The following is a 72,089-nucleotide window of genomic DNA, read 5'->3' on the forward strand; positions in this document are numbered from 1 at the left end:
AGAATTTCTGGGGAAAAAACTTTAGGAAACAGAGAAAGAGAGAGAGAAATAGACTTGGGGTTAGTAGACAGCGGTTAGGACGAAGCAAAGAGAACTCAGGCAGAAAAAGATGCTAATGAGAGAGAGGTAGGCATGCAAGATGCAAGAAGCGAGGAACAGGAGAGAAGAGACTTCCTTCCCCCACCCCCACCCCCACCCCCAGTAATTTCATCTTCCCATTTCAGAGTTTCTAGATCAAAGGATTCAAAGCTAGCATGCTCTCTACATCATATCAAATTGAATTCCAGATGGTTAACTGAAACTTAAGAAGTCACGAACTGAATTAGAAGAAATTATAAGTAAATAGCCTGTGGTGAGAAAGAGCTTTCCTGGTATAATTCCAAAGAAATAAATCATAATGGAGACATCTACACAGTTCACCCTCTGAACATTAAAAACTATAAGCAAAATGCAAACACAAGTGGCATATAAAGAATGTATGTTCTGTATATGTATGGCTAAGTCTCTTCGCTGTTCACCTGAAACTACCAGAACATTGTTAATCACCTATACTCCAATACAAAATAAAAAGTTTAAAGTTTTTTAAAAAAGACTATATAATCTTGGGAATTCTCTGGTGGTCCAGTGGTTAGGATTCAGCGTTTTCACCACCTGGGGCCCAGGTTCTAAGATCCTACAAACCGCGGAGCAAGTGCAGCCAAAAAAAAAATAATATATATATATGTTCAGTACATAGGATGAAAGTGTGTCACATGATATGCAGGGAACTCTTAAAAACAAATGAAGAAAAGATAAATCCTTGGGGGAAACAGGCAAATAACAAGGACAAGCAATTGACCAAAGAAAGTCAAGGACCCAGTAAACAATGTCCTACATGCCATGATTTTCCAAAGATGAGATGTGAAAGCAATAGGACCACTTTTCTGTGATGGGAAAGGCATAGAAAGTCAGGCTCTCTCATGGGCTGGTGGTAGGGATGCTAAGTAACACATATTCTCAGGAATGCCGTTTGACAAAATACCGTAAAAGCCTTTCCCAATGTGTGCCTGAGTTCTGATGTAATGATTACATATCTAGGAACTTATCTTAAGGAAAATATTAAAGACGTTTGCATCTTTGCAGACATTTCACTAACAAGATTCAGTCATGGCTACATTTTTATAAAGAAAAGTTCCTTTTATAAAGAGGAATTCCCTGGAGGTCCAGTGGTTTAGGACTCCATGCTTTCACTGCCAAGGGCACAGGTTCAATCCCATCCCTAGTCAGGGAACTAAGATCCCACAAGCTGCACAGTGGAGCAAAAAGAGAAGAAAAAAATTTATTAAAAAATAAATTAAAAAAGAAGAGTCAGCCACAATAAAAATATCCAATAACGGGGGATGGGACATAAACCATTCTAAAAACTCAAGACAATGGAATATTAAAAAGCCATCAAAATGATGCTGTGAAAAGGGATTAAATGACATGGAAAGAGTATACATTTTCAAGTAGAAAAAGCATAAATGAGTTGAGGTGAGCAAGGCTCTGGGGATGGAGTCAGTCACATAGTAAGTTTCAGCTTTATAAGGGCTACTTTATTCGGAATTCCATTTCTGAGTGGAAAATGTGCACAAAATCACAAAATATATGTATATCAAAGCATCTAGTTAGTTTAGAAGTATTGGAGATTTTTGTTTTCCTCTTTTGTTCATCTGTACTTTCTCTTTTTTATCAAAGTATAGTTGACTTACAGAATTATGTTAGCTTCAGGTGTATGACAGTGATTCAAGATTTTTACAGATTATAATCCCTTTAAAGTTACTAAAACATAAAGGCTGTATTTCCTTGTGTTTATGTATTTTATACATAATAGTTTGTACCTCTTAATCCCCTACCCTTCTTTTGCTCCTCCCCTCCCCCCTTTGCCCACTTGTAACAACTAGTTTATTCTCTGTGAGTCTGTTTCTGTTTTATTAATTTCATTGTTTGTCTTATTTTTCAGATTCCACATATAAATGATAAAATAGTGAAATAAATCAGCCATAGAAAGGCAAATATTCTGTTATCCCTTGTCTGTATTTTCTGACATTTCCACGAGTGGTATTTATTGTTTATACAGACACTGAGGCAAAGTTTTTAAAAATTATGCTGTGTATTAACAGCTAATGACAGAAACCCATTTGAATAAGGAAATGAGATTACCAATTAATGTTATTAATCATGTATTTAAATATAAGCATTACATTATACATATTTGTAAATAAACATAAATACTGCATACATATTACCTATATATGCAAATAAATTTTATATGTACATATAATAGAAAAAGGATTGGAAACATGTACCATAAAATGCTAACAAGCTTCAGTGATTATTTCTGGGGTTGTGAAAATAGCAATTTTCAGGGGTTCTGTGTGTGTGTTCCCTATTTTCCAAAACAGATGTTCAGCAAATGTTTCTCATTTGTAATAAACAAAAAGTTTTTTTAAAAAATACACAACCCCTGAGATAAGGCGGGACGTCCTACAATGTAAGTGATGTCCCGTTTACTGGTCCATCCAGCATCGTCACCTTTTTGGACCCTCCGCACTCATTCACAGGTGAGGTGAGCAAGTCCTGCTGATTCATTGTACCATGTTTGGCATTTCTCCCCTCTTGGTTTCCACGGCCATCTCTCTAATTCAGACTCTCCTTGCCGAGTCATGGCTTTCACAAGGACATGTCCCCACTCAGAGATGCCCACTGTTCCCCCAACCGACATGGAACTGAAACCCTCCCCCAACATTTCCAGGCATCTCACCCATCCTCTTTCTTCATACACACCCTCCATTAGGAATCACAGCCAAACTGTCTCCTTACTATTGTCCAAATGCACTTTTTCCAGCTTCCATTTTGCTTGAAGGACCCAGACAACCACCTTCCCAGAAACCGCTCTCCTCTCAAAACCCACCTGCCAGGACAGGATCTCTGTCCCCACAGCCTCAGAGGAAATACACTTCTCCTTTCCAGCCCATTCATATTACACAGAATAACAGGAATAATACAAATAAATGTTCTTAACCTAGTCTGTTACATTGTATTTCTCTAGCCCAGAAGCCTAGTAAAATCATAGAGAATGAAGGTTTGGATGCAAAGAAAGGGTTCTCCAAGACAGGACCCCAGTACGTGTCTATAAATACGATCCTTTAATAAGTGAACAGATCATCCCTTGCATAAGTGCGGGCGCAGCGCCCTGGTCCTGCCTGGTCCCGGGAGCGCCCCTAGCAGAAGCCCACCAGGCGCAGGGTGCTGGGGAAGCTTCTGCGCATGCTCATGCACTTGTCCTGGTCGATGTATAGAGAGTTGGCCTTGACCGCCAGATCATGCTCCAGCGTGGCCTTGGTGTGGGCCAGCGACTGCAGTGTGTCCTCCGCGTCCCTCAGGCGCTGCTGCAGGGTCTGGATGGTGTCGTCCACCTCGTACACCTCGTTCACCAGCCTGCATGGGGAAGAGGTGCCCATTAGGTTAGCAGAGGTCAGGCTGGTCACTGCTCCACCGGGGGCGCCTGTGCTTCCCGCATTCCCACCGGTCACCCCAACCTCAGAACTACTTCATGTCGACAGGAACATTATCGGTGCACAGTTGCATGAGACCAGGAGCGCCCCTGTGGTCCATAACCAGAATCCAAAAGGCTGGGGGACACCAGCGAGTTTTCATGCTCGCATTGGTCATACACACACGCATATTGAAAGCTGTATTTTTTTTAAAAGGCCAACTTTTAAACATTTGATTTTCTTTTAAATAATAAAGATTTGGGGAAACTGAAACAGCTTAATTGTCGTACACTGACGTTATCATTAAAAATGGTTTGCACAGTTAGGAAGAGGGGGACACCCGATTGTCTTCAGTGGCTAGAATTCAGTCCAATCTGTTAACTATGGGGGAGGGGTTAGTTAATGGGGTACTTCTCCAAATATGATGCCCCTCCCCCCACCAATGCCCCAGAGTTCCAGAGTAAACACGGAAATGTCAAAAACCTAAGAGAACATGAAACTGACAATGCATGAAATCAGCTACATGAGCCACGAAACAAGTTGCAGTTCTGATTGTGCTGCTGATGAAAAATATGACACATTTTTCCTTAAGACAGAAAGGAAAAAAGGCATGATTTTGAATTAAAAAAAAAGAAATCTAGCATCTCCCTCTCAAATTATTTTAATCCACATTGTTTTCATTTTCATTTCTTTATCAGTGAATCTTTCCTCAATGTCTATTGGGCATTTGCAATTCTGCAAAAAACAATTTGGCAAATGTTTTCCCTAATTTGTTTTTGACTTTTAATTAGCTTATGATATTTTTGTTAAAAGTAAGATTTCAATTTTTAGTAAGCTGTCTTTCTTTTTCTTTGTGATGTCTTCTATTGTGTTTATATTTAGAAACCTTTTCTCTTCCCAAAGAACATTGAAGCAAGGACTCCTTTGCAGTCTGATCTGGCCAATAATATCCAAAGGATATGACCACATGGTCAATCAAGAGAAAGAATATGAAACAGGTTACAAAATGACAATAATGATGATAATTAATCTATTGACTGCATTAGTTTATGTGCATATATACATGCATGCTCAGTCTCTCAGTTGTGTCTGACTCTGTGACTCCATAAACTGTAGCCCACCAGGCTCCTCTGTCCATGGAATTTTTCAGGCAAAATACTGGAGTGGGTTGCCATTTCCTCCTCCAGGGGATCTTCCCAACCCCGGGATCAAACCCACGTCTCTTGTGTCTCCTGAATTGGCAGACGTTTTCTTTACCACTGAGCCACCTGGGAAGCCAGTGAAAACACCAACTCCAAATTCATCAAATTTTGACCAGCAATTGAAAGCTAAAGTTCTCCTTATTTGGAGGTTCATTTATCAGGAGACTGGAGTGCATGAAATTAACTAAAATGTACCATAATCTAAAAAGAAGAGCGACAGTGAACAAATAGGGATGGGGACATCCCTGGAGCTAGAAAATGATCTCATGATCATGGAAAAATATTTAGGCCATGTTTAAATCATTATACCAAGGCCATCTTATAGCTCCACAGAACTTTGCAACTGAAAAATAAATGTGAGAGGTCATCAAGCCGAGCTTCCTTGTTTTACAGTTGAAGAAACTAAACCCCAGGGACTGATGAACTGCCCTCCCTACGGGCACACATCCATGTTTATACACAGCATGGTCATCCAGGAAGATGGAAGGAAATCAGGGGCCTTGACAACCATAATAAAGAACTGGGTCCCATTTCCTGCCCGACCCGCTCAGCACCCAGAAGCAGAGAGCAGGGAAGTTGGCCTCTGCACTCTCTCCTGCTCATGAATTTGAACAAAGTGAAGAGTTTGACATAGAAGGATAAAGGAATGATTTCTTCATTGTGTTAACTTGTGTTGAATAATATTATGTGAGAACAAGAGGAAATAACATCAATGTCTGATGATAACAGACACCATAGCTGGATGATGGGGTACTACACAGCCATACCTTTTATAAAAGAATTTGTTCTTGCCTTGGGATTCCCTGGTGGCTCAGTGGGTAAAGAATCAGCTTGCAATGCAGGAGACGTGGGTTCTATCCCTGGGTCAGGAAGATTCCCTGGAGGAGGGCATGGCAACCCTTGTCTAGAAACCTATGGACAGAGGAGCCTGTCGGGCTACAGTCCATGGGGTCCCAAAGAGTTGGACATGACTGAAGTGACTGAGCATGCATGCTCATGGGGAAAGAGACTCAGAATATAATTTAATATTGGTTGAAAACATTAAGCCCCCAGCCCCAGGTTGGGGGGCACTGCAAAGCACCCCCAAAAGGCTCATGCAAGCAACGACAAGCCTGTGCACGTCCACACCGTGACTTCATCTCAGAACCTAACCTGTTTTCTTATGTTGCAATGGGGGAGGGGAGGAATTAAACTTTTGTGCCAAAGTTTCCTTTGGTCTAAAATCAGTAAATGCAGTATCTGAGAACAGAGCTAAAAGCATATTTTTTTGTTGTTGTTAAGGTCAAGTTGGATTTAAAAAGTTAAGTTTCTTTTTTGAAGATCCCAGGGTTTACAATACCACTAGCAAAGAAACAGGTCTTCAGAGAGACTGTTGGATAGGGCTGGGGGTAGGATTTACGAGGGCTCGTTGTTTATAATCACACCGGCCTGCTTCTCGTCTCGCACATCCTTCACTGAGCTGTTTTCACTGCTTCAAAAGGAACCCTGAACCTGAAGGTAGGGACGGAGCAGGATTATATGAGTCTTTACTCCTCCAAGCCAAATATGTTAGTCTAGTGGGAAATTTATCTGTGAGAGATCTTCTGAAGAAAGACACATTAAAATATCAATTTCTTAAAAGGAATACAATTTCTTAAAAAGATACTTAGAATGCAGGCAGCTAGCATCCTTGTTTTCCTATTGCTGTGTGAAGGCAGGGCAGAGGTATTACGCCTCCCTCAACTTGCACCATTACAAATACATTTTTCCTCCTCTTTCAAGGCCATGTTCCCCTCTCAGTTTCCTTATTTTTTTGGCAGACTGCAGAGAGCCATTCCGCTGAAACCACTCCTTCTGGGGGAAATCACAGAACTGAAAAACAGTTTGCATTCAAATACAAATAAAACTACCATCGTTTGAAAAAAAAAAATCAAGTTGAAGTACAGCAGAGTCTGGTCTGGCCTGCCACCAAGGATGCCAAGAATGTTTAGAATTGCTCTTGAAAGGACCCATTTAGAAAAACTTCAAATGCAAAGCAAAGTCTTGAAATGAAAACAGCACTTCTTCTCTGTCCCCACTCCCCTGAGTTCAGGGTTCTTATGTTTTCCTCATCCAGACAGCCAAAGGCTGCTTTCAGAATGCTCGATTGAAAAAGAAAAATAATCCCCTCCCTCAATAACCATCCTCATTTCCACAGTTGTTCCTCTGGGACCATATTTTTGGCAGCGATATTTTAACAAGAAATCTTTATGGAAACAAAAGCAGGTTTTGTCCTGAAGTTGGTAAAGGAGCAGAGGAAACAGACACACAGCAGGGTCGCCAGGAAGTAAAGAAAAAAAAAAAAAAAAGCAAATTCTGTTCAGCCGGGAAGGGGGAGAAAAGAGGAAAACGCATTCAGCATCTTAGAAGTGGCTGTAAACACCTCATTGTCTGATAACTGCAAAGTCAAATTTGACCATGACCCAAAACCCTTCCAGAAAGCAGCCCTGTGCTGGTCTGATGGCAGCCTGGACAATTTCTCTCTCCCCGCCTCTACTTTCGATGACTTTGCAGAAATTGTCAGAGCATGAAACTGCAGCTCAGCTTTTCCTAATAATATTTGCATAAAACCACAATTCATGATCTAATCTAACTGGCCAAATGGGTGTGACCCCACTCACTACCAGGTTCCTATAATAAACAGACACTTCCGACTGGCTGCCTCCGGAGTAGAGCCCATTTATCCTCCGAGATGGGCTGTGTGTGAGTAGGGGTTCTGTGGAACCCACTTGGAGAAAGGTGGCCTGGGTGGCTGGCCTCCTCCAAGGGATGGCCGGACAACAGCTCCACTGAGAGAAACGCAGCTGCTGCGGGAGAGGAAAGCCAGTGGCATGTGGTCTAGAGCCCGTCTCTCAGCATCCAACATAGACAACACGCGTGGAGGGGGCTCTGCAGTGATGCTTCCTCTGTGACCCTCAGGTTCATCTTCTTCTCCGAGAGCCAGATGTAGCCTGTGCTCAGCTACGCCATCCCACGGCACATCCAGAAGCCAGAGGAGCTCAGGCCCAGGACGGGGGGTGCCAGGGGTCCCCCCTCAATGAAAGAGAAGCAGAAGCAAATCGCCAACTTGGCTAAACGGAGCTCAGCAGCAGACAGACAAGGATTCTAACTATCCTCTCAGCAGGTGCCAGCCAGGAGACGTCACTCAGCCCACGTCTGCCTCAGTTTCCTTATTTATAAAGTGAAGATCATGCAGGAGGTAAAGTATGCGGGACAGTGCCCAGCACAGAATAAGATCAATAACTGACAATGGCTCTGGTGATTGTCAGGCTTCCCTGGTGGCTCAGACAATATAGTACCTGCCTGCAATGCAGGAGACCAGGGTTCAATCCCTGGGTCAGGAAGATCCCCTGGAGAAAGAAATGGTGACTCACCCAAGTATTCTTGTCTGGAGAATTCCATGGACAGAGGAGCCTGGTGGGCTACAGTCCAGAGAGTTGCAAAGAGTCGGACTTGACTGGGAGACTAATACTTTCATGGTGATTGTCAGCATCACCACCTTTATCACCTTCATCATTTCTGGCTTCACAAAGACCCCCCATTGGACATACGTATACCTATGGCTGGTTCACATTGATGTTTGACAGAAACAAAATTCTATAAAGCAATTATCCTTCAATTAAAAAAACAACAGCAAAAAAAAGATGCCCCCCCGCTTACCTTCCCTCTGGGAAACACACAGCCTCACCCCCCTGCTTATTCCCTGGGTACGAGCTCAGAGTCCTTTCGTCCCTAGATAGAAGGGAACTCTATCATGGAGCAGGCAGACCACAAGGCCAGTGGCCTCTCCCCTCTGCACAAGTTCAAGTGCTGCCCCATCACTCCTCCAGTTGCTATAAATTTGACTTGCTTCTACACAAATTGTTTCAAGACCTAAGCAGAGCCATGATGAAATCCAGAAAGAGGCAGACAGGCTGGTACTGAGAAGTTGGAAATGAAGCCAGAATGGGGGTGAGGGTGGCCAAGTCCACACGAGGCCATCTAAAAGGAATCTTCCAGGTTAAAACGATAAGAATAAAATACACCTAGTGTCCAGCAGATGCAGTGTGGACTCAGCTCCCTCCCACTGAGCACACGTGAGAGATGCTTGATGAAGACCAGCTGCTTTCAATTTCTACTGAGAACAAGAACAAACTGAAATGAGCTGAGATGAGCTGTCGGGGCCTAGGGAATCCTAAGGATGCTCTGACGGAGAAGGCAATGGCACCCCACTCCAGTACTTTTGCCTGGAAAATCCCATAGGCGGAGGAGCCTGGTAGGCTGCAGTCCACGGGGTCGCGGAGAGTCGGACACGACTAAGCGACTTGACTTTCACTTTTCACTTTCATGCACTGGAGAAGGAATTGGCAACCCACTCCAGTGTTCTTGCCTGGAGAATCCCAGGGATGGGGGAGCCTGGTGGGCTGCCATCTATGGGGTCACACAGAGTCGGACACGACTGAAGTGACTTAGCAGCAGCAAGGATGCTCTGAAGGACCAGAGCAGGTATTAGCTACCCAAAGAGGTGAAAGAGAGCAGCGGTGGGAACAGACAGATGGGGTCTGGGGAGCTGGTGCACAAAGTCCTTTTTCTGATGAGTCCAGGGGACTGAGAAGCTCACAGCAGCCAACCTCTGAGTTGCTTCCAAGACAGGAATCTGGAAACCCTGGAGACTCCAGGGAGGTGTAAAGGAACCCAGCGCCTCCTCCACCCGCTGAAGGAGGCTACATGTTTGTTAACACTTTTCTTGTATGTAGTGTTGATGTCATTTCCTTTTTTCTCTAACCGTGGTAAAATATACATAACACAGAATTTACCATCTCAGTTCTTAAGTTCATGGCATTAGTAGCTTCACAATCTTGTGCATCCATCACCATCTTCTATACTTCAAGAACTTATCATCCCAAGCTGCAAATACTAATGCCATTACTGACACTTTAAAGAAGCCTCCTGTCAAAGCTATGGTCTTTCAAGTAGTCATGTATGGATATAAGAGTTGGACCATAAAGAAGGCTAGACACTGAAGAATTGATGCTTTTGAATTGTGGTGCTGGAGAGGACTCTTGAGAGTCCCTTGGACTGCAAGGAAATCAAATCAGTCAATCCTAAGGGAAATCAACCCTGAATACTCATTGGAAGGATTGATACTGAAGCTGAATCTCCAACACTTTGGCCACCTGATGTAAACAGCCAACTCACTGGAAAATATCCTGATGTTGTGAAAGACTGAAGGCAAAAGGAGAAGAGGGTGGCAGAGGATGAGCTGGTTGGATAGCATCACCAATTCAATGGACATGAACTTGAAACCTCCAGGAGATGGTGAGGAACAGGGATGCCTGCCATGCTGCAGTTCACAGGGTCACAGAAAGTTGGACACAATTTAGTGACTGAACAACAATGACAACAAAACAGCTCCAGCACTGAGACCATCACTAGGGTCCCCCATATCCCCAAGCTGGCAGACATGCCTTTGAAAGGAGCTCAGAGCTGCAGGCAGGCTGGGGGCTTCCCCAGAGGAACTCAGGCAGACCCAGGAGGCGCCCCCCTCCATCACCATGACCCCAGCCTGGTCCTCCCCACCTCTCACCACCCACTCACCGCAGCTGAGCCATGTCTCTGCACAGTTCTATGTTGGGTCTCCTGGTCCGCTCGTCCAGACGGGTCTGAGCCACCTTCAGGAAGGCAGACTTCTCCACGATGGCCTTCTTGATGGATTCGATAGTCATCTCTGTCTGGAAAATCTCCTGCAGGGTCTGTACCAGGAGAAGCAAACGCCTGAGGCTTTGGTGCCGAACCACCAACAACCTGCTTCCCACCCTGTGCATCTGAGACCCAGACTGCTCCTCTGCTGGGAACAGGGGTTCTCTGGGGGCCTCCTCCTTCCAGCACCATCTGGGACCTGTGGTGGGGGGTACGGCACCTGCTCGCACCCTCTGGAGAGCATCCTCCAGATGCAGCGTGTGAGCACTGACATCACAGAAATGGGCAAATGCTGCAAACCCAAGCTCGCTGTCCTCATTTCCCCAGATCACCGGCTGTTAGACATTGACTACTGCACATTTGTACGTGACCCAGAGAAAAGGGGGGCCAGGAACTTTGAGGGCACCCACTTCCCTCCCAAATTTGTGTGCCCGTAAGTCTTTATCTTCCTGCTGTCTCTTCTCACTAACCTCAAAGAGGCTTTCCTGCCAGTGGAATATATGCCTTGAAGCAAGCCAAGGTCAAGCTCTGGGGTGTCTCCATGGAAGGGAGGAGCGCTGGTGGTCTGGTAAGCCCGAATTTATATTCATTTTGCCTTGAAAAAGGTCACTCCAGTTACCTACACCTGACTCCCTCCCCACCTGGGAAGCCCTTGAAGAGGTAATGAAGTCAAAATGAAGTCATTAGGGATGGTCCTGATCTAGTCCGACTGGTGTCCCTATAAAAAGAAGCAACTGAGACAGACGTGCATGCAGGGGAGACCACGTGATGATGGTGGGAGAGGGTGACCATCTACAAGTCTAGGAGAGAGGACTTAGAAGAAACCAACCCTACAGATAACTTGACCTCAGACTTCAGCCTCCAGGACTGTGGGAAAATAAATGTCTGTTGTTTAAGCCGCCCTGTCTGAGTGCTTTGTTATGGCAGCCTGAGCAAACTTAATACAGTGGTAAATAAAAATTTGTTGAACAAAGGGACTCCATCATGTCACCTTCTAAAACGTCTTTAGATGACCTTTCACTGGCCAGGGGACCCTGCCTTTAGATGACCTCTCACTCCCCTTTAGATGCCCAGGGGATCATAACCCTTCCCATCAATGAGATCCACGGTCTGGTTCCACCTAGTTTTCCAAGCTTCTCTTTCAGGACACACACTGTCCGTGCCAGCCAGACCAGGCTCTTTACAGACCTGACCAGGCTCTTTACAGACCTGACTCAACCCCTGATCCGCCACCTCTCGAGGTTTCATTCATGATGCTGCCCCACCTGAATGTTCGCTTCTTCCTCCAAACCCCGAAAACAATTTCTTTATTGGCTATTTGACAACCACAACTTGTAATTTTCTATTGTTTTTAATTGTGTGTGAGCTTTTCAAGTTACACACACCTTCTCTACAAACATAAACTTCCTGGAACAAAAACTACCTTTCATCCATCTCTCTGCCCTTCACCGAAGTAGAAGCTGTCTGGCCCAAATGTTTGTGGCCCAAAGAATTCACTGTGAGAAGGGAAGGTAAATTCTTGCAGCCTGGGAAGAATGGCGCCCTCAATCAAATAGTACCTCCTTAGAGAAACACAGCCAACAGTGTAAGGTTCTTAAAAAGAGAAACAGAAAACTATATGCAGCATAATCCACAGAAACAATAAGAGCTCAAAGCCCGATACTAAGTAATACAAGAGCTCCTTGTTTATCTCGAAACCCACAAATTCTGCCTAAATCCTTCATTTTATTGTCCTTACAAAACAAAAGTACTTTAAAAAGTTCAATATCAGAAACATCTTGAACCACCTAATAGTTTCCTGTGTTTGGTTTTATATTCCAGGAAAAAAGGGGGCTGAAATAATTTAACAGAAAACATCCCTGCCATATGTTCTAATAATAAATTCACTTGCTAGTTACATACAGTGATTCATTAAACTTTAATAATAATATTTTTGTAACTGTTAAATACTAGGAGCCTTTCATGATATAGTGCATTCTTTGTGTTCCCCAAACCAGTGGATTCCAATTTCATGCTGACACCTGGCTACCTGGCTAACGTAAATGGTGCGCTTCCCACTGGTTCTCATTTTCTTTAGTCTGTATGGCCAGGAAGTTGTCTGCCTTATGGTGGAGATCTGTGGTCCCAGAGCCCCTGCCCTATCTCTCCAGGTCAGACACGGGCCCACCCCCCCACTGCCGGGCTTACCTTTGCCAGGTGAGTCTGAATCTTATTTTTAGCATCCGCGGTTTCAGCGATGCGGTTGGTGAAAGCCAAGTTCACCTTGTTGAACTGATTCCACATCTCGTTGGCCGTCACCACCAGGAGGTTTTGGATATCTTCTCTCAGTTTCGCAGAGGCGGCTCGCTCACTCTGGGAGCGAAGAATGTTGTCGTCGGTAAATTTGGCCCAGGACTCGGGCACTGAGACCCTGAAGAGAAAGGAAACAGATCCAGACAACGGAAACAATGATGAATCAGCCTAGACGGTCTGCAGGCAACCGTCCATCCGGAGAAAGGAAAAGAAAAAACCAAATTGCTTGATTCTGGTTTTATTGCATGAAGTGTAAACATCAGAGCAAAGCGTCTTTTAAACCTGTCTTAATTGCTCCTTGTTTCACTGCTTACTCTGGAAAGCCACAGCATATATTAAGTTCACTACCAATGTAGGGGGAGAAAGGATTGCTGAAGGATGTGATTATGTCCATTCATTAGAAAGGTGTCTCACCAGCCCCATAAACATTACGAAAAACTATTCAACCTCACGACTAATCAAAGAAGTACTGCTGAAACCAGCTTACTAATAACCCTTTGTCAGAACAGCAAAGAGCTAAGAGAACAATTATTTTCCAATGAGCATGTTTAGAAACAGATTCACTCATATCCTGCAGGTATATGTGTTAGTCGTTCAGATGTGTCAGACTCTTTGCAACCCCATGGACTGTAGCCCGCCAGGATCCTCTGTCCTTGGGATTTCCGAGGCAAGAATACTGGAGTGGGTTTGCCATTTCCTCCTCCAGGGGATCTGCCCGACTCAGCAGTTGATCCTGCATCTCCCGCACTGGCAGGCATTCTTTACCGTCTAAGCCACCAGGGAAGCCCTATCCTGCAGGTAGGAATGTTGAATTGCTACAGGCCTGATGGAGAGCAGTGTGAACTGAGTCTCTCAAATGTCATAACCCAGAAATTCCACTTCTAATTGACATGTAACATTACATCAGTTTCCAATGTGCAACATAATGATTTGATTTATGGATATACTGCAAAATGCCCACCACAGTAAGTCTAACCAACAGCATCACACACAGTTACAAATCTTTTACTTAGGATGAGAGTTTTTAAGATCTCTTCCTGGTGACTCAGACAGTAAAGAATCTGCCTGCAATGCAGGAGACCCAGGTTCGATCCATGGATCAGGAAGATCCTCTGAAGGAGGGTATGGCAACCCACTCCAGTATTCTTGCCTGGAGAATTCCATGGACAGAGGTGCCTGGCAGGCTACAGTCCATGGGGTCGCAAGAGTCAGATAGAACTGAGTGACTGAGCACACACACAAAGAAAGGTACCACAGGGTTATCAAGATGCAGAGAGACAGGTCCTCTCATAGAGAAAAGACCATCCATCCCAGATCGCATCCAGGGGCCTGGCAAAGAAACCATGGACAGGGCAGGTCTAACAAAGAGTGGAAATAAATTATTCTACCTTCAACTGTTTTTCAGCTTGTACTCCTATCACCCCACCGCCCCATCCAGGGCATCTAATACACTGGTAACACTGTATTTTCTTTATGCCTAATTGTGTTTTCTAGGTTTTCTGCCTCAAGCAGGTGCTATTTTCATAGTTAGGATTATAAACAACAAATAATTCTTTTACAAAAGATCACAGGATACAAGTGGCCACAGAACACGTGAGCTTACTGAGGACCGGTCCACAGCAGGTGAGTCTTACCTTTCTGCGTCCTCCCATGACTTCCAACTTACCTGTATGCTGCATCCCTTGGAAAGCAGAGAGAATGAATTCAGTGGCATGGAAATCACAGGCAGCCTGTGCCTACTTACGTGGCATCCACCCTCTCCACTCCACGGAAGTAGCTGACGCCATCCGACGTGTTTCGCAGGTGGTGGCATTTATCGTCGATCCTGTAAGCCGACTGCTTGTCACTCAGGTCCTTCTCCAGCTCGTGCTGGGCGGCTCTGTTCGCTCTAAAAGGCAGAAAGAGCCAGAGCTTCAGGCTTAGGAAACAATATCACACAAGGAAGCGTGACTGCCCTTCTGGGTGGGGAACCACCCCTACCCCCACCCCCATCCCCATCCCCACACCCACTCCCTCCCATGACCTCCCATGACCTCCCATGAAAGTCTGCTCCTTCACACAATGTCCAACTTCTCCATTAAAAGCTTCCCCGGCAACCTAGACATCCATCAACAGATGAATGGATAAAGTTGTGGTACATGTATGTGGTGGAATATTACTCCATGAAAAGGAATGAATTTGAGTCAGTTGAACTGAGATGGATGAACCCAAAGTCTGTTACACAGAGTGAACTAAGTCAGAGAGAGAAAAACAAATATTGTATATTAAGGCATATATATGGAATCTAGGGGAAAAAATGGTACTAATGAACTTATTTGCAGGGCAGGAATAGAGACACAGACGTACAGAACAGACTTGTGGACACAGCAAGAGGAGGAGAGGGGGTAGGACGAACTGAGAGAGTAGCACCAAATCATTCATTACCACACGTAAAATAGAGAGCTAGTGGGAAACTGCTGTAGAGTACCGGGAGCTCTGTGACAACCTAGAGAGTGGGAATGGGTGGGAGGTGGGAGGCAGGCTCAGGAAGGGGGGCACATATGTATACCTATGGCTGATTCACATTACTGTACGGCAGAAACCAACAAGGAGCTTCCCCTGGAGATGTCCATACATATGAGTGGTGAGAACTCCGTCCAGACTGCCCCTGCTACGGGCAAAAGACGTGTGGACACACAGAACTGGGTATCTGCAGCCCCTCAGGCTGGCCCCCATCTTCCTAACACACAAACCGCCCCAGACAGGACACTGGTTTGCAGCAATCTGTCCACATCTGTGCTTCCCTTTCCTTCTCCCTTTTCCTCTTCTACATCCTAACCCCTTTCTCTTCTATCCCTGGAGAGCAATCCCCTGTGAAGTTATTAGGAATTCAGAGTCAGCCTCCTTCCATCTGTAAATGACCTCAGTTTGTGGTCACCCCAGGTCTGAGAGGTTTGCCAGGAGATAGAAACCAAGAGTCAAAATGAACCTCCCTGGCAGGAGCCAGTGTGCAGAAAGAGATCAGGAATTTCGGTACCCAAGCTCATGCTCCAGCGGCCGCCCTCCTGGAAAGGATGAGCCCTTGGTGAGCTCTGAGATGCTATAATCACACAGTGCCTACTCAGCACCCAGGAAGCAAAATGGACAAAGCAAAGGTCTCCTCCCTAGAGAAGCATACATCCTACTGCAAGGCAACAGGCAGTCCCCATAAGGAATAGGCAAATCCTGTGGCTTGTTAGCGGAACAATTCAAAAAACAAAGCAGGAAAGGGGGGCCAGGGATGTGAGTGATGATTTTAAACAGGATAGTCAGGGTAGGACTCCTAGAGGAGGTGGTGCTTGACCCAAGACTTGCAGAGGGAGAACCAGACCAGACGAAGCCTTACTGGCCATTGGAGGGAGCCAGCTTTTCCTCTTAGGTGGAACGAGAGACCACTGACTTACATTCTTAGAGGATCATTCTGATGTGGGATTGACAACAGACTTCAGGGGACAGAGAGGTCCCATTAGCAGACACGTGCAGTTACCCAGGCGGGAAACAGTGGTGGCTTAGACCAACAGGGCGGCAGTGAAGGAGGTGAGAAAGCCTTAGATTCTGGAGATGCTTTAAAGATAAAACCAGGGGACTCTCCTAAGAGATCAGACGTCGGTGAAAAAAAATAAAAATAAAAGCTGATGTTGAGTCACTGGAATAGCAGGAAGCCATCAGTGGAGGTGGGCGAAATTGAGGGTGGCTAGGGAGGAAGAACACAGAAGGTCTTGCTTAATGTCTGAGTGTCTATTAAACATCCAAGTGGAGATAAGAAGTGGGTTGTTGGAACTGGGGAGAAAGTTATGGGCTAGAGTAAAAATTGAGGAGGCAATCGCAAAAATCACATACAGAGAGCCCCAAAAGAAGCAAAGAACTGGATAATCCTAGTCATTTCTGAATTCTGGTCTCAGCACAGAAAAGCCACCCAGGAAAACCTGCATGTGACTGAACCAGCTGAATTCTAACTTGGCCTGTGCCTTTGGGTACTTCACTGGACCTGTCAGAGCTCTTAATTTTGTGGTTTGTAAAGTAGAAATGAGGGTAGCGGCGTGCAGGTCGTCTGCATTTTGTGAGTTCTAAGTCAGTGCATCCGTGTACACAGGAAGAGAGGAGGAGGCTGCCTTCCTGCTGCTTCTCATGTCCAATCTCTCGCCTCAGGCTACTGGGTTGAATCTCTGGGACTCAAAGACCTTCCTCATCTGTGGTCTGGGACCAAGATGCTCCTCAGGCTTCCTGTCTTGGGCTGACACCCTTGACCTCCTCTGACCTGACTTCAGAACCGCCTTAGGAAGGTCTTCTCTCCATCCACCACCTTAGCGCCCGAGATGGGGAGAGATCTATGCTGCCATGTTGCTTTCTAATGAGACTCCATCCTCAGCTGAGATCCTCACTGGTCTTGTTGTTTCTTCTTCATCATTCCTCCCAAGACAAGTAGAGTTGAAACCCCTCTCCCCTTGCCTGTACTGGACCAAGTCCAGTAACCATGTTAGGGATCCCAGCCCCCATCTCCTGGATGGAGAAACCATCCCAGGAAATTAGGTGGGCATTTTGCCCACTGTGTATTAAAGAGCAGAGGATATGGAAGATGAGCAGCAGATTTTAGATTATGGAAAAAAAAAATGAAGATTAGGAACTGGACCAGAAGAAAACAGAAAAATCATTGGAATCACACTCAACTGATTCTGCAATTTCCTAGGAGCAGAAACCAGAAATTAATATCACAGCTGCTGTGTCTTACATCCGCTTACTTAACCAAGCCATGGGCAGTTAGTCATCCACAACCAGTCCTTACCTATTTCTGAATTAAAGAGCCCTTTCAATCACAGTTTGAGAGACACCTTAGCCATCTGAACCTGACTGACCTTCACAGCATCCATCCTAAAGGTCAGCAGACTGAGAAAAACCACCACTTTCAGAGCACCTGTTCCCTTGCCTACATCACACATTACTGCTGACAACATCAATACAGGCAGAAAGATCGTTCCCTTTGTGTGACATATTCCACACTACTTCTTTCCATGGCCATCATCAAATGCATGTTGATCTTTCTAGTCCTTTCAGCCAGTACTTTTTCTATGCCGACAGTTGTTATCATGGCTTCAAACCCTCCTTTGACTATTATTCTTTGCCCTCAACCTCCACTATAAATATTAAGTACCTACTATCTACTATAGCGTTAGACAGAGGAGCCTGGTGGGCTACAGTCCATGCACTTGCAAAGAGTTGGACACGACTGAGCAACTGAATTGAACTGAACTGAACTATCTACTATTGCCAAGAGAAGAAGAATTTGCATTTGGTTAGAGAGGATGGGTAAATGATTGCAATGCCATGGATGTAGTTAATGCAATGATGTCATCACAGCACCAAGGACCATGTACCAGGGTTGCCAGGAAACCAGAGAAGGCTGAGTTTTTAAGGAGGAGCAGAGAGTAAATATAAAAGTGAAAGTGAAAGTAGCTCTCAGTCGGGTCTGACTCTGTGCGACCCCATGGACTATAGCCTGCCAGGCGCCTCCGTCCATGGAATTCTCCAGGCAAGAATACTTGAGTGGGTAGTCAGTGCCTTCTCCAGGGGTAAATATAAAAGTGTCACAATTCATTGCTTTTCCAGCTGTTGATCTGAACGTGTACAAGTCAATCTCTTATCAAAAAATGAAGTCTTTTGAGTTAAAAGAAACTTCGGTCATACTTCAAGTTAGGACAAAAATCCTTTCCAAACCATTGCAAAAACATATTTCTTAAAATAAAAATGGAAAGTAAATATCCCAAATATTCATCTTAACCTCTAAATAAAAACATATAAGTGCATATGGATGTGTGTCCATGTATAAGAAATCCTTACATAATAAGCTAAGAGAAATCTGATTGGGAGGCATGGAAGTACAGCTTCATGATAGATTTTTAATTGTATAGAGAAGATAAAGTTCTTACGCCAGTTGGGCAATGGCCTTGTCCAAATACAGCTTCATCCTTTCTTGACAACACAGAATAATATCAACTTCCTACTCAATTGAAAAAAAAGGAACATTAATGTTTTGATTATTGAACATAACGTTCAAAGTCAACAATGTAACAAAACATCAATGAAGGAAAACTTTGTTACTGGGAGAATTGTGACATAAAATAAGAAAATAATTTGATACCCCCTTATTTACCTATATGCCCCTATGACATTGCTGTCTCAATAGTAGACTGAAATTCACCCTTTACAGGGTTATTGGGAAACTATACTATGAAACAAGTTGGGACAGGGGTAAAATTTTAGGAGTTTTCTTTATCTTTTATTGCTGGTCTCTAATTAAATCAATGGATCAATTAATCAAATTCTGGTGATGCACAAGGGTGAATTGAATGCATGGCTTCTTCTATAGCAAGTACTCTTCCAAGAAAAGCAAATTTGGGAGGGAAAAGGATAGCTTAAAAGGCAGTTCTCTCTGGAAGTGCATGTGACTTTCAAATGACCCAGTTTTATGTTCCAGATAGAGCCCAACCTCCACCCTGGGAGGCCAGCCCTCCCCTCGGCCAGCCTCTGCTCTCAGCCCAGCTCCTATACTGGTATAAAAAGCTCCACTATCCACACCATCTGCTTGGCCACACACGTGGTACTTTGATGCTGCTAGAATGTATACACTGTTGACATATGTTGTAGCAGAGACTGTTTCAATATTTACTTCCCTTTGAACTTCATATTCACATATCAGAACCCTAAATAGCACCAAGAAGACATTTAAGAAGTGCACATAAGCACTGTTGCCACTTTTTCAAGTGAAAAATGATCATACCAGCCTATTGAATAATGAACTCCTGAACACTCTCCCGTGACATAAAACAATACTGCGATGAACAATCTCAAAAATATTTAGACATCACCAATGGGGATGCTTTTTTTCAAGGTTTTGACATGTGCAGCCAAGTTGCCCTTCAGAAAAGTTATCCCCAATTATTAATCTAACAATAAATGAAGGTGAATTTCCTCGCCTTGCACACCCAGTGGACACTATGAATGCTCTCAATCTTTGCCAACGTGACAAGCCCCCCACATAAAAGCATACTTGTCCAGATTTGCATTTTTATATTATGACTATGTATTTGTTCATGATTTGACTTTCTTCTTTTGTGAACCACCTGTTCATGTGCTTGTATTGTGTTCATAGCTTTTCTGCTATGTTTTTCTTATTTATAAATATTCTTATATTTAGAATTCAATCTTTTCCCATTATATGTCATAAGTACAACATATGTGTCATAAAATATTTTTTTACCAGTTTGGTCCTTGCCTTTGTATTTTGTGTGTGGTGTTTTTTGATCCAGACATTTATGATTTCTATGGTGTTAAACTCTTAAAAGTTCCCCCTTTGGGTTTCTGCTTTCATTAATTTGATTTTAAAGTCTTCTCTTCAATGTTAATTATTACTCAACCATATAATCTTCTTATTCTTTCATTGCTTAATTGGTGAGCATAAAAATATCATGCCTAGAGCTTATTTCAGTGATAAGCCTCCTGCCTGATCCTCCGATACTCTGAATGATTGGAGTAAATGAAAAGCTAAATTCCCACAACATGTGACCAAGTTGCCCTGCTCTTACAGGCAGCAAGGGTTTCTCACATATTCCCATTGTAGGCTGTGCATGTCTTTGATTTTTAGTACTATTCAGTCTTCATCTTTCTCTCTGGCTTGGTGTGTGTGTATAGCTAGTTCACAGAGGTGTTGACAAAGGATCCATGGAATACTGCTTAGAAAACACCACCTAAAACCCAAATTCTCAGTAAGCTTTTATGCTATGTGTACACGATGCACACAGAGGGAATTCCTGGAACTTCAAGTGGAAAAACACTACATTTAATGAGACACTTGCTATAGGATCCTTCAGCGGTATTTTTTACATCTGAATTTAAATAATGTCATATGGTGAATGTCATGGTTGGAGGTAGAAGGCTTCATGGGGATAGGGAATGCCTGAAACCAAAGACTTTTGGAACCTGTTCCCCAACGCTAACACCTACTAATTCGTACTCATCCATGGACCTCCAGGAAATGCTCCCAATGGAAGCAAATGCAAGTCAAACGCCTTATCCCCTCAACCACCCATGAAAAGAATGTTTACAGAAGATGGTGGACACAGACAGAGGGCAGAAGTGTGAGAAGAGCCCAAATGTAATCAGATCAATAGCTACCGCCCGACACCCCGGGAAGCAAACAGAGATCACAGCAGGAAACCCAAGAACAGCACACTAGGAGCCTGGCAAGTGGGCCCACTCCCTCTGGATCCTGAACTTGGGGAGGATCAATAAACCCCATGAATAAAAGGGTCACGGTGACTGCTCTGCGTTTCTCAGAGTCTCAGTGATCAGAGTAAATATGTCATGGCTTAAGATGGAAAGAGAACAAGGAGTCACATCCAGGCATTTGAAGAATCTCGAATGAATCCTACTCTTTGAGCAGGTGAAACCTTTGTGAGGCATCTCATTACAGGTCTCCTCTTGGGAGCTATATAATCTCAGGATGGGGAGAGGGGTTGGGGGAGAGAATAGAGACTTCACAGCCTTTGGCTTCCCCTCATCTCAAGCAAAACCCCGCCTTGTCACCTCACACTCCTGGGTCTTGGGTGGGATAGTGGTTAAAGACACTCTTGGCATCAGATAGCCCAGCTCCAAGACTGGCTTTGCAGATGCTGGGACCAAAGGCAAGTTATAAACTAAGGGAGATAACACTTACCTTTCTAGGCTGCAGGGTAGATAATTACATGCCTTGCAGGTGAAAAGCTCTCAATAAGGCGTGGACCTTATACAACATGACATGGGTCATAGAGCGTGACTCAGAACTTGATCCTCACGTACAATGTGGGCTCCACCCTATTCTCAGCTGAGGGACATCGGCCAGGTCACAGAACCCTGAATGCTGACCACACGTGTGGCTGTGTGCTGACCCGGCTACACCCTGAACTGTGGACATACAGTCATTTCTGGGACCTCACTGTTAAACCCAGACCCTGCTTCTAACGCAGTGTCGTTCTATGTATCCATGTTAACTGAGCCTTTTTAAGTTTGGGGAAAGTGGGTCATCTAACACACTCTTAACAGACAGAGTGAAAGTGAAAGTTGCTCAGTCATGTCCGACTTTTGGCGACCCCACGGACTATACAGTCTATGGAATTCTCCAGGCCAGGATACTGGAGTGGGTAGCCTTTCCCTTCTCCAGGGGACCTTCCCAACCCAGGGATCGAACCCAGGTCTCCCACATTGCAGGCAGATTCTTTATCAGCTGAGCCACAAGGGAAGCCCAAGAATACTGGAGTGGATAGCCTACTCTTCTCCAGTGGATCCTCCCAACCCAGGAGTTGAACAGGGGTCTCCTGCATTGCAGGCAGATTCTTTACCAACTGAGCTATCAGGGAAGAGGTTACTAAAATCAAACTTTAAAAATCAAACTGTAAGTCCAATTGTATCTGGAATCTGGATGATGGCAAATATCACCTATAGGAGTAGACACTCCATTTCTTTGTGGGGTTGTTTTTGTTTTGTTTTGGTTTTGGTTTTTTGTTGTTGTTGGGGGTTTTGTTTTGTGGAATCTTAGTTCCCCAATCAGGAATCAAACCCATGCCCCATGCAGTTTAAGTGTGGAGTCTTAACCACTGGACTACCACGGTTTCTATATACAGTGTTTTGTAATGATGATACTCTCAAATTCTCATGTATCCTTGAGTTTGGGATGCAGAAGGTATTTCCTTAGAGATCTGCATTCTCAGTATTTGTTCCCCCATCACTTGAAGTTGACCCATCACCCGGTCAGTTGTGAGGGGAATGTAGTCCCCCAACCTATTTAGAGGCGAAAATCCCAGATAGGGGAGGCATGTCTTGCTACTGGCGTTAAGAACCCAGTCAGACATTCTTTCCATGCTGGCATCAAGGTTCTATTCAATACTGTCTCGGAGCAGAATCCTCCTGGGACAGAGTTGTAGAACCAGTAACAGGTCCCTCAATAGGAAGGGAAGGCAGAAGGCATCAGGGCCCAAGAACAGTTCACTTTCAGGCTTCATGAACGTGAATGAAAAAATGAGTTACCAACGGACATATGTTTGGCACTTGGGGGATGCAGAATGAATGCTTAATAGAGTTATGCAAGCTGAAAAACAGAAACAGGGAAGAGTACCAGGTACATAAGAACTGAAACCTTTAAGGAATGGCAGAGACCTTGTGAGAGAGAGCCTAGGAGGTAAGATCAGAGAATGGAGAACAAAATCATCTTCAGTTGGTGGGAGGTGGAAGAGAGCCTAATGGGAGGGCCAGTACCATGCATCAGATATAACTATAAGCTTCTGGATGGCAATTTCGCTGCATGTCAAAAGCTCTACAAATGCATGTACCCTCTGACAAATCAATTACATTTTCAAAAAAGTATTCTAAGGAAATAATCAGAAATACATACAGTTATTAATACCATGCCTGTATGAGGGCAAGGGCCACTTGGAAATCTCTGTACCTTCCCCTCTGTTTGGCTGTGAACCTAAAAATGCTCTAAAACATTGTCTTAAAAAGTAGCACTGCCTTTCCAAATCTACATTTAAGAATAAACACCACTGAGCCTGTATCCCATCAAAAAAAGCACATTCAAATTCATAGATATAGTATAATTCTAATCTTGAAGACATGTTTGTGTGTCTTCAGATTGGGTGACGTCTACCTAAGCATGATTACAAAGAAGACCAAAACACTCTAAAATGAATAGTCATTCCTAAGTGAACTTTGAGTGATTTTTATCTTTTCTTTTTTTATCTTCTTTATCTATTTTTATATTTATTGCATTTTTCAAATTCCCTCAGGAAATATCTACTACTTTTATAACCCCCCCAAAAATATATCTTTATAAAAAAATAACACACTCCTACTGTATAGCACAGGGAACTATATTCAATATCTTGTAAAAAACCATAATAGAAAAGAATATGAAACTGTATACATACATGTGTATATTTTATACACACACACACACACACACACACTCATATATGAATCACTCTGCTATACACCAGAAGCTAACAAAGTGAAAGTTGCTCAGTCATGTCCGACTCTTCGCGACCCCAGGGACTATATAGTCCATGGAATTATCCAGGCCAGAAATACTGGAGTGGGTAGCCTTTCCCCCTTCCAGGGCATGTTCCCAACCCAGAGACTGAACCCAGGTCTCCTGCATTGCAGGCAGATTCTTTACCAGCTGAGCCACAAGGGAAGCCCAAGAATACTGGAGTGGGTAGCCTATCCTTTCTCCAGTGGATCTTCCCAACCCAGGAATCGAACCAGGGTCCTCTGCATTGCAGGTGGATTCTTTACCAACTGAGTTATCAGGGAAGCCTGTTGTAAATCAACTACATTTCAATAAAAAAAATTAAATGTATTTTTTTCTAAATGCTATAAATATCTGATACTATAACTCCTTACTTATAAGTGTCTTTATGAAACATCATTTTTGTTTCTATACATTAAATGGTAAATGCATATTTGCAAGTAAGTTTCTTGTTATTGAAGGATTTGCCCCATATTTACCGTCAGCAGCTCCTTTTCCACTTCATCATGAACTAGATCAATTCCCATTCTCTTCTCTCGATGAAATAGACATTCTCGGGCTACCTACAGACACAGAAATAATGGGAAACACACTAATACAAACTGACTAAAATCAGTGACTAGCACTTCTAATAAACCTGTTTCTAAGACAGGTCAATAAATACTCCCAATACCAACTTTTCTAGCCATTTTGTTGAAAACCAAACAAGAAACTCACTGTGACAACTAAATGAATCCCTACTGCTAGTGAAAAGGTAAAGAGTTTGAAAAACTACTGATTTGGAAAGTTGACAAAATGAAGCAGATGGTGTCCTACCTAATCCCCACAGATCATCTAAGAAAATTATTTGGCATTAATTCCTTCTAGAGAATAGTTCAATAACCCAAATCATAGTCTTCAAGATATTATTTCTAAATATTTTCTACTGAGAAGAGGAATAAACAAGTGATTATTTAAAGACACCAAAACATTTGTGAAGCCAAAAATCCAGGTGATTATTAAGTACCATTTATTGCTTTCCTAATTATAAAAATAGTACACCTCAGTCATTAAATAGAAAAAAAGAGAGAAGTTGAAAATGTTATTCATACTCTTATCATCATTGTGTTTGCTTTTAACAAAACAGAAGTTATAATGCCCTCATAATTTTACATTTTAGGATTGATATTAAATAGTAGACCTGAAATAGTCTTTGAGACAAAGTATGTTAATGACTTCAATAGAAAACAGCTTAGGTAGCCAACAACTAAATTATGTATGAAAGAACATTATGTGTTAAAATACTATTTTTCAAAGAGTATTTCATGACGTGGGATGACTGTATAATGTTAAAAATTTTTAAAGCATAAAATATAATAGTATGTACACCATAATCTGGATATAATGTCATTGAACAAAATCTTGGAGTGAATCTCTAATTTTTTAATAGTACAATGTACACTTACTAGAAGATGAATTAATGAGTTGAAGGAAATGCTGATTTTTTTTTTTAATTCTGTTTTTACTGTGTATTACAAAATTGCTTCCCAGCAAGTTTCTTCTTTTTTTTTCTACATAGTATGTGCCTTTTTTAATACCACGACAAGCATCCTCTGAGAGGTCAGGCAGGCCCTTGATTAACATCCCCTTCATGTTTATGCTGATAATACTTCACGCTTTATATGTTTCTTTGGATTTTTAAAAGTATGCCATGCTGAGCACTGCCAAAAACAAAATGTTTGCTGCTTTCAGGGGCTCCTGGTCTAAAGAGGGCTTCAGCCACAGGTGGAAATGTGATCTAACAGGCTCTGGTGGAGTAACACTGGGCACCCTGGAGCCCAGGGAAGGCTTTTCTTAGGAGGGGACATTGGAGCAGAGCCCTGAGTTCCCAGCAAAGGAAGGAAACAGCTGCATGGCGTGTTTGGCCATGGGGTATAGAGTCTGCACAGGAGCAAGGCGGGGGGCCTGAGTCAGGTGATCCTGGGGTGGAGGTACCCTAAGGGGTCAGGCCTAGGAGGTAGATGAACATTGTAGGTAGATGTGTCATTGCCCCTCATCCTACCCAGGGTGCCAGGGCTTCTACCCCAGGGCAGGGGGTGAAGTCACTGTCCCTCTGGGCACAGCCATTGATGAAGGGTACTCCCAAATGCCCCTTCAGACACGAATGGGCCCCCTCTCAAGGAGACAGGCTTGAAAGGCTGCCACTGGGCACATGAAAATCTTTTGTGTCTGGTCCTGATGCTGAGAGAGCCCTGAAGGCAGGCCTGGGGCCAATCTCCGTGGCAGGTCAGCTCCAGTCCCCCTGATTCCAGCTGTGCGGGTGGGATGCTGGGCATCTCACCATCCCTCCTGCAGGCTCAGGGCAGCACACGTTCCTCGTGGGACCCTCTGGCCACCAGCTCCATCTTTTCCCAGCAAGTTTCTACTCATCCATAGTCTACTAGCAATATACGGAGTATCTGTCTTCTGCATTTTTGCTGACCCTATACATTATCAGTTTTCATTTTTGCAAATTTGAATGAGCCAAAGTTTCACTTCATGCCTTAGCTTGCATTTGTTTCAGCTTGCAAGTTTATCATTGAGTTTTAATATTTTTTCTTACATACAGTGGGCTATCTGTATATCCTCTTTTGAGATATATCTGTTCATGTGACTAATTCTCATTTTAATTAGGGTCTTCTGCTACTGTGCTGATTGTAAATGTTTAAACACACAAGATATCTGGACCAAAAAAACTGCAGAAAAGAAATTTAAATTATACCCATCTTATGGAAAGCAGTCATCACTGAAAGGAATGGTAAGGGAAGAAATTTAATCTCCTCTGGAATTAAGTAAAAGTAAGTGGCTATCATTTTAAGGGTTCATTAAAGTGGGAGTGGGAGGGATGTAGAACAGACCAGAAATCCTCAAAATGATCCAGAGCTCAGAGAAAGTACGGAAGGACTTCTTATCCCCCCCAAAAAAAAATTCATGGTAAGTTCATTTAAAACAATCTCATTAGTGTCCTATAGACCTTTCTCAGGATTTCTGTGGTTCTGTGTACTTGTGTGGACTTGTGTTCAGTGAGGAGGAGGCACAGTGAGAAGTTACAGTGTGGGGGAGGGGTCTCCAGCAAACCCTCCAACCCACTAGACTTCCAGCTCCTCAATACTCTAATCTCTTCTACTACAGATGCCATAAAATAAGACCTACTGTAAATGCTTATCACTTGGAAAATGAGTTATACAAACAAGGAGTAAAATGGTGTTAGCCTTGCCCATCCACATACATACAACTTCTCAAATAATTTGTCATTTGCACATCTTCAGAGACAGAATGTTTTCTTTCAATGGTAGTGGACAGAATGTGGTCAGGGTAAGGAGGGGAGCAACATACACTCAGAGGGTTAGCGGTAATTGGATCTCTACTCAGAAGCCTAATCAGAAGCCAGTAACCAGATGAAAGGCTGCCTCCAAGACCACAACTGGCTCAACCTCCATCCCATTTCTCTATTTAATCAAACTCATTCCATCTCCTAAGAAGGTCTCATTTGATCATTTCACTGTGCCCCAAAGTGGAATCACCACATGCATTCAGAAGGCATTTCATGACATAGACTAAAAGAACAGCTTATCTTTTTCCTTTCAAACAATGTTTATATTAGACCAGGGACAGCAATGACCAAGCAGCCTATTTAAGAGATGGGAAAATGGCATTTTCACCATAAAACACTGTGTGTCCTAAGAATGTCGCTTTTTCATACTGTTCATGGGGTTCTCGTGGCAAGAATACTGAAGTGGTTTGCCATTCCCTTCTCCAGTGGACCATGTTCTGTCAGAACTCTCCACCATGTATGGTGGGAGAGCTGGACTACATGTATGTATGGATGGATGTGAGATATAGTAATGCATGGACATGAGAGTTGGACTATAAAGAAAGCTGATTACTGAAGAATTGATGTTTTGGAACTGTGGTGTTGGAGAAGACTCTTGAGGGTCCCTTGGATGGGAAAGAGATCAAACCAGTCAATCCTAAAGGAAATCAGTCCTGAATATTCATTGGAAGGACAGATGCTGAATCTGAAACTCCAATACTTTGGGCACCTGTTGCAAAGAACTGACTCACTGGAAAAGACCCTGATGCTGGGAAAGATTGAAGGCAGGAGGAGAAGAGGATGACAGAGGATGAGATGGTTGGATGGCATCACCGACTCAATGGACATGTGTTTGAGCAAGCTCTGGGAGTTGGTGATGGACAGGGAAGCCTAGCGTGCTGCAGTCCATGGGATCACAAAGAGTTGGACATAAGTGAGTGACTGAACTGAAGAATGTTGCTTTAATTAGCCTGTGTGCAGAATTTTCTCTTTTTTTTTTTTTTTTTTGGCTGTGCCACTGTGCTTGCGAGAGGAGATCTTTGTTCTCCAACCATGGATTTTACCAGTGACCTCAGCAGTGAAAACACAGAGTCCTAACCACTGGACCACCAGAGAATTCCCAAATTCTTTCTAGTTAAATGGCTGTTCTGAAAAAATGTGTGAAAAATAGCAGTGGTTTTATCATCAATGAAACTTGTTACAGATATATTTATAGGGGCTTGGCTCCTACAGGTTAAGTGAAATAATACTGCAATAGATAAATGATCTTGACAATTCAATGACTGGGTTATAATCCATTAATAAAGCCTTATATTTACCTGAAGAGGGGCTTCTGTCTCCATCAAAGCCCTCTCCAATCTTTTCTTAATGTCAGTTAGTTCATTTGTCTCTCCAATCATTGCATCCAACTCATGAATGATTTCAGATTTCCAAAACCCTATGTCGTTGACTCGTTCTCCCAAGTTTTGGGTGGAGTCTGCCTGGGTTTTTCTCGTTTGTTGGTATTTGTCTTGAATCAAGCGAGATGTGTCCACCCTTAGTCTCTCTGAATTGTGTCGGGAAGTGTTGGACTCTTGAAAGTTGGTTAGGTTGGACCTGTACCAATCGTCAGGTGTATACCTGGTGAAGAGGGTGGTTCTGTTGGAAACAAAAGGTAGCATGGTGCTCTCGGACACCCTCTGAGATCTGGTGCAGTACGGATCCAAGGTTGGCCAGTTGGACGCTGCTTTGTAGTATGTGCTTGGTCTCCAAGGCAGGCTCAGGCTATGGGTCAAATTGTAGTGGGGGAAGCGATCCCTGTAGCTTGAAGCCATGGTACTGATGGCTGGTAGGAAGTTGGTTGGTGTTGGTCTAGGGTGGGCATAAGTTGCCGTTAAGGTAGAACCTAGAAGCTCCATGATGCTCAAACACTATTTGTAAACCTCTCCTGTTTAAAAGAGGTCAGGGGGAGGCAAAAATAGATAGTCATATAAACTAACTTAGGCAAAAACTTACACATAAAAGGTCACATCTGCCTTACTATAAGTAGCAATGATAACACATTAGATATTTGTTTTAATTTGATGTCCACCTTTACTAGTGATAACATACCCCCATTTTTTTTTATCTCTGTATCTCTAGACTGTAGTCAAATCACATTTTTGTAGATTTTGGCCATTTGAGTTTTTGAAACTTTTTTTTTTAATTATGAGAAGTAACATTGTCTTGTAACAGATTCAAATCAAGAGCCTGAACCATGCTTTTTAACAGGTTGGGTTCAAATCTTGGCTGAGCTCTTTACTAGCTGTGACACCTGTGCAAATGATTTAACCTCGCAGTGCCTCATCTCTAAATTGGGAATAATAATAGCAATCACTACTTTGGATTGCTACAAGCAGTATTAGCAGCAAGGGGTTACTTGGTAGTATTCCCCGGCCCCAGCCCCCATCGAGCTTCCTAAATAAACATGCAATCAGAGTAGCAATGGCAAGTATGCAAACACAGTTCAAGGAAGTACCCTGACACCCTTTTTGTGGCAACTTGCCACCCCCAATATACACAGACATGTAACTCAGCCCCTGCAGGGCTATGAGGATCGAGGAGGATGAGGCTGAGTGTTTGGAATACTTAGCACAGTTCCGAGCACAAAGTCAATGCTCATAAATGTTAACTTTAAAAATTACTAATGTCAAGGAGTAAACAAAGTAAAAGATGACTATCCATTCTTTCCCATCAAAAAACTACTCTTCAGAAGTATACATTGTGAATAGTTCATTAATAGCTTTATCTTTCCAGATTTTTCCTTTTCTTATACTAACACATATACTATTTTTAAATCTATATACATCTCCCTAACATACATATGCACAGGGCTTTTTAACACAAAAACTGAATTACCTTAATCATTATCTTAATCATTAATGCATTTTTGCATTATATATATATTATATATATATAATATATATATAACATGCATTTTTTAAAATAAATGTATTTTGGATCTCTCTCCTTATTAAAACATATAGATGCACTTCATCCTTTTTGGGGGCTTCCCAGGTGATGCTAGTTGTAAAGAACCCATCTGCCAATGCAGGAGATGTAAGAGACACAGGTTTGATCCTTAGGTCAGAAAGATCCCCTGGAGGATGGCATGGCAGTCCACTCCAGTGTTCTTGCCTGGAGGATCACAGTCCATAGGGTCTCAAAGAGTAGGACACAACTGAAATGACTTAGCACACCCTTTTTTACCAGCTGAAAAGTATTCTATTGTCTGAAATTTGAGGTCACTGTCAGTCCACAAAGCCAAGGATGCCATAGACTATGACATACATTTCAGCGTCTAAATATCATTCTACTTGGGGGTTAATGTCTATGGACTCTTTTACTGAAAATAAAAAATAATATCAGATCCGATTTTGTAGTCTGCTCAAAACAAACAAATAAACAAAACAAGTTCAATGATTCTTTAAATAGCTGTTTTGACACCATTGGTACCCAAACCACAAAATGATCTATTTGTTGAACTGTGGCTGAATCAAAATCCATTCGGACCACATGTGATGAAACAGCTGCCCACCGCCACAGGTGGTGTCCCCCACAACACTAGCTCCCTGACTATTTCCTAATTCTCCCCTCCCTCAGTCCCCAAATGCCTATACTGGCCAAGCTTAGGTTACAACAGAGAAAACAAAAGCCTTAACAACCACTTGCCATTGTGAATCTCTGTTTGAAACACACTGCCTTTTTTTTTTTTTTAATTTATTTATTTTTTCAGTGGGTTTTGTCATACATTGACATGAATCAGCAATAGAGTTACACGTATTCCCCATCCCGATCCCCCCTCCCACCTCCCTCTCCACCCGATTCCTCTGGGTCTTCCCAGTGCACCAGGTTCGAGCACTTGTCTCATGCATCCCACCTGGGCTGGTGATCTGTTTCACCATAGATAGTATACATGCTGTTCTTTCGCAACATCCCACCCTCACCTTCTCCCACAGAGTTCAAAAGTCTGTTCTGTACTTCTGTGTCTCTTTTTCTGTTTTGCATATAGGGTTGTCGTTACCATCTTTCTAAATTCCATATATATGTGTTAGTATGCTGTAATGTTCTTTATCTTTCTGGCTTACTTCACTCTGTATAATGGGCTCCAGTTTCATCCATCTCATTAGAACTGGTTCAAAAGAACACACTGCCTTTTGAAAAAGCAAATTCAAAGTAACTTGAGACCTTAGGGTCCTCATGGCTACTTTTAGTTTCAACCTCTTCCTCAAGTCCCATATAGAAATAAACTGGTCAGTTTTCTTTGAGACAGAAGCTTCAAGTAAGACTGGACCACTCTTGATTGGCTTTTTTTTAATTACTGACAACAATGAATCTAAAAGTTAATGTCACACTTGGTTCTTCAACCATGGAATTCCAGGTGTAGAATTACTACATGTATTTAATCGACACCTATGATGTTGAATCTTAAGGCATTTCAATCCCTATTTGTCAAATATTGAACCATGAGTCATCCACTCCAAAGGGTAATATGTGAAAGGCTGAGGTTCACAAGCCAGAGAAGACCTATGAATTGAGAAAATCAATATGGCTTGTAAAAGCATCCAGTGATATTTTTAAATTAGAGATGGGATATAATTTAAAACCTGGAATCTGAAGTATAAACTCAGTTGCTTAAAAAGTTCCCAGATATAGAGCTCCTCACATATGGCAGTAAGTTTCACATGAGAGACAATATTCTCTCTCTATTCCAGACTCCAATATTCCATATTCTATCTTATCAGCCATGACTGTGCTCAATTGCTCAGTCGTCTCTGACTTTTTGTGACCCCAGGAACTGTGGCCTGACAGGCTCCTCTGCCCATAGAATTTTCCAGGCAAGAATACTGGTGTGGGTTGCTGTTTCCTATTCCAGGGGATCTTCCTGACTCCAGGGATCGAATCCATGACTCTTGTGTCTCCTGCATTGGCAGGTGGATTCTTTACCACTCCACCACTTGGGAAGCCCTATAAGCCATTTAGGAAGACCTAATAAAAGACAACAGCATGGTAATTTTTTCCCCCACATTGGCCAAGAAAATTAAGAATGTCATGGCCCCTAAAATACTTAACTCAAAATAGATTTCTTCCTTCAACCAGGAAAGAGCAATAAAAAGTAGACTTAGCCTCTTCCAACTAAAAAACTAGACACAATATATGCAGCAACTGTTTTCAGGCAGCACAGGACTCCAATCCCTGAGAGAAGAGAAACAAATACAGTGAGCCCTCTGATCACCTGGAGGCAATTTCCAGACCATGGGGAAAACAGATGAAAACCAAACACAGCCTGGAAGCTCTGACCTCAATTTGTGAGTTTAGGAGGAGGTCAGAATTTGGAAAGTCTGAGACAGCTGAAAGTTGTGATGCAGGATTCTGGAATAAAACGATTTATGCAGAAACAGAGCTCCATAAATCTATGTAGGGTCCACTTGAGTCTTTGCTGAGTAACAGACTGTACAGACATCAAGAGACATTCCACAGACCTTAGCAAAGAACGATGGCAGTGTTGTTAGCTGAACAATTCCTAGAGCCAGAGAAGGCACAGAGACATTCTGAACCCAGACCAGTTGGAGTAGAGACCTGTTAGTGATCACCTGGAGCATTTGGTGGAGACCCCAAAGAGGTCACACATTAGAATGGGACTGACATATCTCTAGACTGAAGGCACTAAAGACTCTAGCAAAGCTTGAATACAGGCCTCAAAAAACTGAAGCTAACCCACAAGTAAAGTGCCTGACAACAACAAGGTGCTGAAACATATAATACCACAATGTCCAGCACCCAGTCAGAAACATCCAGACATGCCAAGAAGCATAAAAATGTGACCCATAAGTAGGAAAAAAAATCAGTCAACAGAAGAAGGCATAAAAATGGCAGAGATGTGATGGAGATATAAAACTATGTACAAGTATTTAAAGAAAGACAAGAACATAATAGAAATATGGAAGACTTAAAAAGGAACCAAATGAAACGTCAAGGATAATGTGAAACAGATCATCAGTCCAGGTTTGATGCATGGGACAGGGTGCTCAGGGCTGGTGCACTGGGATGACCCAGAGGGATGGGATGGGGAGGGAGGTGGGAGGGGGGTTCAGGATGGGGAACACATGTACACCCATGGCTGATTCATGTCAATGTGTGACAACAACCACTACAATACCGTAAAGTAATTAGCCTCCAATTAAAGTAAATAAATTTTTTAAAAAAGGAAACTTTAAGGATAAAACATACAATATATATTTTCACAATTTCACTGGATTGGATTAATTGCAGAATAGACACCAGAGAAGCAAAGATTAGTGAGCTTAAATCTAACCAAACCAAATCACAGAGTTTTTTAACTAACTGAAAAAAATGAAAGGGGCTCAGTAAACTACAGTATAATATAAAGTGGCCTAACATCATGTACTCAGAATGTCATATTAGGAGAGGAGACAACATATCTAAAGAAATAATGGCAGCAAATTTCCCAAATTTGGTGAAAACTATAAACCGCTAGGTCTAAGGAGTTCCACACACTCCAAGAGGATAAGTACACGCCTGTGTGTGTGCACACACACCACCACTACCACCAACTCCTCAAGGCTGATCTTAATAAAAGTGCTGAAAGTCCACAATAAAGAGAAAAATTTTAAATCAGAGGAAAAAGCACATTAAGTAGGCAAGAAAAAAAAATAAGTGAAGAATTCTTCTCAGAAGCTCTGCAAGCCAGAAGACCATCAAACAACCTCTTCAAAGGACTGGAAGAAACTGTAATCCTATTCTATTCTAGAATTCTATTCCAGTGAAAGTATCCTTCAAAGATGAAGTTGAAAATAAAAGTTTTTCTTAATAAAAGAGCAAAAGCCAAGAAAATTCAGCAGCAGCAGAACTGCAGTAAGAGACTTGGTAAAGGAAATTATTCAGGCAAAAGGAGATTATACCAGATGGAAACTTGGATCTGCCCAAAGGAATGAAGTGTCAGAAATGTTAAGTATGTGTGCTAATAGAAAAAAAAAAAACCTTTTCTAACTTTTAAAGTTCTGTAGAAGATGGTTGTTTAAAGTAAAAATAATAAAAAATGTACTGTGAAGTTTATTATAAAAAAATAAAAGTTGTATGATAATAATAGCACAAATGATGGGAGAGCTGAAATGGAAAAGTACTACTGTAAGGTCTTATGATTAAATGGAATAATGTTATTTAAACGTATACTGCAGTAAAGTCAAAAATGCATTCTGTAAACTTCAGAGCAGGAGTTCTCAAAACACGATCCAGGAAACCATAGGCTTGCCTCAGACCTCCTCTGGGGTAACAAGGTCAAAATTATTTTTATAGAAAATACCCAGATGCAATTTGCCTTTTTCATTCTTGTTCTCTCACAAATGTACCCTAGAGGTTTCCAGAGGTGACATAATATGTGCTATCACGACAGATAATATAGAAACAGATACGAGAGCCAGATAAGAGAAATTTTAAAACTTTACCAAAAACGTAAACCACCACCACTCTTCTCACTAAATTGGTTTCAGAAAACATGGTTTTTCAATGGAAGGTGTTATTTAGGCTACTATCTAAGAGGCTTTCGACATTGTTTTTTAAAGAGTTAGTATTTTTAATTTCTCAAGTTTAATTTCTAGTAAGTATCAACAGTGTAATTAAATTAAAGCTCTACAGGATATGTTCTCTGACCATATCAGAGTTAAACTAGAAATCAATAGTAGAAAGGTATTTGGAAAATCTTCAGAAAGTAGGAAACTAAACAACACACGTCTGAATACCCTCTGGGTCAATGAAGAAATCACACAGGAAATTAGAAAATATTTTGAACTGAATGAGAATAAAAAACAGGACACATCCAATTTATGAAATGCAGCTAAGTGTATTTTGAGTGAGGCTTTTAGCTTTAAATGCTTATACTAGAAAATAATGAGCCAAAATCAATGATCTACACTTTCATCGTAATGGCTAGCAAAAAAAAAAAAAAAAGAAAGAAAGAAAGCAAAGTAAACCCAAAGTAGAAGTAATAAAAAGTTAATGAAATAGAAAATGAACAAATTTTTGGAAAGCAATGAAATCTTAACAGTAAAATTGATAAACCTCTTACAAGACTGATTCAGATTTTAAAAAGAAGACAAAGTACTACCAGAAATGAAAGAGGGAATACTACTAAAGACCTTGCAAACATTAGAAAGTTAATAAGGTGCTATTACTAACAATCTTATGCCAAGGAATTTGACAACAGAGAGGAAACAGACACAATTCTTCAGACACAACCAGTCAAAATTAACTGGAAGAAAAAGGTAACCTGAATAGCTGTATAGGAATTAAAGAAATTGAATATGTAACTTAAAATCTTTCTTCAAAGAAAGCTTCAGGCCCAGATGGGTCCAATGAGAAATTCTACCAAAGTTTTAAGGAATAATATCAGTTTTTAAAAGCCCATCACTTACTTGGGTGATGTGCCTTTCACAATATTTAAATTATTTTCTAAATTCTAACTCAACCTCTTCCCAAGAGGCCATGAGCAGCACATACTAAGATCATTAACTGATGCTATAAATATCTCATATTTGCAAGCAAACTAAACAAATTCTTTGGGAAGATGACTGAAAATAGCTGTGGAAAAATTCGTCCCCTAAATCATGCAATTGTTTTTTATTTTTTGCTTTTAGTCATGACCAAAAGGCATTTTAAGAAATAAGACCTGTTACAAAGTCAAATACAGTATTTGACTGTATTCATTGAAGGTGGTGTCAATAGTTATTTACATACTGGAAAAATGCTATAATAGTCTTCTATAAATATTAACATGCTAAAATATAATTAATCACACAGAGATTGTAAGTCTGGGAAAGCTCTATTTAAAACCCAAAAAGTGGCCTCAAGTTAGAGAAAAACATTAGCACATTTAGGCAAGGCTTTAAGATCATAAATATTTTAATGTATAAAAACCTATAAATCATAGTCTACAGAAGGTATGACAAGGACAGAAAGTTTCCATGAATTGTTTCACACCTTGTCTCAGATCAGTGGCCAGCACGGGCTTGAAAGAGTCACACAAAACCTCTGTTCCTTTGGCCATATGTATTTAATTCCAATTTCAAGCTGAAACAGAAATAAAACACTGCCCCTAACACATTAATAAGTACCAGACTTGAAGAAATTATATCATATTTCAATGTTTAAGTAATTTCTCCCTATGCATATATTAAATAAGAATGCAGGAAAAGCTTAATAACTCTTTCTTCTAAAATAAAAGCTTGATAAGAAACTCTCTTCATTGCTCGTGAGAGTATAAATCACTACACACTGAAGAACTATGTATGGGGCAGTATCTATTAAAGTGGAAAATGCACATTCTCTAAAAACCAAAATTCAATATATATTATATATATACACACACAAATACAAAAACCCAAGTTTGTATACAATTAGAATGTACAAGAATATGCTTCTAGTAGTTTTTAAAAGGGAAGAGCCTAAAAGTCCATCGACAGGAGTACGCATGCGTAATTTGTGGTAAATTCATGCCAGAGTTATCACACAACAGTTAAAAGCAATGACCTAGAGCATGCATAGAATGATATCATTATATAACTGTTCAAAAGGACAGTATATATTGGTTTCTGGATAAATACCTAAGGAGTAAAATTATAAAAATATGCAGAGTATAAATAAACACTATATTCTGGTAGGTGGGGAAGGAGAAAAAGGACATGAAATTCCCAAGGGACACATAGGCAGCCTCTTCCCTGTAACAGCTGTTTGGTTTTTTGTTTGTTTGTTTTTTAAACAAGGCATATATGCATGCTTGAACACTTTATTTTGTGAAATATTTTCTTTTAAAAAGAAAAAGAAATTTTATCAAAACACTTGGCCTATAAGTCAAACAATTTGCTTGCTTTTTTCACAATAGCCAAATGAGTAATTTTACCATTTCTAAAATGTTTATTTACCTACACCTACACAAGAATCCAGGGAGAAAACAGGGACTTGGTGCAAACTGCCAAAATACAAGTGAGCACGTCATAGCCAGAGCTAAACAGAAAAGGCCATGGTCAGTGACCAACTGCCATGATCTGAATTTCAGCACCTCTTTGACGGGCCAGGTGACTGGTTGTCCAGCCCTCCACTTGGCTGCATTCTGAAGACCTGGGTAAGGAATTCGGGAGAACAAGGACCAGGGTTGGGGCACCGCACAGGTAACAGGTGTAAGAAATTATACTTAGGGTCTGGGGTTCTGACGCCTCCTTCCTGGTTCTGCATTTAGAAATAACTTCTCAATCCTTGAAAAGCATCAGAAATATGCATTAGGAAGGCTTGGGGGACTGGGTAAGGGTGCCTGTGGGTTTGTGTGGTTTTTATTTGGAAGGGTGGGAGGAGAGAAGTGAAGATGGACGGGGAGGTGAGAATTCCAGGGTTTCCAAGACCTCACCCCGAATTCGGAGGCCAGACGTTGGAGTCCGAATCGGGGAGGGGGCGCTGTAGGGGTCGCCCCAGCGGCAGTCAGGCGCCCACGGGGCCACTCACCTGTCAGGGGTGCCAGGCGAGGGGCAGGGAAGCGGGCGGTGGGCTGGGAGGGGTCGCAGCCGCAACACCTACAACCCGCTGAGGCTCGGAGGACCGGCCCCGCCCTGGCCCCGCCTCTCCCACCTGTGACGTCAGCGCCCACGGACCACTCAACGGCCGCCGCTGCGGGCTCGCCGGCATTCGATTGGCCGGTGGAGAGAGAGAGGCGGGTGGTGGGAGCTGGAGGGAGGAGGGAAACCCGGCCGGAGGGTGATGGTTGCCATGGACGCTCTGGCGCCTAGTAACCACGGCGCCCGGGAGACCTCGAGGCGGAAGGGGTGAAGGGGCGAGGGATTCCCGGCCAGATGTTGGTGGTCCATTCTAGGAATGCTGACAGGCACCCACATTTCCACCTGCTTCGCTCCATGAAGGGATTATCCAGCGAGCTTTCCGCACTTCCTCACTCTCATGAAACGATTTGGAGCTTCTGTAAACAGGAGCCCTCGCTGTTTGGATAGGTCTGGGCCACGTGTCTTACCTACATCAGTGTTCATCCAAGCACCTTCCATTACATACTCAGGCTTGGAAAAGTTCATTGACTTAGGCAAGGACAAATCAAGTCTAGGCTCCCAGACCCTTACCAGCGCCCTGCCAGCGTCATCCTATTTTCCCATATTCCTTACCAGCTACTCTTTCTATATCTGGCCTAAGAAACAGCCTGAGCTACGCTTTTTACTAGGCTTCCCTTGTGGCTCAGCTGATAAAGAATCTGCCTGAAATGCAGAAGACTGTGTTCCATCCCTGTGTTGGGAAGATCCCCTGGAGAAAGAAATGGCTACCCACTCCAGTGTTCTGGCCTGGAGAATTCCATAGACTGTGTAGTCCATGGCGTCGCAAAGAGTCAGACCTGACTGAATGACTTTCACTTCATCCTTTTTACTGGGGCTTCCCAAGTGGCTCAGTGATCAAGAATCCATCTGCCAAGGCAGGACACACAGGAGACTCAGGTTCGATCCCTGGGTCAGGAAGATCCCCTGAAGGAGGAAATGACAACCCACTTCAGTATTCTTGCCTGGAGAATCCCATGGACAGAGGAGCCTCAATTCAGTTCAGTTCAGTCACCAGGCCTCCCTGTTCATCACCAGCTCTTGGAGGTTACTCAAGCTCATGTCCATTGAGGTGGTGATGCCATCCAACCATCCCTCTGTCATCTCCTTCTCCTCCTGCCTTCAATCTTTCCCAGCATCAGGTCTTTTCAAATGAGTCAGTTCTTCACATCAGGTGGCCAAAGTATTGGAGTTTCAGCTTGAGCATCAGTCCTTCCAATGAATATTCAGGACTGATTTCCTTTAGGATGGACTGGTTGGATCTCCTTGCAGTCCAAGGGACTCTCAAGCATCTTCTCCAACACCACAGTTCAAAAGCATCATTTCTTTGGCGCTCAGCTTTCTTTATTGTCCAACTCTCACATCTATACATGACTCCTAGAAAAACCATAGCTTTGACTGATGGACCTTTGTTGACAAAGTGATGTCTCTGCTTTTTAATATGCTGTCTAGGTTGGTCATAACTTTTCTTCCAAGGAGCAAGCATCTTTTAATTTCATGGCTGCAGTCACTATCTTCAGTGATTTTGGAGCCCCAAAAATAAAGTCTGTCATGGTTTCCACTGTTTCCCCATCTATTTGCCAGGCAGTGATGGTACCGGATGCCATGATCTTAGTTTTCTGAATGTTGAGCTTTAAGCCGACTTTTTCACTCTCCTCTTTCACTTTCATCAAGAGGCTCTTTAGTTCTTCTTCACTTTCTGCCATAAGGGTGGTGTCATCTGCATATCTGAGGTTATTGATATTTCTCCCGGCAATCTTGATTCCAGTCTGTGTTTCATTCAACCCAGCATTTCTCATGATGTACTCTGCATAAAAGTTAAATAAGCAGGGTGACAGTATACAGCCTTGACATACTCCTTTCCCTATTTAGAAACAGTCTGTTGTTCCATGTCCACTTCTAACTGTTGCTTCTTGACCTGCATACAGATTTCTCAAAAGGCAGGTCAGGTAGTCTGATATTCCAATCTCTTCAAGAATTTTCCACAGTTTATTGTGATCCACTCAGTCAAAGGCTTTGGCATAGTCAATAAAGCAGAAGTAGATGTTTTTCTGGAACTCTCTTGCTTTTTCGATGATCCAGAGGATGTTGGCAATTTGATCTCTGATTCCTCAGCTTTTTCTAAATCCCGCTTGAACATCTGGAAGTTCTCGGTTCACATACTATTGAAGCCTGGCTTGGAGAATTTTGAGCATTACTTTATTAGTGTATGAGATGAGTACAATTGTGCAGTAGTTTGAGCATTCTTTGGCATTGCCTTTCTTTAGGATTGGAATGAAAACTGACCTTTACCAGTCCTCTGGCCACTGCTGAGTTTTCCAAATTTGCTGGCATATTGAGTGCAGCACTTTCACAGCATCATCTTTTAGGACTTGAAATAGCTCAACTGGAATTCCATCACCTCCGCTAGCTTTGTTCGTAGCAATGCTTCCTAAGGTCCACTTGACTTCATATTCCACGGTGTCTGGCTCTAGATCAGTGATCACACCATCGTGATTATCTGGGTCGTGAAGATCTTTTTTATATAGTTCTTCTATGTATTCTTGCCACCTCTTCTTAATATCTTCTGCTTCTGTTAGCTCCATACCATTTCTGTCCTTTATTGTGCCCATCTTTGCATGAAATGTTTCCTTGGTATCTCTAATTTCCTTGAAGAGATCTGTACTCTTTCCCATTCTATTGTTTTCCGCTATTTCTTTGCACTGATCCCTGAAGAAGGCTTTTTTATCTCTCCTTGCTATTCTTTGTAACTCTGCATTCAGATGGGTATAGCTTTCCTTTTCTCCTTTGCAGAGGAGCCTGGAGGGCTACATGGTATCAGAGTTGGACATGACTGGGCATACAAGCACCCTTTCTATTGCTTTTCCCATGCACAGTGTGTTGCATTTTGTATTAATCCTCAGAATTCTGGATGGGCCTTGCTGATGCCTCAGGCTGTTGATGAATTCATCGCCACCAGCCAAAAGGCCTGCAGCAGTCGTGAAACAACCTGCAAACTCGCTGGAGATGATACTCAACCTCTGTGCCTGCATACAACAAAATGCCCAGTATCATTGCTAACTGAATATCAAAATCAGTCAATGTCTGATTTTAAAATAAATAGGAGAAACGATAGCAGATTCAGTCTTTTGTGTGATACTTTGAGTCACTGAATTTTAAAACTTCCTGATTGTTGGTCAATTCTGATCTCCGCAGAAATAACTGGATGATTTCTTAAAATAACTTAGAAACCCTCCCTCCAAAAAATTGTTCCATGATTATCAAGTCTTTGCCAGAATTAAGAGGTTAGTTATCTCACTCTTTAGCTTTATTTTACAATAGACACCTTCTAACTGCTTATTTTTCTCTATTTATAAAGAGAATAAACCTAAACAACATGCATTCTGTGATTCTATCTCGCTCTTCTCAGCTGCTCCAGAAACTTGGGGATGTGTCTGTTTCTTTTCATCCCTGTGTCTGCAACGTGTGGCTTAGTCCTGCCACACAGGAGGTGTTTTGTTTTGTTTTTTTGGTTAAGTGAAAGGATGTATGTGATGATTAGCAATAGGAGATCATCAAAGGTCTGGAGTAGAAGCAATAAAGCAGATCGCGCCTGTTTTTTAACTTTGCTCAAGGAACACACTGCTTGAGGCCTTCTCTGCCTCTGACTTCCTTATCTGCTATGTTTCATCCCCTCAGCCCCATAACCACCCAGCCTCCTCACCTGTCTCTCTGGGGCTTCCCATCACTCAGCCCATTACTCTTTCTCAAAGATGCTATCAGCCAGAGACATCCCTGGAGGTCCAGTAGTTAAAATTCCACCCTTCTACTGCTTGGGAGTTAGTAGAATTGAGATCCTGCCTGCCACACAGCAAGGCCAAAATAAAATTTTTTTAATATTTTAATAAGATGCTATCAGCCCCTCCCCAGCTCTACTTCCCCATCAGAAACAACATGTGGTCCCTCCGTCTTTACTCCTGAATCCCCACCATTGTCTCCACCCTCATGGCTGGCTCGCCCTTGGCCTGCTCCTCTGTTCCTCCTCTCAAACCCTGAGGTGGGCGTTGCTTTAGATTTGCTATTACTGGACATCAGTGCCATTCCTGTTTGGTCTAAGATCTGACGCTACTCATTTGAAATCTGTTGACTCAGTTCTCCCTAATTCACAAAGGACTATTGCCCTAAAACTCCCATTTCACTCCTGTATACCCAAGACTCGTGGTAAATGGAAAGCTTAGCCTCCATCTCTGTGAAGCCCTGTTCATCACCCTCCATACTTCACTCTTCTGTCACTCACACCCTCATCATTAGAGAAAAGTGAAAGTATTTGTCGCTCAGTCATATCCGACTCTTTGCAACCCCATGGGATGCAGCCCACCAGGCTCCTCCATCCACAGAATTCTACAGGCAAGAATACTGGAATGGATTGCCATGCCCTCCTCCAGGGGATCTTCCCAACTCAGGGATTGAACTCGAGTCTCCAGCATTGCAGGCAGATTCTTTACCATCTGAGCCACCAAGGAAGCCTTCATCCAATAAGAAAGCAAATTTTTCACAGAAGCACACTGCCTCCCTCCACTCAGATGTCTGAAATATTTCCAGCATCTTTCACTTCTCTTCTTCCCTCAGGACCTTCCAACACAACCCAACCATAGCTGGTACTGATTTAAGTCCCTGGGCGTTCCTGCTTCTCTGAGTTATTCACCTACACTGCCCTTCCTTGTCTTGTCAAATCCTTAAATAAATGATCTGTATGCATGGCCTCTACATGGATTCCTGCCTGATCTCACAACTATCCCAGTCTCCATGGGCTCAAGGTCCATGTCTAGTGGTCAGAGTCTGTGTCTACATCCTTAGTCCAGTGGTCCAGCCTGGTTTGACGCACTGCATGCAGGAGAGCCAGCTGCCACAACCCTCCACTGGAACTTTCCTGGACTGTGAGCTCCTTAATCTATAATTGGGTATGGGATCCCAATCAACTTCATAAACAGAATATAACACTAATATTTGCATAAAAGCTCTTTATGGAGGGTTTATTGGCAACTTGAGTGTGTGATGCATTCACTGAGAATTTTATCTTCTACAACAACAGAAAGGTAATAGCAGTTGTCACTGTTATGTTTTGCTTATGTTACTAGGTTATCTATAGGGGTGTGTTTTACCATCAGCTTTTTTCATTGAATGACTTTTTTCATTGACATGAAATTGCAGGGCACTCCTTGTTGGGAATATGTCCAGGAGAGCCAAGGTACACTGACTCCATCAAGTTAGATATCATATTCCAGCTCCCTTGCTTAGCAAGTGAGGAACCGTGTCCTAGAGGTTAAGTGACATGCCAGGGTCACATTTTTGTGTTGCTTTAGGATCAAGTAGAAAACAGTGGACACCACAGGGCCCTCACTCTTTATGTTCCCATCAGAGATGTGATCTCATTGTATGTTTTCACGTATTGCCTTCCGTCAGACAATGTCCCTGGGAGGACAGGGACAATATTCCTCAAGCCTTCATCACACGAACAATTTTGAAGCATTCCCTCTGTGCCAGCTTCATACACATTCTCTATGACCTTCATCATAACCCCATAAAATTGATGATATGATCCCCCTTTGGCAGGGACTTTCCAAGCTTAAGTAAGCTGACCAAGGTCACATTAGCCAAGAGGTCTTAGAGTTAGAGTCTAATCTAGGTCTGTCTGACTCCAAAGCCCACAGTCTTTCCTCTACATCCAATGGCTGTATTCCTTCTTGTATATTCTCCTTTCTAGCCTCAGCACACCATCAAGCTTGGTGTGTGTGTATACACACGCATGCACACACACATGCACTCAAGCGTGTCCAACTCTTTGCAACCCCATGGACTATATATAGCCCACTGGGCCCCTCTGTCCATTGGATTTCCCAGGTAAGAATACTGGAGTGGGTTGCCATTTCCTTCTCCAGAGGATCTTCCTGACCCAGTGATCAAACTCATCTCTCTTGTATCTCCTGCATTGGCAGACAGATTCTTTACCACTGCGTGTCTCTTGAGAGAATGAATGAGCACTTGGAAAAAGAAGGACCAGCTTCTCTTCCCTGCTCTTACTGGTGACATGGTCTTGGGCAAACCCCAAAAACACCCCAGGTCTGTTGTATCTCTCCATAGAATGGGGCTAATGATGCCTCATGGGCCTGAAAGGAAGAGTATTAATCCTACGCTCTGTTGAAACTCTTCCCAGAAAATAAATTGAAATTCAGATGCTCACTTACAAGTGGTTCTGGAAAAGCTAAGGGTACTTAGCTCATCTAAGGGGAATGGAAACCACTCCAACAGGGCTAGTTGGACTGCCTCCCCATCTCCCTGAAAGAAATGAAACTCAAGGGATAAGCAACCCAGATTGGAGTTATCAGGGGAGGTGCACTATATAGTATTAATCAGCAGCTGAGATGGCTAGACAGTTTATTTATCTCCATAACCTAAAGTCTTATATGATCTGGGACGCCTCTAAAATTCAAAGTTCCATTTAGAAGGTCCTGGTATTTATTGGCAGGCCAACATCATCAATTAATCATCATCAACAACAAAGATGACTCATTTTAAGTGCTATAGGGAAGGTCCTGGCCATCTAAAGGAAGAGACAAAGGCACAAACAGGACAGTTGGGGTGGGGGGAACTTTCCATTTAAAGTTGTTCAGAGTCATACAGTGGTAAAGGTTAGGTTGTCGATTATATTTCATGCTATGCGTGAACAAGCAGAGGACTATATCAAGGCTACTCAAAAGATCTGACATTTTAAGAGCTGAAGCCATTTTGTAATATTCTTGCAAAGATTCTGCAGAGACTGTATTATTTTTTAAATGTGTTACAAGCAACGAGATTAATAGGTCTGAGTAGGCTGGGGTTTTTTTTCATTTATTTTTATTAGTTGGAGGCTAATTACTTTACAATATTGTAGTGGGTTTTGCCATACATTGACATGAATCAGCCATGGATTTACATGTGTTCCCCATCCCGATCCCCCCTCCCACCTCCCTCTCTACCCAATCCCTCTGAGTCTTCCCAGTGCACCAGGCCCAAGCACTTGTCTCATGCATCCAACCTAGGCTGGTGATCTGTTTCACCATAGATAATATACGTGTTTCGATGCTGTTCTCTCGAAACATCCTACCCTCGCCTTCCACAGAGTCCAAAAGTCTGTTCTGTACATCTGTGTCTCTTTTTCTGTTTTGCATATAGGATTATCATTACCATCTTTCTAAATTCCATATATATGTGTTAGTATGCTGTAATGTTCTTTATGTTTCGGAGAACAGTGTGGAGATTTCTTAAAAAACTGGAAATAGAACTGCCATATGACCCAGCAATACCACTTCTGGTCATACACACCAAGCAAGCCAGATCTGAAAGAGACACGTGCACCCCAATGTTCATCGCAGCACTGTTTATAATAGCCAGGACATGGAAGCAACCTAGGCTGGTTTTTAAGCAGTGATACACTGTATTTCATCTAGATGAGCCTTTATCAGTTAAAAAAAGTTAGCTTCTAAGTAAGTTCATTTGTATCATTTTTTTTTTTAAATTCCACATATAAGGGATGTCATAACGATATTTCTCTGTCTGACTTACTTCACTCAGTATGACACTCTCTAGATCCGTATGACATCCTTTTTGTATGGACTCCAAAGAGACATGATACAAATAAAACTCATTAACAAAACAGAAACAGACTCACAGACTTTGAGAACGAGCTTATGGTTGCCAAGAGTAAGGATGGGGGGACGGGATAGTTAGGGTGTTTGGGATGGACATGTCCCCACTGCTATACTTAAATGGATAACCAACAAGGACCTACCATATAACACAAGGAACTCTGCTCAGCCTAAATGGGAAGGGAGTTTGGAGTATGGATACATGTATATGTATGGCTGAGTCCCTTCACCATTCAACTGAATCTACCACAACATTGTGTGTTAATTGGCTATACCCCAAAACAAAATAAAAAGTTCTAAAAAAAGAAAAATTAGCTTCTGAACTCAGCTACCACTGGGAGGTTTTTAACTTTAGTGAAAGCGATAGAACATGTCAAACAGAGAGACAGTCAGTGTCTCAAACTTACTGGACCAAGATCACGCAAGCTATCAGAGTGTTTTTTAACACTGGACATGCTAGGCAGTGAACTAGGTAACTGACTGTAGTTTGGTTTATAATGGCTCACAAGAGCCCATTAGTAAGTTCTCAGGAATTCTATAAGCCTATTGGTTTATAGCCATTATTAAAAACTAAATTATATCAGTATACAATTAAATAAATTGTATTGAGACATTGGCAACAAATACTCAAAACATCACTTTCTAATTCTTTTACAGCACTGTACCATTTTTCATCCTCTTGAGTTTATTTTCTCTCTCTCTCTCTTTTTTTTTTTTTTGGCTGCTCCACACAGCTTGTTGTTCCCCAACCAAGGATTGAACCTGGACCCTCAGCACTGAAAGCTCCAGGTCCTAACCACTGGACCACCAGGAAAATCCCCTCTTGAGTTTATTTTCATCTGTTGCCCTATTGTGGTAGAAAATCAATACATAATGACAATATCCATTCCCATTTTTAAGTTCAGTGATATCACATTGGTAAATTGGAATTGACCACAATGGGAGTATTTAAACCATGAAAATCATTAAAAACTATTAATCAAGGATTGATTTATTGTTTTCTCCATTGTTTAGACTCAAGAATGTCATAAAGAAAATGCTATAACACTGATGAAACTTAAAAGTCTTGTGTCTGTAGCCCTACATTGTGACAAACAAACAAAAAAAAGAAGCTAGATTCTTCTTACTGCAGGCAATCATCTGACTCAGCAAATAAGCAGTTCATTTTATTCAGTGAAATTTCAGGATACATCTCCAGTTTTGTCTTATTCATTAACATAAAGGAAAATATTGACCAACAGCCAAGTTGAAACTCTTATTCATCATTGCAAGGTTGGCTAGAGATAGAAGAGTGTAGCAAAAATCAATAAAAGTGTTTGGTGAAGATCAGTTGGCTGTGAGGACTTTACAATCCAGAGCCCTGTGATTTTTGCGATTATTTATAACTTGTATGTTGTTAATATCTATCTTTGTATAGTAAAATGTGTAGTAAACTTATGTGTGTATATATACAGACATTTTCCCAAGAGAACCAACTGTTAAATGTTTACATCAGTGGAAGTGGGCCCCTGTGCTTATCCTTAAAAGAGATTATCATCTGGCAGGACCCAGGCAAAACCCCTGTGGTGCAGGCTCCAGGGTAGTGAGAAGTGTTAGAAAGGAACTCAGTCTGGAGTTCTGACAGGGCAAAGCAGCAGTCATCCAGGGACTCCTGGAAGATTGGTTCACAGGTTACACGGAAAATCATGTAGCTCTTTAGACTGAGAAGTGGAAATAAAAATGGAGTTGGATATACATAGACATGCTATATGTGTATGACATATTTGAAATGGCATTTCACAGTGACTTAATGAGAAAGTTAATTTATTTTTGTTGATGTGACTGAAAATAGTTTATCGCTTATTTGTAAACTAGAAATAGGCAGAGTGTGGTTGGTGGTGACTGTGGTCTGCCTGGTGTTGGCCTTTGTCTGATCTCTGTCCACTTCAGTCGATCACGTCTGCTGAGGTCACGCTGTGGACAAAGTTACTAGAAAACTGAAGGTGCCCGCTACGATCAGCACCTAGTTTCCGCTTGGGTTTGTTGTGTTCATGGTCAGGCCATAGAGGAAAGACTTTTCAGCTGATGGCATCAGCCATGACCTCAGAGTCTGGGGAACAAAGCCTCTCCAGAGAGTTATTTGGGAGGCTGTAGAGGTGCTGTTGGTGCTCCAATCCCCCCAACCTTGGACCCTTTGACCATTCTCGAGCACAGGTGTCTGGTGGGCTTTACCTCCAGCAGTGGACTCTACCTCTCCCTAAAGAAGGATCTCCAGAATCTAGCTTGCCTGCACCAGAAAAGAGGGGAAGCCATGCATCAGGCCAGCCTTTGACCAAAGACCAAGTTCAAGAGAGGAAACAGCCCAGCTGAGACAGTGCTGAAATGTGACACATGCTGTCCCCAGGGATCCCCTGTAGGTTTGAACCAAAGTCACCCCCACTTCCCACCAGCCGGGGCTTTCCCTGGTGGCACGCTTCTGCTTCTCCTGACTTCACTTCCAGACCATTACTTTGTTTCTCCACCAGCTTTTCCATGGGAACATCCTCTGATCAATCACTTTCACATGACTTCTCAGAGGAACGCAAGTTAAGACAATGGTCGCATTCTGCGTCATGTGGTCCTCACCTCCATCTAGCACCCGCGGCCACAGCTGACTGGCCGCAGGTGGGCACAGGTGGCCTGTCTGCAGTTTGGCCAGCACGCTGGAGGAGCTGTCACCCAGGCTGCTCTACGCAGATCTGCTTTCTTAGGAAGTCTGATCTTGAGTCATCGAGAGAGTAGCTGAGTCATCACATTCGATGTTGCAAAACTCTGGTCAAGAATCATACACGTGGCCTGCCTAGGAGCCACCAGATACCCTGTCATTGGAACCTTATTGTCTCCTCGGTGACTTCCCAGTTTCCAAACAATCTTCCATTTCCAAGAGATTTCTTACTTCTCCACGTCCCCTTCTTCATATCCTCCTGGTAATCATTGTCTCTATTTCTCAAAGAGCCTAAAACACAAGCAAGGAATCACCTCTGGTGGACTCAATTTCCTGGCCACTCATTGTCAAATTCTTAGGGAAAGGGTCCTGAAAACTACCGCGGAGGCTGTAATGATTCAGCAAAAGCAATGTGAGGTCAAATTAGCATTCATATCACTCAAGTAGTGAAGGCGGAAGAAAACTGTACGCAATATTGAAAAGCTGGAAGAGGCAGATGAAGTTGTACAAGCAATACCCACAGTAGTTACCTGCACAGGGTACTGGTACTGGGTCACCTGCCACCCGGCCTGACACCACCAGGGAGTCTTCAGTGACCTCTTCGCCAACACAGCTGCCGGAGCCGCGGTGCCGGCAGACGCTATGCTGCAGGAGAGGGCCCTGGATCAAGGAGCCATTTTCATTTTAATTTTAATTCATTATGTAACACTAATACCACAGGATGTAATAATAATATTACAATGCTATTATTATGTAACAACATCACACCATGTGATAATAATATCATTGGAAAAGACCCTGGTGCTGGAAAAGATTGAAGACAGGAGGAGAAGGGAACAACAAAGGATGAGATGGTTGGAGGGTATCATTGATTCAATGGACATGAGTTTGAGCAGACTCCAGGAAATGGTGAAGGACAGGGAAGCCTGGTGCGCTGCAGTTCGTGGGGTCGCAAAGAGTCGGACAAGACTGAGAGATGGATCAACAACAATAATGATATCACAGTCTGTTTTACAAGTTAAATGTATAAGAATGTATGAAATAGAAATGGTAGGAAAAACACAAATGTGGTTCAGGAACACGAATTTTTTCCCAAACCAGGGGCCAAAGGAAGGTGTGTCACCTGCAAGGCCCAAAGAGGAGGCAGAGAAGGTGACAGGACAGTGTGTGTTTGTCCCTGTGTCTACTCCAGCAAGGAGTCGAGGCAAGCCTTCTGCTCGGGTCTGGAACTGGGGGTTTAGTTTGGTCAGTGGGAGATGCTGGCTTGAGAGAAAAAAGCCATCTGGTCACCTACACAGAGCAGGTCCCCTGGTGACCACGGGTTGGTTTTGCCATAAAAGAAATTGGGGTGAAGCAGAAATAGAAGAAGCACCTGGCTCCCCTTTATCTCCTACGCCCCTTCTCTCCCAAGGTGAGGTTCTCAACATAGGGAGGAGAGCGATCACAGAAAGAAAGAATGGGAAGGCTATAAACCAGGAAACCCTATAAATCAGGGATGCTGCGGCCTTTGGCTTGGAGGTGCTTTTAGAGTCTTTGGCAGCCTTTTGCTCAAGAAAGCATGTGACTTCTAGGGATCGGTGGAGACTGAGGCGCATTGTCTGGGCTTGCTCCAGGTTTTCCCTCTAACTAGATTTAAAAAGGAACTTCTGACCCAGCCTGGCTCACCAGGGCCCCCAAAGAGGCAGGAGCTCAGGGCACACATCTTTGTTCAGAAATGGAGGTTGAACCGTCCTCGGGTAACCTGTCAGGTGGGGTACAGAGAAGAGAGATGTCAGCTGCAACCCTCCATATCGAAGATGGAAGACCAGCCCTCTGCACACTCCTGCAAACAAACAGGATCTGTGCTCGCCTGGAATCAACATCAGCTCCTCCACGCCCACCCCACGCTTCCCCGGAATGCTCATAAAAATACTAACTGCTTCGCATAGGCCAATAATTAGCTCACCAGTCACAGCACAGGGACGCTGTGGCTCTGGGAGAACATTCCCCAGTGAGGAACAGGCCACATTGGAACTTCCCTGAGAGCTCTTAGAATGCAGATTTCAGGACCTCATTCCCCAGAGGACCTGATTCAGTAAGTCTAGGGTGGGGCCTGGAAATCCAGGCAAACTTTGTAACAAAGAAGGGCTTTACTTGGATTTGAGCAAGGATACCAGATCTTACCTTTTGTTCAAATAGCCCTTTCTTTAATCTTTATAAAAAAAAATCTGGGGATTCTTAAAGGTGAAGAAGGCACCGCCCATGGCTCATCCCATGAAGGGACGCAGCTCTGCAGAGGCCCTGCTATCGACAGCGGCGGCTCCTTTATGACGTGCGCGGTGGGTCAGCACCCAGCACACAGGCAGTGAGGCTACCAGAGTGCCTCCTTCAGCAGCCAGGTCAAGGTCAGGCCCCTGGCCTCCAGCCTTGGCCAACTCCTAATGTGTAACTGCAGAATACACCTTTTCCTTTTCTCCTTGAGCCTTGATGTAGAAAGGGTGGGGTAGCACTGCTCAGGACTCCTATCTGCCAGGCATCCCTAAAGATCACAGCATCACCTGCAGGGACTGTCCACGTCCCCTCCCGGTACCTGCCCCAGCCAGGAGCTGCATGCTCCAGCAGTAGAAGAACCATGAAAAAGATCTTTCCGTCTGATGTGGGCCCGTGATGTGTTGGAAGGGACGTGGGCTCAGTGATGAGATGGACTCGGGCTGCAGTTTTGTTTCTGCCTCTTCTGGTCCAAGATGATGAACAAGCCATCTAAATCTTACTGGTTTCAACTACACCTTCTCAAGTGCACATGGAACATTCTCCTGGATTGACACCACGCTCAGCCACATGGCGAGCCTTGGTAAAATTTAAGAAAATCGAAATTCATATTAAGCATCTTTTCTGATCACAACGCCATGAGATAAGAAATAAACTCTAAAACACACAAACACGTGACAGCTAAACAATATGCAACTCAACAACCATGGGATCACTGAAGAAATCAAAGAGGAGATAAAAGAATACCTAGAAATAAACAAAAACAAAAGCACAACGGTCCACAACTTCTGGGATGCAGTAAACCTCACTGGTTTCCCGTCTGCGATGCTGGGATAGTCATCCCACCTCCCCAGCTTCTTACTCAGGTTCACTGAGAACACAGGTGGAACAGCCCCTGCCTACCCGCCACAGAACCCGCTCACTCCTGTGGAACAAGAGAGGGGTACCTGGGGGGCGGGTTGGGGAACCTACACAGCCCCAGGTGGCTATTTTCTCCCTGCTGGAAAGGAAGCCTCTCACGACAGAACCGCAACAGGACAGGATGTAATTACAGGTGGCTGTAACTCAGCCACAACCTGGGACGGTTCACCAGCTCTTCCAGAAAATGACCAAGGGCTTCTTGAAAGGTGACAACTATTTTTAAATAACTAGGCTGGGGGGTGGGGGAAGTTTTTTTTTTTTTTTTCCCCTCTCCTCTCAGCTTAAGGCAGATGGGCTCAAAGACTAATTTAGATCAGGGTTTATTATGAGTCCTGGGGCTAATTTTTTCCCCTAGTTCTACATCCCTCGAGTTCCTATGCTTTTCAAGCACAAGCCAGAAGTAATCATGGAAATGGATTCCCTGATTCCTGACACACACACACACTCAGGAGTCTCACCGTGGAGTCTCTGTGGGAACCAGGAGGCAATGGCAGAGGGTGGAGGCAGGTGAGGACACCCCAACTCCGAGGGTGCAGCCCGGAAGTGCAGAGCCGAGGGGGGCGCAGGAAAGTCTTAGCTGGGTCTGGGACGTTGTCTGAGATGCAGCCCAGTTTTCTCCTCCAGCCCAGTGGTGACCCCCGGACCTCTGGAGGTACTGGAACCCTTTCCAAGGGGCAGGTAGGCCCTCCAACCATTTCAGGGCTTCCACTTCTGTATGTGTTCATTTCTACAGCTGACCCAGCCTCAGGGAGAAGGGTTCGGAAACCCTCCTCCTGGCTCCCCATCTCTTTCACAGTCTTCTCTCTGACTTTCAGGATTGTGTTGCCTTGGGTGTAAAAACATCCCAGGATGTCCAACTGAGAGACACTTCAGAGACTTGTTAATAGGTTCAGAAAGTTTATCACTCTGATGATTAGGTAGTGAATTCTGTTGCCAGTGCAGGGGTTTCCAATTAGTTTCCTACAAAATGGAAAGAAGACCTAAACAGCAGTTCACTCATCAGATAATTTTTGGTGCTAGATGATCTCGTTATCTTCGACGCATGACTCAGAAGGTGTCCTGTTTCCAGTTGTGCTATGTACTTAGTTGCTCAGTTGTGTCCAACTCTCTGCGACCCCACGGACTGCAGCCCACCAGGCTCCTCTGTCCATGAGGAGCGAGAATACCGGAGTGGGTCACCGTGCCCTCCTCCAGGGGATCTTCCCAACCCAGGGAATGAATCCAGGTCTCCTGCATTGCAGACGGATTCTTCATCAGCTGAGCCATCAAGTAGCATTCGCATAAGAATACTCTTTCCATAAACCAGAAGGAGAGAGAAAAATAGCATACAATATCCCTTACATGTGGAATCTAAACTAGGACACACACAAGAATAAATAATAAACAATAAAATAGGACACAAATGAACTTATCTGTGAAACAGACGCACAGATATAGAGAACAGACTTGCAGTTGCCGAGAGAGAGGGATGGACCGGGAGTTTGGGACTAACAGATGCAAGCTAGTGCACATAGGATGCATAAACAACAACGTCCTACTATATGGCACAGGAAGCTATATTGAATATCCTGAGGTAAACCATATTGGAAAAGAATATTAAAAAAAGAATGTATACATATGTATAACTGAATCACTATGCTATACAGCAGAAAGTAACACAACATTGTAAATCAACTCTACTTCAATAAGGCAAACTTAAAAAGAAAAAAAGAGGAACACTCCTTCCACCCCTATCGGTATGAACAAGGTTTCTCAATACCAACTGCTCAAAAAATGAGGCATTGGCACAGAACTGACAGTGAAAACCAGCCCAGTTTAGCAACAAGAGGTGCATTAATTTAATAATGAATGTATGTTGTTTTGAGTCATTGTTTGACTAAAAATAACCACAATATTTAAGAATGTGTTTGGGGGCTTAAATACTAGCTAGTAGTGAATGAAATGGCTCAGGCCAGTGCAAGATCTCAAGAAAGACGCTAATGGGGCCATTTGTAGTTGGTGGTTCTGTGTTTAGGGGCTTAAATACTAGCTAGTAGTGAATGAAATGGCTCAGGCCAGTGCAAGATCTCAAGAAAGACGCTAATGGGGCCATTTGTAGTTGGTGGTTCTGTCCACAATCGTCACACTTGTATAGACCACCCCGAATTCAACATTGATGGCTACTCACCCAAAGAAAGGAAGAGCAGACTTTCAGAACTAGAGAACATGTCAGCTGGCTTTATTTTTATTTCTTATTCTGGTATCAATATTCTGTTTCACAGGAAGTAAAAAGTACACACGCTTGCACTTTTTTTGGAAAAAGTTCATCCCTGACCTCTTCCTCTTGCTCTGCAAAACAAAGACTGCTGGAAATCTAAGGAAACTCAAGAAGTATGCCATTCAGTCACATCTCTTTACAAGCAAAGAAACTAATGGGGAGTCCAGGCAGTTTGGGTGAGTTGCCAGTCACACCATCGGAAGATTCTGGACCAGAGCGCAGGTGCTCTGACCCCAGCCAAGGAGGAGCGTGTCCCAGCCAGCCCGAGTCAACACGGCTTTCTCGGAGCACTGTGAGCTTCACTCTGCACAGCTGACACCCTGAGGCTTTCATTTACTTTTCATTTACCTTTTTCCCTCTATTAAATATTCTGTTTCCTGGCTCCTTTGTTTATTTCCATGTCTGGCTTTCTCTCACTTTGGTGAAATAAATCCTTACAGTTTCTGACACAAAGCTCCACGGTCAGCAAAATGTATGATTGCCTTTTCCCCTGAAAATGTCATATTCTTTCCTCACACTTGAGTCCAGTTCATCTCAGTAGTAAATTCTAGGTTGAAAATAATTTTCCCTCAGAATTTTGTCATGAACCATCCAGGGCTGCGTGATACCATTTTGATTCCTAATCCTTTTTGTTCGTGACCTGGTTTCCCTCTTGGAACTTCCAGGGTCTTTTTAAAATCACTATTATTCTGAAATTTCAGAAAGGTAGATTTCTTACGCATTTTTTTAAAGAAGTCTTATAAATCAATAGTAAAGCAACCTACTTTTTAAAATTTTACTTATTTATATTTGGCTGCACTGGGTCTTGGTTGCTGCGTGGGCTTTCCTCCAGTTTCAGCAGTCAGGGGCTACTCTAGTTGCAGTGCACAGGCTTCCCACTGAAGTGGCTTCTCTTGCTCCAGAGCACGGACTCTACGGTACACAGGCTTCAGTAGTCGTGATTCGTGGGCTCAGTCGTTGCCTCTTCCAGGCTCTAGAGCACAGGTTCAATAGCTGTGGCATACGGGCTTTGTTGCTCCATAGCATGTGGGGTCTACCCAGACCAGCACTCGAACCAGAGACTCCTGCACTGGCAGATGGACTCTTCACCACTGGCCCGCCAGGGAAGCCCCTTGTGCATTCTCTGTGCTTGTTATTTGTTTTGTTTTATTTGTCATGATGCCGGACAGACACTTGGCTGGTTACCATGTGGACTCTCCCATCCTTCTCTTCCAGAAAACCTTCTTGCACTATTCTTTGATAATTTTCTTTCTTCCATTTCCTCCAGAACTAATATGACTTTATTTCCCTTAAATTGATCCTCTAATGTTCCCATCATTTCTCTCCTGTTTTCTATTACTTAGTCATTTACCTTTTACATTCTGGAAGATTTCCTCAATTATATCCCCCAGACTTCCTGTTCCATTTGTTTTGCTCCAAAACTTTTAATTTCCAAGAGCCCTTTCGCATGGTCTGACTTTTGTTTTATTCTGAAAATAGCACTCTTGCATGACTACAATGCCATCTCATATCAGTTTGGAGATATCAAACTGCACGGTATCTTGTTTTCTTCTCTACCATGCATAGCTTTTTTCCCCCTCTTTTCCTGTTCGTTTTGGACCCTTCCTTCAAATGCCTAGTGATCCCTGACTCCTTTTTATGTTTCAGACCGAAGCTCTAAGAAGGACACTGGAAGTGCATATGTGAATAAGGCTTGTCACCTGGTGTCGTAATGTGGCCTCCACATTCAGGCAGATTTCACTGTGCAGAGAGATTTTCTCTGGGGAGCAATCTCGAAATCCCCACCTCTGCATGTAGCAGCGAGGACTGTCTGTGAGCAGAGCCGGGGAGAAGGGCAGGGAGGCGGGGAGGGGACCAGACTTTCATTTCATACCTCCCGCACATTTCACCTGAAATGCCCAAGACCAGAGCACCTTCTGTTTAATCCATGCAGATCACAAACCTGCAGTTCTCTGAGAGGAGCGGGGAAGACCTAGAAGACTAGGAGACCGACCCCCCCACTGGAGACAGTGTTTCCCATTTCTGGTCTCCAGCTCAACTCACCTCTGACTTTATTCCATAAGTGATGCTTCTGAGTCCAGAGCCTTCAAGGGGTTTCATGAAATTACATAGCTTGTTTTCCTTTAGTGTTCCCTGCCTACACACATTAGAACATACCCTCTTCCTCTTCACTAAGTCAGTTTCTGTCTCCCATCTGTTTTCCATCTTGCAGAAACTTGTTTAAACCTCTTGTCCATTAGGGACTCCTGTCTGGCCTTCCTAGCCCTTACAAGTCTTATACATTTTGTCCTCCGCCTTGAGTGAGGAAGTGGGGAGAGAGAAAAGATACACACATGTATTTCATCTGTCATTTTTTATTAGGTCTTTTGTTTTCTTATATTTTTGTCTAATTTCAAAGTTAAGCTTATGGTACAAATTACGAAGGTTTATACCTTTTTCTAGGCTCATATATTTCTCAGCAGAACTTGTCCAGGAAAGAATCTGGGCCTTGTATCCTTTCAAGGGTTTCTATCTCTTTTCAAAGTTGTTCAAAATGTATCCTTTGGAGTTTCTGGGTCTCAGATCTTTTACCTTTTGTCCCATCCTTTCATCTGTTTGTCCTATAATATAAAAGTCACTCTCGCTATCCGAGTCAGTAGGCAAAAGGCATTGCTTCTTGAAGGAGGAAAAGGGGGCTGCCCAGCCCAGCTCGCCTTCCAAAGGTGGCTTCCAACTGGCCTTCCCTGAAGTAACCCCAGGGTCTCCTACCAGAGGTCTCCCACTTGAGCCTGTGTTTCTGTCTGAAGACTCTGGGCTTCCTCACGTCACTGCATCTCGTGGCGGCCTTTCAATGGACTGTCCTGTGTTCTGGCTTTTCTGTGTCCTGATTGTCCCCCATCTTTAAAAATTGTCCTCCATCCTTGCTGGCTCATTTTTGTAGCATCATTCTTTCAAGAAGCTTTCATACAGGTGTTCAGCCCACCCCCTGGTCATGGTCTTCCTCTGTCTCCTTTTCGAAGCCTCTCTGGGTAGCAGGTTTCTTCTTAAATCAATGCCTAGCAGGTGGACTGAACACCTTTGCAAGGTGCTAACGGTTCACCACGCTGGACTGTACCCATAGAGTCAGTCTCTGGAACACGTGCCCAAAAGAACCTTATTGGGACTTCCCCAGTGATCCAGTGATTAAGACTTCACCTTCCAATGCAAGGGATTCAGGTTTGATCCCTGGTCAGGGAGCTAAGATCCTACATGCCTTTCAGCCAAAATACAGAAAACATAAAACAACAGCAATATTACAGCAAAAGAAACTATAAGCAAGGTGAAAAGACAGCCTTCAGAATGGGAGAAAATAATAGCAAATGAAGCAACTTATTATATTGTTATATAATATAACATATATATATATAACTTATGAGATTAAATAACTAATCTCGAAAATATACAATATTGAGCTGCATGAGCAGAAAAATAAATGACTCCATCAAAAAATGGGCCAAAGAACTAAACAGACATTTCTCCAAAGAAGACATACAGATGGCTAACAAACACATGAAAAGAAACTCAACATCACTCATTATCAGAGAAATGCAAACCAAAACCACGGTGAGGTACCATCTCATACCAGTCAGAATGGCTGCCATCAAAAAGTCTACAAACAATAAATGATGGGAAGGATGTGGAGAAAAGGGAACCCTCTTACGCTGTTGGTGGGAAGGCAAACTAGTACAGCCACTATGGAGAACAGTGTGGAGGTTCCTTAAAAAACTGGAAATAGAACTGCCATACGACCCAGCAATCCCACTTCTGGACATACACACTGAGGAAACCAACATTGAAAGAGACACGTGTACCCCAGTGTTCATTGCAGCACTGTTTACAATAGCCAGGACATGGAAGCAACCTAGATGCCCATCGGCAGATGAATAGATAAGAAAGCTGTGGTACATGTACACAATGGAATATTACTCAGCTGTTAAAAGGAATGCATTTGAGTCAGTTCTAATGAGGTGGATGAAACTGGAGCCTATTACACAGAGTGAAGTTTAAGTCAGAAAGAAAAACACCAATACAGTATATTAATGCATATGTATGGAATTTAGAAAGATGGTAATGATGGCCCTATATGCAAGACAGCAAAAGAGACAAAGATATAAAGAAAAGACTTTTGGACTCTGTGGGAGAAGGCAAGGGTGGGATAATTTGAGAGAATAGCATTGAAACGTGTATATCACCATATGTGAAACAGATGACCAGTCCAAGTTCAATGCGTGAAACAGGACACTCAAAGCCGGTGCACAAGGACAACCCAGAGGGATGGGAGGTTTGGGACGGGGGAACACGTGTACACCCATGGCTGATTCATGTCAATGTACGGCAAAAACCACCACAATATTGTAAAGTAATTAGCCTCCAATTAAAATAAATACATTAATTTTTTTAAAATACGGCAGCAATATTGTAACAAATTCAATAAAGACATTATGAATGGCCCACGTCAAAGGGACCTATGGCCAGTGGAAGGGGCTTCCCCCCAGGCTGCTAAGTGAGTGGATGCGCCGTCTCCCACATCCCTCAGCCTCACAAGCAGTCCCCAAGAGCACAGGAGACCCAGCACTCTGTCCTCCCTCTGGGAGCAGACCGTCCAGAGGAAACACTGGCAGTTTTGATGCCAACGCCATAAAGAATCAATGCACAGCCATGGAGCAGAGAGGACATAGGCGTCCTTTTGTTCACAGCAATTAGTGCATTCCAGTGGAGCCAGTTCTGGGCAGGGGGCAGAGGGAGTCACCACAAAATGGCCTTTGTCCGAACTCCCATAAAAAATTCCAGCCAGTGGGAGTGAGCACAGAGTCCAGAGACTCGATTGTAGATGTCCTGGATCTCAGCTTCTACAGCGAAACTATCCCAGGAATTCGTGAACCGTGGTCTATTCAAGGAGGAGGAGAGCAAATACCTCCTGAAGAAAAGACGCCGCTTTCAAAAGATCTGATCAGATGGTTGAGGATTTATTGCTCTAAAAAGCTCAAGATCCCTCTAGAAAACTGGGTTCTTTTGTTAATGTGCGTAGATGTGGCCATGGAGAAACATCTTCCATCTTCACTCACCCAGCCTCCACCCAGTTTCCTCCTGACATGTAGAAACATGCATCTGGCCATTTGATTCACAGATAAATCATCTTCAAATTGTGTTATTCTTTCTAATGACAGACACACACAAGAAAACCTGCTCACTAGGTAGTTGTCATCATTCCCACTGCAGAACTAGGGAAAACGATGATCCGAGTGGTTGGGTAGCTGGATTATCTGGCAGAGCTGAATGTTAATCTCGGTTCACCTGTGTTACCTGGACGTCAGATCCGCTGTGCAGTAAGACCATAGCTCTTCAGTAAGATGAGCACAGCTCTGTGTCCTGGGACAAGCACGATGACAACACAGCCTCCATCACAGAAATTCTCCAGCCTCCAATGATGGAAAGTGTGGAGTCCTTGGAACTGCACCCGGCACTTAGTAAACAGCATATGGACCTATTTCAATTAGGTCAAGGGCCCAGAGGAAGAGCCCTCCCAACACTAAAGGATGTGCTTGAAAAGGTGTTTTCAACTTGGATGGATTTGCACTGATTCACATATTTTTAGTCTCATTTTGAGCTAATTTTATGCATTCAGAAGGGGGCCGGCTGGATTAACAATGCACTTTTGGACAAGTTGGAGGACATTAGCTAAGGGCAGATGCTTTAAGGGCTGACCACCATAGGGAGGAGTGGAGAAGATGGACAGGCCACACCCTGGTGTCCTAGTGTCCACCCTAGCTGACACGTCTTTTTCCAAGAAGATAGGATTTGCTCCATAAACTTTAGGCAGAGCATAGTTTCTTAGCAACATTGAATAGAGGGCCTGGGATCTACTGACTTCAAAAGAGAAGGGCTTGAATACATATAAACACATTCATATGTACGTACATTCATATACATATACATATATGATCATTTTGCGGCACACCTGAAACTAGCACAACACTGTAAGTCAACTCTACTTCAATAAAAATAAATTTTCAAAAGTGGCATGGGGTGTAGACCCAGGGCTCCTAAGTCACTCCCTGGGGTTGGTAATGGGGACTTCATTTCTTCATCTGCACAATGAGAGGAGAGGAATCCCCATCTATGCTTTCTTATAGTTCTAGAAACATAATTCTGCAGCTTTACTTCTTTGTAAAACTCTACCACGGTTTGTCTCAAGGCTGGACACCAGCCAACCACCATACAAAGGAGCAAATCCAAACCTCTGAGTGATGCATGGTGATTTCGGTTGAACTGAACCAACTCTAAGCTATCAACCAGGTAACAGTAGAAGCAAAGCCTTTGCAAAATAATAACAAAGTAAAATCAGGCACACCTGGGCCCTTCCTGGGTGGTAAATTCACCTTCTTACCTTGTAACGCTTTTTGAGTGTTTCACCTCTAATGTTTATTTCCACTGGACTTTGGTATATAACTTAATTTTTATGAAGTTCAAGCTTTTTATTATTGGAAGGGTGGGAACAGGGTGTGGGTTTCATGCCTACATTGAAAACCATCTCACAGGTCCATCCCAACCCACCTGAAATGATTCAGATTGTCCTCATGTCATCTTCAGAACAGCTGCCCCTCCTCAGTCGCTGTGTCTGCTCCCCGACCAGAGGCTCACAATATTCTTACAGGACTTACAACCTTGTATGTATGGCAGGGGTGGGGGGTTGCTCTGGGTTTGTTACAATTGAGGAGTCACTTTCCCATCCTGCTGTAGGGTCTTCATTATGATGAAACACATTAATATGTTGAAATTTAGTTATTTTGAGTTATAGATTTTCAACATGAGTACAGTCGATACTTGCTATCTGGGACAGTTCAGTTTTATAAAAGTCATTGAGAACACTGAATTAGTGAATCCTGAACCTTTGCTCCAGGGGTGGGGAAGTACAGGGAACCTTTGATGACAATGTTTTCATCGACCAATTGACACAAAACCCTTGACTTTTTGTGTGTTTCTGTTTAAAGACACCTTATTTAATAGACACCATTGATTCACTGCACTCACGCCGGCAGCACTGTAACAGATGTGCAACAAAGATTCCCTAACACACATGCTTCCTCCATAAGGACTGTCTCAAGCTTCTTGCACGTAGGATCACTGGGCAGCATCTCAGCATCTTGGAAGCCATTTTAAACTGCAGAATCACCAGCAAAAAAGCACAAAAATGTGAAAAATTTGGCCCCAAGTACACAGTGAAAAGGGCCCCTGTTTACAACACAGATATCCTCTGGAACAAGGATGAGGGTCGAGAGAAAGAGGGGTGGCCCCAGACAGACCTCAGTCTTGGCTCCGGTTTCTGAAAAGTAGATTCAATTCCATTAATAATAGCAAAACAAAATAGTACGAAACATGGTGGTGTTGATGAGGATAATAAATCCACAGAGTTTCTAGACTTTTCTGAGCATGCTACCCTCACACTGGGGGCTTCCCTGGTGGCTCAGATGGTAAAGAATCTGCCTGTAGTGCAGGAGACGTGAGTTTGATCCCTGGGTCAGGAAGACCCGCTCAAGAAGTAAATGGCTACCTGCTCCAGTATTCCCGCCTGGAGAATTCCATGGACAGAGGAGCCTGGCAGGCTACAGACCATGGGGTCGCAAAGAGTCAGACACGACTGAGCAACTAACGCTTTCACCCACCTGCTTATTTCCACTGGACTTTGCATATCATTTTCTTTTTCATGAACCTTAATATTCTGCTCATTAGAAGAATAGGAAAATGAAGGGTGCTGATATTTACACAATGTGTGGCAACACCCATTTGGCCCCGAGTCAGAAGGGATGATTCACGGTCCTACACGACCATTTAATCTCTAGGTAAATCTCAGATAACACGCCCGCCTCACAGAATGAACAGTGGAGTCCAAGAACCACCGTCAGGTGACAGCACACCCACATCCCAATTCTGTTCCCTTAGAAAATCAATAAACTTCTTTCCAAGGTCAAATTTGCAAACTGAAATGCTGCAAGTTCACGGCCACTTGGTGACCAGAGTTAATAATACTGTGTCTCTCTTTAATGACCCACATGGGTGTTGTTGTTCAATCACTCAGTTGTGTCTGACTCTTTTCGACCCCATGGACTGCAGGACACCAGGCTCTCCTGTCTTTCACTTTCTCCCAGAGTTTGCTCAAACCCATGTCCAATTGAGATGCCATCCAACCATCTTATCCTCTGACATGCCTTCCCCTTTTGCCTTCAGTCTTTCCCAGCATCAAGGTCTTTTCCATTGAGTCAGCTCTTCGCATCAGGTGGCCAAAGTGTTGGAGCATCAACATCCATCCTTCCAATGAATATTCAGGATTGATTTCCTTTAGGATCGACTGGTTTGGTCCTCCTTACAGTCCCCCCCAAAAAGAGTGGATATATGTATATGCCTAACTGGTTCACTGTGCTGGACAGCAAAAAGTAACACAACTATATTCCAAGAAAATTTTTCAAAAAATAAAACAAAATAGAAAAAAGTACTCTATCTCATAACTATGAAATGTAGGACAACATTGCCATTGAGAAAGAAGAAATAAAAACTACAAATAACATCATCATGAATAATCAATCCCAGTACAAACCATACAAATTCACTTGTTAATTTTCAGTGTACCTTAATCTGAAAAGTAGAATTATTGATAATATCAAAATCATGAAAATCACCATGATAACCAACCTTATTATCTGTGCTGTCCCCAAGGTAGGAGGAGAGCAAGACAGCTTGGAAGACGGCACAAGGGTTGTGGTGGCTTCAGCATAGGGACAGGAAAAGAGAACCATGTTCAACCAGAGCTTGCAATTTTATTGTTTGAAATGACACCATCAGAGCATCTAGCGCAGAGTTGGCAGATGAGAGAATCTGTCATATCAGCTCCAATTCATAGTGGGGGTGGTCCCTCGGAGCCCTGTTAGGGATGATTCTGCCATCAAGGTTAGTGGGAAGCGAGGCCACACATGCAGGACGTCCACTCAGACTTCATCCAAGCTCTGTGCTAAGTGCCTTCTACACACCAGCTTATGGATTCCTCCCAACAAGCACCATTAACATAGCCATTTATGGATGAAGCAACTTGCACAAGATCCATCAGCTAACAAAGCTGCCCAGGGGAATTGTCAGAACCCTCTGCCTGGGGGACAGTGCTTTTAAATGTACAGCACTTAGAAGCCATGAGGCTGTGGGCATTTCTTCAACCTCTCTATGCCTCCATTTCCTAAGCCATCTCCTAAAGGTAATAACAGTACAATAGCATCAAATTACAGGATTGTTATGATTGGGACAGTACCTGGCAGAAAAAAATGTGAGATATTATTACTGTTGTTATAGACCTGCCAGCGAGCACTGTCCATGATGACTGGGATGCTGCATCCCCAGCCCCACACGAAGAGTAAGTCTCCGATGGGAAAATGATATATGTGCATGCTAAATCGCTTCAGTCCAACTCTGTGTGACCCTGTGGACTGCAGCCCGCCAGGCTCCTCTGTCCATGGGATTCTCCAGGCAATATTGGAATGGGTTGCCGTGCCCTTCTCCAGGAGATCTTCCTGACCCAGGGGTTGAACCGGCATCTCCTGCATTGCAGGTGGATTCTTTACCACTAGGGAAGCCTAGGCAAATAATGTAAATTCATCCAAAAAAAAGGATGAAGCTGCCTCTTACCAAATCAACTTTGCTCTCTGACTAAATAAAACAGATCAACTAAATAAAACTGTCCAGCAGGTACTCTGCCTTTATGGCAAATCATCAAACTATGTCAGACAGTACAAAATCCTTTCCCAAATACTCCAGAAGTGATGCCGTATATGTAATCTGAATGGGTTTCTATCACTTCAGTCGTGTCCAACTCTCTGCAACCCTGTGGACTGCGGCCCTCCAGTCTCCTCTGTCCATGGGATTCTCCCGGGAAGAATGTTGGATCACAGAGATGATTGTAAGACCTTGTAGGAAAGAGAAAATGCCAATAAACAAAAAGACGAAACTAAAAACCACACACAACATGCCCCCGGGACAAATACAACCAACAAGTTTGCATATAACCTTCCAGACTTTTCCTTCCTCCATATGTATATTTTTCACACACACACACCCCCACACACATACACACAAATGTGATCATCTGGTTTTAATTTGCTGTATTCCACCTTTTCATGTGACTTGATCGTGACCGCCTTTTGGGGGCCCTGGCAGCCTGCCAACAGTCATCCCAAGCTCCATTCGGATTTTCCTGACCCAATGAGGTTAGAATCATTAAAGCCACTCTCAAAGGGGAAAATTAATGTTTTGAGAGCTTAAGTAAACTCGCCAAATTCCACAGAGCCGGCAGGCGTCAGCGCCAGGCTTTGTTGCCAGCACCAGGCCTGTTCTGCAGCCAACCTATGCTTCCACAGGGCCTTTGCAGCCCCAAATCCACTGGGACAGACCAGACTTTATTTGACCTGCCCCCACTGCCTTCCAACCCCACCCCTACCCCCGCCATGACTGTGCACATAGAATTGCTGTCAGTTCTTTTCACTGTGATGAACAGTGTGGCACAAAAATATCATTATACCTTCTCTAGTTATCTCTTTGAAAAAGAAAAGTTTCTGGAACTGGAATTGCTGGATGGAAAGGTCCTAATGTTTAAGGCTACTAATTCATAGTCCTAGGTCAGCCTCCAAAATGCTGCACCACTGAAAACCCTCACGGTCTCTTTGCCATGTGATTCATGTCATGTACCCCTTTCATCAACGAGTATGTATTAAGCACCTATTAGATGCAAGGCACTGATTAAGCACCATGTATTTATATTCATTGGATTTTTATTATTTGGTAATGTAACACTGGTCTTTCCAGGTGGGTCAGCAGATAAAGAATCCACCTGCCAATGCACAAAATGCAGCTTTGATCCCTGGGTCAGGAAGATTTCCTGGAGGAGGAAATGGCAACTCGCTCCAGTATTCTTGCCTGGGGAATCCCACGGACAGATGAGCCTGGCAGGCTACAGTCCATGGGGTCACAGAGTCAGACATGACTTAGTAACTAACAACAACAATAATATAACATAACTGGAAATGTATATATTTGTTCCCTGGCCCTGACAATAATCCAGGAGAGAGGCAGATAAGGGAAAGCTTCAGAAGAGGAAATGTTAACACACAACCACGGAGTTTCAGGAGCCCACCCAAGTCACGCAGCTGGCGAGGGACAGAGCCAGGACCAGGGCCAAATCTATCAAGCCCCAGAGCAGAAGTCTTGCCTTTCTGCCACTGGCCAACTCCAGACAGCAAGGATCATCTGAGGGCTTTTGTGCAATTTCCTGTCCTCTCCCCACAAGCTGCATATTTTGAGCAAAAGTCATGAGAGGGAAATGCAGAATAGCTGACTGAGAGAGCGTTGAAAACGGGTGACACTTCCTAAACTTGGAGGCTGCCTGGCGTGGGGGTGTGTCCTGGTTCTGCCCATCGGAAGAAAGCCAGCAGCAGGTGCAGGGCAAGATGACGGCTACCCACACCAGGTACAAACAATGTTGACCCTGGAAGAGACTCTAGCAATCGTCTGGATGAGACCCTTTGTTTTACCTCCTTAGCCAGCAGCCCTGCTCTCTTCCCATAAATCTTTTCTCAACAAGCCCAGATGGTTCTGAATCCTTTCCCCAGTATCCAGAACCTCCTCTCATCTTTTTGGATCACAAGTGCCAAAGGAAAGTGTCTGGAATATTTACCTTCATCTCTCACCCTTCATACTGCTGCTGGTAAAATTTTAAATTCCTACACAGACATACAGAACAGACTTATGGACACGAGGGGCAGGGAGGAAGGGGAGGATGTGACAAACGGAGAAAATAACATGGAAGCACATGCATTACCATATGTAAAATAGATAGCCGGTGGAAATTTGCTCTATGACTCAGGGAACCTTAACTGGGGCTCTGTGACAATCTAGAGGGCTGGAATGGGGTGGGAGACAGGAAGGAGGTTAAGAGGGAGGGGACATGTCAGCCCATGGCAGAAACTAAACAATACTGTAAAGCAATTATCCTTCAATTAAAAATAAATAAATTTAAAAAAAATTTAAACTCCTATGTGAAAAAACCACCAATAGAATCTAATAACAAACTGGCAAAAAAAATCTGTACTTCATATGCAAATATATATGTAAATATTAATTAACAAACTGATTGTACAAATCAACAACAAATAAAAAGACAAACAATCCCATAGAAAAATGGCAAATAAAAATGAACAGGTGTTTCAGAGAAAAGTGAAAGTGAAAGTCACTCAGTCATGTCCGACTCTTTGGGACACCATGGACTATACTATATAGTCCGTGGGATTCTCCAGGCCAGAATACTGGAGTGGGTAGCCTTTCCCTTCTCCAGGGGATCTTCCCAACCCAGGGGTCAAACCCAGGTCTCCCCCATTGCAGGCAGATTCTTTACCAGCTGAGCTATCAGGGAAGCCCTGAAAGCTTTTTCAGAGAAAAAGAAGTACAAATGGTCAGTCCACTGACCATTTAGGTTGTTAAATCTAAGGATGTTAAATCTCATTCATAATTAAAGTCAAACCAAAATAAAGGCAACTATTTAATGAATAATAGTAAAAAATGTAGTGAAAAATAAAATGAAGGCATTTCATTTCAAATGAACTAGCAAATGTATAAAAACATTTCTAAATCTTTGGCTTCTCCTTACTTTTCTTTTTATCATCCCAGTAACATGGTGGGATGTTTCCATTATTTGCTATACTAACTGAACAATTTTTTTAAAAGTTATACTTACCACATGACCCAACCAGTCTGTGTCTAAGTACCCCAAAGTGATGAAAGCATATGTTCATACAAAACCATATACCTAAATATGTATAACAGCTTTATTTCTAAGAGCCAAAATTCAAAAACAACATAAGTACCCATCAACAGGTTGGTGAATAAATTAAACATGATCTATCCATCTGATACAATGCTACTTAGCAATAAAAAGGAGTGAATAATTGCTATATGTAGTGATATGGATGAACTCTAAGATAATTGTCAGGCAAAAAAAGACTACAGATTGTACTGTAAGATTCCCTTTGTATAAAATTCCAGATAATGCAAAAAAATCCACAGTGATAAAAAGTAGATTCATAGTTCCCTGGGGACAGGTAGGGGCAGGGAGAAATGAGAGGGAGAGGCAAAGAAATTTTAGTGGTTGGTGAATATGTTCATTACCTTGATGGTGGTGATTGTTTCATGAATACACTATACATACACAAACACACACACACACACACACACACACACACACACACACACACACACAGTGGCTCTATCGGTAAAGAGCCTGCCTGCAATGCAGGAGACGTAGGTTCAATCCCTGGGTAAGGAAGATCCCTTGGAGAAGAAAATGGCAACCCACTCCAGTATTCTTCCCAGGAGAATCCCATGGACAGAGTAGCCTGGCAGGCTACAGACCACGGGGTCACAAAGAGTTGGAATTGACTGAGTGACTAACACACACATACACACACACACACATATATATATGTATGTGAAAAAACTTAAAATTGTTTATATCACACTTAGAACTATAATTCGAAAAGATACATTCATCCCTGTGTTTGTAGCAGCACTATTCACAAGAGCCAAGACATGGAAACAATTTCAATGTCTATCAACAGAGGCATGGATAAAGAAAATGTGGTTCATACCTAAAATGGAATACTACTCAACCATAAAAAGAATAAAATAATGGCATTTGCAGCAACATGGATACAACTAGAGATTATCATACCAAGCAAAGTAAGTCACTAGATGAACCACAAGCTGGAATCAAGATTGCCAGGAGAAACATCAATAACCTCAGATATGCAGATGACATCACCCTTATGGCAGAAAGCAAAGAGGTACTGAAGAATCTCTTGATAAAAGTGAAAGAGGAGAGTGAAAAAGCTGGCTTAAAACTCAACATTCAAAAAACTAAGATCATGGCATTCAGTCCCATCACTTCATGGCAAATAGAAGGGGAAACAATGGAAACAGTGATAGACTTTATTTTCTTGGGCTCCAAAACCACTGCAGATGGTGACTGCAACCATGAAATTAAAAAACACTTGCTTCTTGGAAGAAAAGTTATGACCAACCTAAACAGCATATTAAAAAGCAGAGACGTTACCTTGCCAACAAAGGTCTATCTAGTCAAAGCTATGGTTTTTCCAGTAGTCATGTATGAATGTGAGAGTTGGACTATAAAGAAAGCTGAGTGCTGAAGAATTGATGCTTTTGAATTGTGGTATTGGAGAAGACTCTTGAGAGTCCCTTGGATGGCAAGGAGATCCAACCAGTCAATCCTAAAGGAATCAATCCTCAATATTCACTGGAAGGACCGATGCTGAAGCTAAAGCTCCAATACGTTGTCCACCTGTTGTGAAGAACTGACTCATTGGAAAAGACCCTGATGCTGGGAAAGATTGAAGGCAGGAGGAAAAGGAGACGACAGAGGATGAGATGGTTGGATAGCATCACCGACTTGATGGACATGAGTTTGAGCAACTCTGGGAGTTGGTGATGGACAGGGAGGCCTGGCCTGCTGCAGTCCATGGTGCAACGAGTCGGACATCACTGAGTGACTGAACTGAACTGAAAGTAAGTCAGAATGAGAAAAACAAATACCATATTATGGCACAAATGAGCTTATCTGTGGACAGAAACAGACTCATAGACAGAGAGAACAGACTTGTGGTTGCCAAAGGAGAGAGAAGTTCGAGAGAGAAAGACTGAGACTATGAGATTAGCAGATATAAATTACTATATATAGGATGGATAAACAGCAAGGTCCTACTGTATAGCACAGGGAACTGTATTCAATGTCCTGTGATAAACCATGTTGGAAAAGAATATGAGAAAAAGAATGTCTACATGTGTATAACTGAGTCACTTTGCTATACAGCAGAAATTGGCACTACACTGTAAATTAATTGTAAAATCAAACATTGTACAATTAAAAAGTTTAAATTTGTTTATATTAATCATACCTCCATTAAATAAAGTTTAGCTCTTAAATGACATGGTAACTCGCCTTGACGTTCTGTCTGGTATACTGACCTACTTCATGCTCCTCTGTGATTTCTAGTTTCTCCTCCTCTCATTTTTGGGGCTTCCTTTTTTTTTTTTTTTTGCAGTTATTTGCACTTCTTCTTTATTTGTTGTTTGAATATTTAAATATTCACTGCATGGATTTTCTTTGTGTCCCTATATTTTCCCATCAGCTTCTGTCTCTTAGGAATTTGAACCAAGAAAAAAAAAAAATCTGGAAATAACAGTAAGATCATCACAATACTGGAAAGGTGAAGAGAGTGGACAGGACTCTCAGCCATCCTGGAGAAAGAGACTCAAGTTCAGAGCAATTCGATCATCCAGGTGAGATTCTGGTGAAGTGCCGTTTCTGCAACACAGCCCGCCACCCACACTCTTACTTAAATGCTGGCAGTAAAGGAAAATACTTTCCCCTTTGTCCTTATACTTTGGTCTCAGCCCAGAGGTCAAAGAATCATTGAAACCTCCAGCTTAGATCTGATGATCCCCAGGGGAAGAAGGGTTGATGGTCTCATGAAGGAATCTGAGAAGTTCACTGGGTCAAGTTCAGTGGAGGAGGTGGAAATGCACCCATGCTCTGGGCTCTCCCTGTTCCCAGTTCTCTGGCTGGATGAGTAAGTCCAGTCTGGTGTGCTCTGCATGATGTGCACTTTAGACTCCTAGAGTCAGTGTGGCCTTCTGACCAAAGGTACACCCACTCTTTCAGCTTCCCCAGATAGTGCTGCCCTGGGACGGGGGCGTAGCTGCCATGTCCCTGCGTGTTTCACTCTGTCTCAGAGGGAGACAAGCTTGCATCAGAATTCAAGCACCAAAACCAGTTTGCAGAGGCCCGACTACAACCTCCACCACTCTGCCCACCCCCACCTCCTCCAAAAGCCCAGTCTTGACACCCTCAGCTCACACATTCCTGCCTTTATGGGGCAGGCACATGGAATCTTAAGCAGTGATAATTTTACAATACAAATGGACTCCCCATGAAAAGAGATTTAGTCATTCAGTCACTACGTCATGTCCAACTCAATGCAACCTCGTGGACTGCAGCACACCAGGCTCCTCTGTCCTCCACTATCTCCTGGAGTTTGCTCAGATTCATGTCCGTTGAGTCGGTGATACTATCTAACCATCTCATCTCCTGCCACCCATTTCTTCTTTTGCCTCCAATCTTTCCCTGGTGTGGCAAAAAACACAGGTTGATCACATCACCATCCATTCCCCTCCTTGGTAGAGGACCCCTAACTAGTAGCTGGGGACAGTGCTGATTGGAAAAGAAAAACAACCAAATGTCCAGCCACTCTCACAGAGGTACCGCCAGGAGACAGGAGCAGGAATGCCATGTGAGACTTCCTGAGAGGAAAGCTGCCTAAAAGAGCTGCCTGAGGTGGGTAGGGCTTGTCTTTCTACCGGGAGGGCAGCCCCAGAGGACCTGAGGATGAGGAAGCCGCAGGTTGATGATGGCGAAGCGAGAAACAAGAGCCTGGGTTCCTGATGCCCAAGAGCCTTCACACCAGCTCTAAATTACCCACTTCTGGACATGTTTTATGTGCAGGAGAAATACACTTCTAACCAGTGTAGGCCACTGGTATTTTGAGGGTTTCTGTTCTCAGCATTGGATTTTGAGCTACCGATGTAGCTTGTCTTCTGTGTGCCTAGAGCCAGTTGGTGACTTACTGAATTCTACTGGGATGATCACCCTGAAGTAACATTTCTCCACTAGACTCTGACTTTGATAAGAGTTCGTCTCCAGATGCCTGTGTGTGTGTGTGTGTGTGTGTGTGTGTTAGTCACTTAGTCATGTCCCACACTTTGCAACGCTATGGACTGTAGCCCGCCAGGCTCCTCTGTGCATGGGATTCTCTAGGCAAGAGTATTGGAGTGGGTTACTATGCCTTCCTCCAGGGGATCCTCCTGATCTAGGGATCGAACCCATGTCTCTTATGTCTCTTGCGTTGCAGGCAGATTCTTTACCCACTGAGCCAACTGGGAAGCCCCTCTGGGTGCTTGGTACCTCCTTATGGAGCACAAGGCAGGTACCTGGGGAATCTTTTTAAATATGTGAAGGAATGAATGTCCAAGATAAGATTCAAAAGCCACCTAAAGCTGGAAAGCTCTGTAATCTTCACCCCTGGGTAACTCCAACTCCTCTATGGATGACTCCCGCTGTCTGGCCCTAGGGCTTTCCTCCCTGGCAAACTCCACTCCCTGCAGACCAGAATATGGATGTAAAAAAGCTATTGTCGGCTCCGCTCCTCCTCCCCCAGCATCCTCCCCCTCACTCAAGGATGACAAAACCAAGGCTTTGTTTAGGCAAAGTACAGTGTTACATTTCTGACCTCTCAGACCCCAAAACTTCAGGAATGGAGAAAAAAACAATTTTACCAATAGTCACTGTATATCCAAGCCAACATTTATTTAAAATATTCAAACACTGTTTTAGTATATTTTTCTCTGTCTCAGATTTCTACCCAGTTATTGAACTCCACCCACCTACTCTTCTATCAGTGGCACATTCAACATTTCTGTCTCTTTTTTTATTACTCCCCTTTTTTTCTGTAAGTGAGTTAAGAAAATATTTTGGGGATTTCTCTGGTGATCCAGTGGCTGGCTCCACGCTCCCAATGCAGGGAGCCCGGGTCCAATCCCTGGTTGGGGAACTAGATCCCACATGCCTCAACTAAATATCCCACATGCTGCAAGGAAGATGGAAGATCCTGTGTGCTGCAACTAAGACCTGGCACAGTCAGAATAAATAAATAAAATAAAATATTTTTAAAAATATTGATTGGGCATCCATAAATACTGAACATTGTGCAAGGTTCTGGGGAGAGGAAGACAGATGTGACTGCAAGTTGGGTTTCTCCATCAGGTGTGGACAACAAGCCACAACTTGGCAATCTCTGTGATGAGGTGCCAAACACAGCAGTAAGCCTTGAGGAATGACCACCTCAGTTTTCCCAAGACAGTTGGGAGAAGCTGGACACCATGGTGGTTGGGAGATCCTTGAAGGATAAGCAGGAGGTCAGCAAAGGAACAGAGCGGGCAAGTATTTTGTGCGAATGTGAGTTGAGTGAGAAATATTCTAGACAGGATGGACACTCGTGAGGAATGAGGCAGATGGTGGTATGGCAGGAGGTCACCTCCTCCACAAGCCATCTCCCCATTTCCTGAATTCCTAGAGTACTTTACCTGGCCCTCCCTCCCAGCACACAGCTCTTCCTACCCTCTTAGAGCCATTTGTGTTCTTTTATTATACCCCTGATGAACTTTGGTCACCCATAGGGCAGTATTCCATGTTGAACTCACTGGAATTTCTCCTGTCCACACCAGCAGTGGATACAGCTGGGGCAATGTTCATCACAATAATTTATGGTCCCCTGACTCTTGGCCAGCCTCCTAACTTTGACCCAGGGTCTATGAGCAGTTTCTATGATGATGGTGATGATGTTGTTTTAGGTGTATATCACTGTAATTCAACATTCGTGTACAATAAAGTGGTCACCTCCAGTCTGCTCACC

The 72,089-nt window shown here is 43.2% G+C and overlaps 1 protein-coding gene across 2 annotated transcripts; it reads right to left on the reverse strand.

Moving 5' to 3' along the window:
- Positions 1–1,552: 1,552 nt before the first annotated feature.
- Positions 1,553–37,750, reverse strand: TEKT3 (tektin 3). Of its 2 annotated transcripts, XM_043903905.1 has the most exons (9): positions 37,642–37,729; positions 32,203–32,325; positions 28,431–29,038; positions 24,260–24,343; positions 18,649–18,719; positions 14,451–14,594; positions 12,602–12,824; positions 10,313–10,467; positions 1,553–3,459 (listed from the first exon to the last, which is right to left on the reverse strand). In XM_043903905.1, exons 3-9 carry the CDS (start codon positions 29,007–29,009, stop codon positions 3,243–3,245), a joined length of 1,473 nt encoding a protein of 490 aa, XP_043759840.1. In that variant the 5' UTR covers positions 29,010–29,038; positions 32,203–32,325; positions 37,642–37,729; the 3' UTR covers positions 1,553–3,242. The 2 variants fall into 2 exon arrangements, with proteins under 2 accessions (XP_043759840.1, XP_043759839.1); XM_043903904.1 differs by lacking the exon at positions 32,203–32,325 and having other exon boundaries at positions 37,642–37,750.
- Positions 37,751–72,089: the final 34,339 nt, after the last annotated feature.

Source organism: Cervus elaphus, chromosome 5 (genome assembly GCF_910594005.1).
Source record: "Cervus elaphus chromosome 5, mCerEla1.1, whole genome shotgun sequence".
In the NCBI taxonomy this organism is placed as follows: Eukaryota; Metazoa; Chordata; class Mammalia; order Artiodactyla; family Cervidae; genus Cervus; species Cervus elaphus.

Excerpts from the sequence above, each read along its gene's own strand:
- TEKT3 (XM_043903904.1), bottom strand. The coding sequence starts at position 29,009 with ATGGAGCTTCTAGGTTCTACCTTAACGGCAACTTATGCCCACCCTAGA. Across the intron at positions 24,344-28,430 it reads AGACAGAAGCCCCTCTTCAG|GTAGCCCGAGAATGTCTATT; the intron begins GTAAATATAAGG and ends CTGTGTCTGTAG. Across the intron at positions 18,720-24,259 it reads TGGAAAAGGAGCTGCTGACG|GAAGTTGATATTATTCTGTG; the intron begins GTAAATATGGGG and ends TCAATTGAGTAG.